At 41.2% G+C, this 72,089-nt stretch overlaps 3 protein-coding genes across 5 annotated transcripts in view; all 3 read right to left on the bottom strand.

Annotated features, from left to right (window-relative positions):
* LOC128700691 (cell adhesion molecule DSCAM-like) overlaps positions 1–5,698 on the bottom strand; it is a 191,676-nt gene extending 185,978 nt beyond the window's left edge. The window contains exon 1 of the mRNA XM_070086969.1: positions 4,975–5,698. The gene's annotated coding sequence lies outside the window, so the exon portion shown is untranslated. The remainder of the gene's footprint in view (positions 1–4,974) is intronic.
* Positions 5,699–14,656: 8,958 nt separating this feature from the next.
* On the bottom strand, positions 14,657–51,818 carry LOC128700697 (innexin inx2). Of its 2 annotated transcripts, none has more exons than XM_053794018.2 (3): positions 51,740–51,818; positions 24,302–24,494; positions 14,657–15,942 (listed from the first exon to the last, which is right to left on the bottom strand). In XM_053794018.2, exons 2-3 carry the CDS (start codon positions 24,481–24,483, stop codon positions 14,778–14,780), a joined length of 1,347 nt encoding a protein of 448 aa, XP_053649993.1. In that variant the 5' UTR covers positions 24,484–24,494; positions 51,740–51,818; the 3' UTR covers positions 14,657–14,777. The 2 variants fall into 2 exon arrangements, with proteins under 2 accessions (XP_053649993.1, XP_053650001.1); XM_053794026.2 differs by having other exon boundaries at positions 24,302–24,491; positions 51,740–51,812.
* Positions 51,819–71,447: 19,629 nt separating this feature from the next.
* The window catches only part of LOC128700706 (innexin inx2), an 18,385-nt gene continuing 17,743 nt past the window's right edge, over positions 71,448–72,089 (bottom strand). For both annotated transcript variants that reach the window (XM_053794041.2, XM_053794050.2), the window contains one exon: positions 71,448–72,089. This exon is cut by the window's right edge and continues 1,019 nt beyond it. In XM_053794041.2, the coding sequence (XP_053650016.1) occupies positions 71,989–72,089 (101 nt within the window). In that variant the 3' untranslated portion in view covers positions 71,448–71,988.

Raw genomic sequence — 72,089 nt, 5'->3', positions numbered from 1 at the left:
TGTAACCCATTCAGGGGTTGCAACACACACACACACACACACACACACACACACACACACACACACACACACACACACACATGTGAGGAGCTCAACACGAAATTTAAGGAAGTATTTACAGAAGAGACAGGAAGGACTCTGGGGGGACAGATCAGATGGGGACACCAGCAAGGAATACACCAACAAGTGTTGGACGACATACATACAGATGAGGAGGAGGTGAAGAAACTGCTAAGGGACATCGATACCTCAAAGGCAATGGGACCGGACAACATCTCCCCGTGGGTCCTTAGAGAGGGAGCAGATATGTTGTGCGTGCCACTTACCACAATCTTCAACACGTCCCTGGAAACTGGGCAACTACCTGAGGTATGGAAGACGGCAAATGTAGTTCCCATTTTTAAAAAAGGAGACAGAAAAAAGGCACTAAACTAAAGACCTGTGTCAGTGACGTGTATAGTATGCAAAGTTATGGAGAAGATTATCAGGAGGAGAGTGGTGGAGGACCTGAAACGGAACAAGAGTATAAATGCTAACCAGCACGGATTCATGGAAGGCAAATCCTGTGTCACAAACCTTCTGGAGTTTTATGATAAAATAACAGAAGTAAGACACGAGAGAGAGGGGTGGATTGATTGCATCTTCTTGGACTGCATGAAGGCCTTTGACACAGTTCCTCACAAGAGATTAGTGCAGAAGCTAGAGCATCAGGCGCATATAACAGGAAGGGCACTGCAATGGATCAGAGAATACCTGACAGAGAGGCAACAACGAGTCATGGTACGTAATGATGTATCACAGTGGGCACCTGTGACGAGCAGGGTCCCACAGGGGTCGGTCCTAGGACCAGTGCTATTTTTGTTATATGTGAACGACATGATGGAAGGGTTAGACTCAGAAGTGTCCCGGTTTGAAGATGATGTGAAGTTAATGAGGAGAATTAAATCTGATGAGGACCAGGCAGGACTTCAAAGAGACCTGGACAGACTGGACACCTGGTCCAGCAAATGGCTTCTCGAATTTAATCCTGCCAAATGCAAAGTCATGAAGATAGGGGAAGGGCACAGAAGACCACAGACAGAGTATATATATTTAAGTCTAAGTAATCTATAGGCTAGGTGGCCAAAGACTGCAAACCTCACTCAAGGAGAAAGATCTTGGGATGAGTATAACACCGAGCATGTCTCCGGAAGCACACATCAATCAGATAACTGCTGCAGCATATGGGCGCCTGGCAAACCTGAGAACAGCATTCCGATACCTTAGTAAGGAATCGTTCAAGACACTGTACACCGTGTATGTCAGGCCCATACTGGAGTATGCAGCACCTGTTTGGAACCCGCACTTGATAAAGCACGTCAAGAAACTAGAGAAAGTACAAAGGTTTGCGACAAGGTTAGTTCCAGAGCTAAGGGGAATGTCCTATGAAGAAAGATTAAGGGAAATCGGCCTGACGACACTGGAGGACAGGAGGGTCAGGGGAGACATGATAACGACATATAAAATACTGCTTGGAATAGACAAGGTGGACAAAGACAGGATGTTCCAGGGAGGGGACACAGAAACAAGAGGCCACAATTGGAAGTTGAAGACACAAATGAGTCAGAGAGATATTAGGAAGTATTTCTTCAGTCATAGAGTTGTCAGGCAGTGGAATAGCCTAGAAAATGACGTAGTGGAGGCAGGAACCATACACAGTTTTAAGACGAGGTTTGATAAAGCTCATGGAGCGGGGAGAGAGAGGGCCCAATAGCAACCGGTGAAGAGGCGGGGCCAGGAGCTAAGACTCGACCCCTGCAACCACAAATAGGTGAGTAGAAATATTTGAATACACACACACACACAAACACACACACACACACACACACACACACACACACACACACACACACACACACACACACACACACACACACACACACACACACACACACACACACACACACATATATATATATATATATATATATATATATATATATATATATATATATATATATATATATATATATATATATATATATATATATATATATATATATATATATATATGTCGTACCTAATAGGTAAAACTGGTCATTTAGCAAGAACTCATTTAAAATTAAGTCATTTCTAAAATTTTCTCTTATACGTTTAAAGATATATTTTTCGTTTATGTTAAGGTAAAAAATAATAATTTTGTACCATGAGAACCTTAGAAAACTTACTTAACCTTATTATAACAAGCGCAATTTAATTTAGTTTAATCCAACTAAATATATTTTATGTAAGTTTACAATAATTTAATAAACACACACAATGAAATATATTTTTTCGGTAGGTTTAGAATGATTTTTGCGAAATTACTGCATACACAAATTTTCGCTTGCTTTATTCGGCAAGAAGAGCGTTGCTATTTAAGCCAGAATAGCACGACACACACACACACACACACACACACACACACACACACACACACACACAGAGGATGTTCCAGAGGGGACACAGAAACAAGGGGTCACAATTGGAAGTTGAAAACCCAGATGAGTCAAAGGGATGTTAGGAAGTATTTCTTCAGTCACAGAGTAGTCAGGAAGTGGAATAGCCTAGCAAGTAAGGTAGTGGAGGCAGAAAGCATACATAGCTTTATGATGAGGTATGATAAAGCTCATGGAGCAGGGAGAGAGAGGACCTAGTAGCACTCAGTGAAGAAGCGGGGCCATAACCACCTTTTTGCTACGTTAGAACATGCATGGTCACCCAGCAAGGAGCAGAATTGTGCAAAAATCCCTTTATGAGAGGTTCACAGTCCGCAACAGAAAGAATTCACACACATGTAACAGTTTCAAAGCCTGAGAAACGGCCAGCATTGCTTGCTGGGCTTGGGATGAGAGAATGACTGACTGATGTTATGGAATCCTGGGTTATGAATACTCTATGCGTTATATGCTCACATTTAATTTCCTGTGTGGTAAAGTGGCAGTGAGCGCTCTGTTGCAGATGCCTATTGTTGTTGCTGTGTTGTTGTTACATTCATTGTGAAAATGTAAACCCGTAGAGGGTCACAAAGCCTTTGGAATGAGAGATAATCAGGTTTGGCGCTCAGAAACGGGGCTCTAATACCCTGAATCAAGAGGTCTTCACCGGCATCAAGCACCTCACTTGAAGGGAGGGTGATTGCTTCAGCGCATAGCCTTCCGGGCTTAAAGCCTTCTGGTGAAAATAGTAATTATAATATTAATAATAATAATAATAATAATAATAATAATAATAATAATAATAATAATAATAATAATAATAATAATAATAATAATAATAATAATAATAATAATAATAATAATAATAATCTAATGCAACGTCTCAGAGAACGGCTATGTATAAAAACAAAAGCTGTAGGTAATGACTTGAATCTTGTCTCAAGTAAACAAGAGCGTCCTTAGCAGAATATCAACCGTCGAGTTTTGGTGGAATATCACACGGATATCAGCTAAGTTTTAAGATATCATTCTGCTAAGTTTTAAGATATCATTCTGCTAAGTTTGAAGATATTATTCAAGCAGGTCTTACAATATCTTTAATTTAGATCTAAAGACATAATCCAGTCAAGTCTTAATGATTATCAATTAAGCCTTAGTAATCAAACAGTCGTGTTTCAGTAATCTATCAGTCAAGTTCAAGAAGTCTAGCAGTCGAATCTTAGAAAAATCTAACATTTAAGTCTAAGTAATCAATCAGTCAAGTTTTATTCCAACACTCAAGCTTTAGTCATCTATCACAAATCTTAGTAGTCAATAGTCTACCATAAGAGTCTTAATAATCTATCAGATAAACATTAATAATGTGTGAGGCAGGTCTCATTTAATTTACCAGTCAAGTCCCAGTAACAATACAGTCAGTTTCTTCGAAGATAAATTGTCGTGCCTAAGCCATGATAACACACAGTCAAGTCTCAGCAAGTAGATTCTAAGCAAGATATCTCAAGGTAGAGGCTAAGCAAGATATCTCTCAGTAATCTAGACAAGATATCACAGTCAAATCTAAGCAAGATATCACACATTAGCTTAAGCAAGATATCTCACAGTAGAGTCTAAGCAAGATATCACACAATATTCTAAGCAAGACATCTCACAGTAGTCTAAGCAAGATATCGTACAGTCAAGTCCAAGCAAGATATCACACAGTGGTTTAAGAAAGATATCTCATAGTATTCTAAACAAGATATCTCACAGTAATCTAAGCAAGATATCTCACAGTAGTCTAAGCAAGATATCTCACAGTAATCTAGGCAATATATCAGTCCAGTCTAAGCAAGATATCACACAGTAGCCTAAGCAAAATATCTCACAGAAACCTATGCAGTCTAGACAAGATATATTACAAGCATGATTAAGTAAGATATCTACAGTAATCTAGGCAAGATATCACACAGTAATCTAAGCAAGATATCTCACAGTAGTCTAAACAAGATATCACACAGTAGTCTTGACAAGATATATTACAGTAGTCTTGACAAGATATATTACAGTCATGTCAAAGTAAGATATTACACAGTGGTCTAAGAAAGATATATCACGGTAATCTAAGCAAAATATCACACAGCCAAGTCTAAGCAAGATATCACAGTATTCTAGGCAAGATATCTCACAATAGTCTAAGCAAGATATCACTCAATAGTCTAGACAAGATATATTACAGTTAAACCAAAGTAAAGCATCTCACAATGGTCTAAGCAAGATATCACGCAGTTAAGTCTAAGCATGATATCACACAGTAGTCTAAACAAGGTATCTCATGGTAGTCTGTGAAAGACATCCGAGAGTAGAGTCTAAGTAAGATATCAGACGAGTCAATGCAACCTTAGATGGGACACACATGTACTATTAGTATCAAATACAAAGCCATGACCCTAGAAGATGGTAAGCAGCAGCAGCAGCAGCCGTCTAATCAACCTGTTCACCTTCAACTTCCTTAAACTCACGACACTTAAAGACTTACCTTGGGGGATTCAGTGAGTGGCGAGGAGGAATCAGGTAATGGCTTAGTGTAAATGGTACCCGGCCTCGCATGGGCCAGCAGGCCCACCGAAGTACACCTCTTTATCTTAGTCTTATGCACTTTATTCATTAACGAAATCGGTGGCACTGTTCTCCTTTCTAACAGGAATTTCAAATGGGTATTTTTCTTTTATATAATAATCCAGGTCAAGTCGTTCAGATCATTGCTTAGTACTGTTTTATCATGAGCAGTATCGTTTTCATTTAATAATATCACATCACTGAGCATTACAAACTTTCCGTGTACATCGAGGTAATTTAATCTGGTTGTCTAAGTTGTTATGTGTGTATGAAAAACGAATAAATAAAAGTGCATTTTGTCTTAATAAAAAAAATATCACTTCACTACAAACATTTAGGTTTTGCTTTATCAGACAACATCGTGACACGCCACACCAGTCATGAGGCCAGGAGCTGAGATTCAACCCCTTCAAACATAGAGGTAAGTACAAAACTCGAGCATAATATACAACACAGCCTAAGAGTACTGGGAGCACATCACAGGTGAGGTCAAGACATGGCTGGCGGCCGCCAAACTGCTGGAGCCGAGCAGCTGGTGGAAGAGAACGCGCGTGTCTACACCCCACCAGGTCTCGGGGATAACTGACGACTGAAGCTCACTTGGCACTTGGCAGTACACAGTTATCCAGCAGTGACAACTTTCCAGCAGTGACAACTTTCCAGCAGTCATTCAGGAATATTGGGACTTGATAAAGAAGGACAGTGTGATTTTTCTGTGATACTCGATTTTCTGCAACTTATTCCGAACACGAAAATAAAGACACTCGCCACAGCTTCGCATCTTCTGTGGAGGAGGATATTAAGATAAACGTGAAAGATGCGTTAGTAGCAATCACCGAAAATCTACACTAAGATTTCAACAAATTCTTTCTCTCCGAAAGGGAAAGACAAGAGGTTCAAAGCATCACGTTCCTGAAGCTGGCTCACCGTTACGTGGTGGGGAATGTGTGAGGAGTGTTCCTGCGGGGCTACTATCTCCCAGACCAAGCCCATGCACCACCAACCACAGGCTTTAATCCTTTCGGGGGAACTGGAGGTATAGACGGAACGCCGGCAGGTGGCTATGAAGACGCAATATCTAATACTATCTCTAATTAGGTCAACGTTTCGCTCATGGTAGATATCATTCGTGATTAAATATATTTCTACCTCATGCGAAACGTCATAGGGAAAAGCTTGTCCTGCACAATGTGTCGTCAAGCCTCTACCTTCAATTATTATTATAATCAAGGGAAGCGCTAAACCCGGAGGATTATGCAACGCCTGGGGGGATGTGGAAGGCATTCAGGCTTAATTCGGGGAACTGGAGCACAGATCCAATTCCCTAAATCAAGAGCCCCTCACCAACATCAAGGAACCTTCCTTGAGGGGCTCTACCTTCAAGCTAAGGGAAATGAGCTCCTTGATGCCAGTGAAGGATTTTTTGTGATCCGTGAAATTGGAGAAATCCTTCTCTTCCTTGGATTAAACTTGATTACCGCTCATTTCCCAGTCGGATTTAGATCTTCGAAATGAATTCGATATTCAAAAAAATAAATGCTGAAAAATATTTCTTAATTCTTCAGTATTTCAGCGCTCTATGACTCCAACGGGTTTAGCGTTTTTCCACGAATGAAATAATTTAAATTGACGGGACAAATTCCAGCTATTTTGATGCATATAAAATGGAAAAAAAAATTAAAACGAGTATAGGATATAAAACCCAAGCCGATCTTTTTATAAACCCCAAAACTTGTTAAAATGCAAAAGAATAATAATGCAAGACGAGTTTTCTTTTAGAGAACACAATAAAACAAATGAGGTTATGGCCAAGAAAATGACAAGTTGGATTATGAGAACTTTAATGACAAGACAAGCTACGCCAGTGATTTTTTTTTTTTTGTTAAAGCATTTACGCTCATTAGTCTAGAATATTGTTGCTGTATTCACAGCTCCTTTCAAGTCAGACCAGATAATATACAGGGATCATTCGCTGCCCGCACAGATTTACTAAAACATCTACATCGTTGGGTTAGCCTCAAAGACCTCAGCACATATATATATATATATATATATACATATATATATATACATATATATATATATATACATATATATACATATATATATATATATATATATATATATATATATGTATATATATATATATATGTATATATATATATGTATATATATATATATGTATATATATGTATATATATGTATATATATATATATGTATATATATGTATATATATATATATATATGTATATATATATATGTATATATATATATATATGTATATATATGTATATATATATATATATCTATATATATATATATATATATATATATATATATGTATATATATATATATGCAATTAGATCACAGTAAACAGGTGATTTCAGAATATGCAAAACAACCACTCTGAAAGAATAGAGAAATTCCAAGCGCTTTCGTGACTACTCACATTATCATGAACTATGAAAGTAAAGCATCCAAGGAAGCTATATAAGGGGTCTGGTCGGCATTCTCACTATCAGATCCCACAACGGTTTAAACACGTGACGCGGCGGCAAGCCAACTTGGAAAGGTCCTGGCACAACTCACCCCACAAACTATTCTACCCAAGAAATAAGAAATTTTAAAGATTATTTGTCCAGTGTATTATTAAATTCTTCCCAAATTCTATTAATTATAAATGGATCTAATTTATATAAACCAAAGGAAATATTCATATTATTGTCAAAACTGCTTTTTATGAAACAAGATTCAATTATATTCCTGTCGACCATGGACTTGCTTGATACTACTTTCTCAACTTTTTGAAAATCAATTGGATGGTTAAAATCTTCACATGAATAAATGAGCATTGGAATCTTGTCCAGTTCTAATGCTATATTTATGTTGTTTTAATCTTAGTTCGAGATTTTTACCAGTTTGACCGTAATAAACTTTATCACAAATTTTATAAGGAATCTTATAGACTCATCCATCAGCATTTTGGGGGGGATTCTTTATCAAAAGTTTTTTTACTGTATCAAGATTTTTGAATACAACTTTAATATTAAAAGTCTTAAGAAGAGAAGGTATATCAACCAAGTTTTCATGGTAAGGAGAAAACATATTTTTATTTGAATAAGGCTGGTTGTCCCTTTTGGATTGTAAAAAGTATTTCTGGCAACTTTAAAAGATTTATCAATTACATTTCTTGGGTATTTTAAATCATTACCTATTTCATAAATTTTGGATATTTCCTCATCTATGAACTCAGGACTACAGATTCGTAAAGCTCTCAGAAACATTGATGAGAAAACAGACAGTTTGACTCTATCTTGATGCGAGGAATAATAGTGGACATAGGAACAGTTATTAGTAGGTTTTCTGTAAATTTTAAATTTGAATTCATTATTACCCTTAATAATTAAAACATCTAGAAAAGGCATATATATATATATATATATATATATATATATATATATATATATATATATATATATATATATATATATATATATATATATATATATATATATATATATATATATATATATATATATATATATATATATATATATATATATATATATATATATATATATATATAAAGCTTGAAGATCAAGTCTCTACTCTATACACTACTGTAATAACTTGCAGGGCTAAAAAAATGAAAACTAGAGGTGTCGTAAGCACATATAGAGAACACTATGCCAACATTTGTTGCCCAAGATTCTTCAACCAACTTGGAGCAGATGTTAAAATTCTCGGTTTAAGTTGGGTTAACGCCAATTAACCAAATTTAAACAGTCATAATATACAATAAAAATAAATTCATTAATGCATAAAGGCGAGATTATCTTTTGGAGCGCGAATAAAAAAAAACGGGAACAGCAGGAAAGACTGATAAGCATAAAGACCACAAAACCATCTTTCACTACACAATACACAACATTTACATTATAATATCACAGTCGTTATACGGACGGTCATGAGTCACAATAATTTTTTTTTTTTGCTGGAAGAATTGATCGCAAATATTGCCAGAGGAAAAAAATAGAGGAAAATATAAGTGTTATTGTCTGATTAGTCAGTTTTATAATGGGTATATTGATCTGTAGGCCATGAGTAGTCACAGCTTAGCTTATCAGGAGACTATCAGAAACTCGTGATCAGCATCTGGTGCCTAAAACGTATTTCTCAACTATGTATGTCTTACAGATGATGTAAGACATCAAGTACCAGTGAGGTAACCAGATGGTTACCACACTGGTACTAGGCCAGTGAAGAAATGCTTTATTAGTCTGTGGTTGAAGATGCACTTCAATACTATGTGGAGGAAGATGCACTTCGATATTATATGGAGGAAGATGCACTTCGATACTCTGTGGCTGAAGATATACTTCAAGAAATCATGAAGTGTTTGCCTTACATTCCCCACCTACCCCTGAAGTAGGGTAATTTTGTCATGGTAGGGAAAAAGGATTTAACTGACTGAACTTGGGAGGTATCTTGCAAATGTAATCCAGAAATAAGAACACAGCATTTCCTTTTTGCTTAGACGGTCGGAATATATATTTTTTCCATTTCTGAAAATTTACCGTTGGAGAGGGAGAGGGGGAGGGAGAGAGAGAGAGAGAGAGAGAGAGAGAGAGAGAGAGAGAGAGAGAGAGAGAGAGTTGATCAAATGAAAATGCTGGCCCACAGATGGCTCCAACTTCATCCTGTCCCGTACTTGTATGTCTCATAACAATAAAAATGCTTTCAAATGAGCTGATGTAGGTAACAGCTCTTAGCTTGCCAATAAAGTTAGGAATCCTTAACCTGTAATATAGCTGTCAATAAAGCTAGGGATCCTTAACCTTGTCAAACCCTGTGTAAAAAAAAAAAAAAAAAAAAAAAAAGAGAAAGAATTCAGTATTTTGTTCTGTGTTGACAATTTGGTAATTAAAACGAGAATGCCATCACAAACGAGAGCTTTCCCGGTGCACGGTGTTGTGCACGGTGTTGTGCACTGTGTTGTACACGGTGGTGAGCTTGCGGGGAGCCTCCTGCTCACTGGATGGATACTTCAACAAGAGTGACGGCATCATGTCCCACTGACTTCTCGAATATGAATGGCATTCTTCTATTATTCATTAAGAAAAGCTAAACTTCTCGTGGTAATGAGGTAATCAGGATGTATCCGAAGAAAATGAAAGTAGTTATAGTCCCATGGATCAAGAGCCCTTCACCAGAAACAAGATATATCCCCCTTGAAGGGCTGTGACAGTAAGACATGGGTTTTTTCAGTAACGACATCGTTAGTGACATGAAAATATAGATGAGTGTAAATAGTGATCGCCTAATTATTAATTGAACTATTCTCGCCTTTGATCAGCCTGATCTTCTTTGAGTAATGATCTCAATTGGAGAGATAATGATGTTAAGAGTTACGCATTCTCTCCCTATGATCAATGCCACAAGTTCCATCATTCGAAATGTGTGTCAGGCTTCTTGAAGTGTTAAGAGGCGCTCGGAGAGGCTCGTTACCTTCTGCTCTGCTGTGTTAGAGGCGCTGGGAGAAGCTCGTTACCTTCTGCTCTGCTGTGTTATAGGCGCGGGGAGAAGCTCGTTACCGTCTGTTCTGCTGTGTTAGAGGCGCGGGGAGAAACTCGTTACCGTCTGTTCTGCTGTGTTAGAGGAGCGGGGAGAAACTCGTTACCGTCTGTTCTGCTGTGTTAGAGGAGCGGGGAGAAACTCGTTACCGTCTGTTCTGCTGTGTTAGAGGCGCGGGGAGAAACTCGTTACCGTCTGTTCTGCTGTGTTAGAGGCGCGGGGAGAAACTCGTTACCGTCTGTTCTGCTGTGTTAGAGGCGCGGGGAGAAACTCGTTACCGTCTGTTCTACTGTGTTAGAGGCGCGGGGAGAAACTCGTTACCGTCTGTTCTGCTGTGTTAGAGGCGCGGGGAGAAACTCGTTACCGTCTGTTCTGCTGTGTTAGAGGCGCGGGGAGAAACTCGTTACCGTCTGTTCTGCTGTGTTAGAGGCGCGGGGAGAAACTCGTTACCGTCTGTTCTGCTGTGTGAGAGGCGCGGGGAGAAACTCGTTACCGTCTGTTCTGCTGTGTGAGAGGCGCGGGGAGAAACTCGTTACCGTCTGTTCTGCTGTGTGAGAGGCGCGGGGAGAAACTCGTTACCGTCTGTTCTGCTGTGTGAGAGGCGCGGGGAGAAGCTCGTTACCGTCTGTTCTGCTGTGTGAGAGGCGCGGGGAGAAACTCGTTACCGTCTGTTCTGCTGTGTGAGAGGCGCGGGGAGAAACTCGTTACCGTCTGTTCTGCTGTGTTAGAGGCGCGGGGAGAAACTCGTTACCGTCTGTTCTGCTGTCAGATTGTAAGATATAGTCATGGCTCAGAATCTTAATCTATCCAGATCGACCCTAATCCAATTTTTAAAAGAAAGGTGCTAATCTTACTGGTGCCTTGACATTTTTGAACATCAAATCCATTCAAGAAAAGTGCTTTAAGGTTGGTGGAGGGTTCTTAACCTAAAGAATTTGAGGTACCTTCTCCTTCCTCGGATCAAACGTGATTACTTTCTATATCCTAGGTGCTGTATTACTTTTTTATAACCGTTATTAATAATGGTTTTTCTTTCTTACGATTTTCATTTAAACAGATTTATTAAAGGTCATTTATTTTATTTTAAAGGCGATATTTATGTAGCTTTAAAAATCTTATTCATTTATTTTGTCAAAAAAAATCTGAATCATTATCGAAGCCTGGTCATGGACAGGGCCGCGGGGGCGTTGACCCCCTCCCCCGAACACCCTCCAGATACTCCAGATATAAGTACTTCACAAATTCCATGAATCCCACACGTTGCTAAAGACAAACATGTTTCAGCATGTTGAAAGGAAACCCACATGTTGCCCATCAAAAACTTCCTCAAAGTGAATGACTGTCTTTTTCGACCTCTTGTTGAGGTCTTCTTCAGCAGAAGGCTTCAGCTGGAAGACGAAATATAAAGCCAATTTCTTTCGAGTATTTTATTGTCAACATGTGAGTTTCCTTTCGACAGTGACAAGTGTTTATTACGCTTAGTATCCTGGAGGCAATAGTGAAGGATACAGTATCCTGGAGGCAATAGTGAAGGATACAGTATCCTGGAGGCAATAGTGAAGGATACAGTATCCTGGAGGCAATAGTGAAGGATACAGTATCCTGGAGGCAATAGTGAAGGATACAGTATCCTGGAGGCAATAGTGAAGGATGCAGTATCCTGGAGGCAATAGTGAAGGATGCAGTATCCTGGAGGCAATAGTGAAGGATGCAGTATCCTGGAGGCAATAGTGAAGGATGCAGTATCCTGGAGGCAATAGTGAAGGATGCAGTATCCTGGAGGCAATAGTGAAGGATACAGTATCCTGGAGGCAATAGTGAAGGATACAGTATCCTGGAGGCAATAGTGAAGGATGCAGTATCCTGGAGGCAATAGTGAAGGATGCAGTATCCTGGAGGCAATAGTGAAGGATGCAGTATCCTGGAGGCAATAGTGAAGGATACAGTATCCTGGAGGCAATAGTGAAGGATACAGTATCCTGGAGGCAATAGTGAAGGATGCAGTATCCTGGAGGCAATAGTGAAGGATGCAGTATCCTGGAGGCAATAGTGAAGGATGCAGTATCCTGGAGGCAATAGTGAAGGATACAGTATCCTGGAGGCAATAGTGAAGGATACAGTATCCTGGAGGCAATAGTGAAGGATACAGTATCCTGGAGGCAATAGTGAAGGATGCAGTATCCTGGAGGCAATAGTGAAGGATACAGTATCCTGGAGGCAATAGTGAAGGATACAGTATCCTGGAGGCAATAGTGAAGGATACAGTATCCTGAAGGCAATAGTGAAGGATACAGTATCCTGGAGGCAGTAGTGAAGGATACAGTATCCTGGAGGCAGTAGTGAAGGATACAGTATCCTGGAGACAGTAGTGAAGGATATAGTCGGTATCCTGTATGATAGGATAATATATGCTGCAATACATAGGGAAATATTTTATATATTGATAGAGAAGCGCTAAACCAATAGGGAGCATTCAACGCCTAGATAAACTGAATGTGATTAGATTCGATCCGAGGAAAGAGATAATAGCACCAGTTCTTAGGATCAAGAAGCCGTCACAAGCAACAAACACCATCCATCCCACTGAAAGAAGTAAAAATTCCTGACCCACTAATCAGAGATGGACGAATAAGACGTTTCCAACAGTCCTAGACTCTCATCTATATGGTCCAGGACAGACCGAAACTTCGTCTAATGTCATCTTCAATTTATAGCTGTGCAGTGGTTAAAATGAAATGCATTTTTTTACGACTGTTATTAATTAAAGGTTAGAAATATGGTCATGGTAAGTAATATTAAATATTATCTGAATTATTTTTGTTATTATTATTATTATTGTTGCTGTTATAATAATGACATTATTATTGTTGCTGTTATTATTAATTATTACATTCAAAAGGAATCGCTAAACCCGTAACTGGTTTACAGCCACTGGAAGTGGGAGGTAATTTGGTCTTATTCGAGGTAGGAGAGGGTAACTTTAATTCATTGGATTAAAAGCCTTTCACTAGCATCAAGGTAAACTCTTTCTCTCCCTCCTGGAAGGCAAGACAGATCAGAAACGCCTATAATAATACCTCGAGTACTCGGATTGTGTTGTGGTTCTGGGTTCAGAACCTTCAATGCAGTGCTGGAAATTAGCGAGTGTCTGCAGTGAAAAGGGGATAAGAACTGAGTTCCCTCAGAATAGAGTTAGGGCAGATCTTCTCTAAGAGCTGCGTCAGGAGGAATTTCTCCCAGCTTCTCCTGACAAACAGAATTCCCCCACCATCGTGATGTCGGTGTTCCACTGAAAGACGGCGCCAGACGGCACAGTGCCAGGTGCAGTGAGAGCTCAATCCAAATGGCGTACTGCCGACAATAGCAATAGGAAAAAAAAAAGACATGTGGCAGAACAAGTTTCTCTTGGGACAACGTATCACTCTGGTATCTTGATAAAGCTCGACACAGAGAAATACGTTACACTAAACCTTGCTTTACCACTTGTTCTTTCTTCAGTGAGAGGTGAAGGGAAGCGCCAGTGTCTGGTAAGGGAGTGTAGTCACCAGGCAAGAGAGAATAACAGTGGCTTTACCGTGTCTGGTAAGGGAGTGTAGTCACCAGGCAAGAGAGAATAACAGTGGCTTTACCGTGTCTGGTAAGGGAGTGTAGTCACCAGGCAAGAGAGAATAACACTGGCTTTACCGTGAAGATGTTTAGTGTACAACAAGAACAGCTGATGGGAAAAAAAGAGGTAGGTGAAGCAGACTTGAAAACTTGAAGTTAAAAATCTCAGGGGTAGGAAGTCTCGGAAAGTAAGTAGTAAATGAAATCTCAGAGAGCAAGTTAGAAGTTTCAGCCAGTAAGATAAAAACTTATAAAGTTAGCAGTCAGAGAGTAACTTAGAAATCTTAGAGAATAAGTTAGAAGACTCAGAGGGTAAGCCAGAAACCTCAGAAAGTTGAATGTCTCATGAAATAAGCTAGAAATTCTACCATAAATATAAGAGATCAATGGACTGCAGTTTTGAAATAACATATACATATGTATATGCATATAAAATTTATTAATAACTTATAATACAATATAAAAACATTCAATTAAAATTATGATACTCCTAATGCCAATTAAAAATATGAATTATGTATAATATAAAAATCAGTATGAACTATTCAATGAAGATATTGGTGTTTTTGATGCGTGGTGTGCGATAGTGTGGGTGATGTTGATGTCTGCCCAGTCCCATTATGTCAGGGTTGTCGAGCAGCTGGTTGAGGTACCTAGGGTTCATGAGTGGATCTTGGGCCACGTGAGGCAGATGGTGAAGGTATTTAGGGCTCATGTGAGGGTCTTGGGGACGTCTTCCCTTCAGCATGTCAGCCGGAGTGAGGGACGTCACTTTACCTCTGATGTTTGATGGGGTGCTTAGCCCTGCCTGCTGCACCTTTGTCTTCAGTAGGTTGGGATCAGACAGTCTGTTCATCAATTCGTAGAACCTCGCATGGCTGAGGTGCTGCCTCAGGCGATATAAGAGATAAATATCGCCAATCTTGCAGTTGTTCGCCACGCCTTGTACTGTTTCCCGAATTCTGTCATTGACATAAGCAGGCTTGGCGGTATGTAGAATATACACTTGCACACTGGGAACCCACATCAAGACGAGATACAAAATGTAACAACAGGTGATGAAGGTTAATATGATCAACCACAACCACAAACCTAAAAACACTTTCTCATAGAGTTCCATGATAGTTAGGTGGCAACCAAATTTTTCATTGCGTTTATTCACCAGTTTATTGGTAGGAGTAAGCTCACAGGAAGCGAAAGGTGGAAAAGTTTGTGACATGTAGTCTGTGAATTTCCATGGGTCTCTGTCAAAGGGATAAGACTTGAAACCATACTGAATAAATCGCCCTTGCAAGATGAAGTCTAGAAAGTATATAGCAAAAATGTCAACCATTAACGCTAATACATTGACAGAGAGATATTTCCAGTACAGACCATTGTGAGTTCTGAGGTTATATAGGATGTATCTGGCCGCCCGTTCCACGAGTTCTCGCTCCGTCAGGTCGTAGCGAGGGGCCTGACTCGCTAGGTCTTCTATAAGCTTTTTGCATCTCGTGTTGTCAAATATTTTGGAGACTTTTCGTGGGATGTAATATACTGCAGCCAGGAGAAGGAACGACCAGGACACCCAGCGGTAAAAGAGTAAATAGCGCCTGGAACCGTTCTCGTCGATGTAAGGATAGGAGAGGCAGATGTTCATGTAGTCGAGGCGGATTTGCGTCTCAGCGTTAAAGTGTGACACACAGGTGATGACTGAGCGATAGTACCTGTGGGAGAGACGACAGGTCAATACATGAGGGATACATATATGATGTCCGAGTAAAAGTAACTGCAGAAGAGATAGGTCAATACATATAAGGAAAGAAAGGTAAGCACATGCGAAACTTACAAGAGGTACCTGAGCGATAGTACTCGCAGGAGAGACAACTGTGGGAAACACAAGTAATGACACGGCTATAGTACCTGCAGGGAGACACAAGAGACAGAGAAATCCCTACAGTCACCACTTGCAAAATGCAACAGAAAAGTTGTTTTATGAAAATAAATATCGAAAGCCCTTCTCTTTAACTTTATATTAAAAGACTGAAGCTCTATCCACTGTGATGGTATGAGATTAGCCATGTTTATTATTGTGCTTAAACTAATATTGCCAAATACATAAAAAAAATCATATATATTGAGGTAAATCTAAAACATTATATTGCGAGGTTATGTCTCTGATAACATTCTCCTTGTACTCCATTTTCCTCTTTCTCTTACTCCATCTATAACAAAATTATGATCCGAAATATCAGTCGTGTCTCTAAAAACAGGTACATGCTAAAAAAAAAAAAAAAGTATGTGCCCTTCTACCTTTTATCCACTAACATAAAATTCAGCAGATTTTTTTTTTTCATTGGACGCTTCATTATACTTCATAATTTTTTTCTTCTTGACACATGGATCGCTTATTACCAAGTATCTTTCTGAGCGCAATTTAATTAAAAGTTTTCCATTGTCATTTATACCTGCTACCACAAACTTTATCCCGTTCACATTACCCCTTCGATTCCTGTCTGTCTGTCTGTCTGTCTGTCTATCTGTCTGTTTCTTTCTCTCTAAACATCAGCTTAGGGAGAGAGAGAGACAGAGAGACAGAGGCAGACAGACAACCTCTCTCTCTCTCTAAGCTGATGCTTAGAGAGAGAGAGAGGTTGTAACTAAAAAAATGGATTATTGTCTGAAAAAGAAGGAATTATGGTAGTATGGAATATTAAAGATTTTAGCAATAACAGCCATCAATGGAGCAGAGCAAAACTGTTAGCTAAAACATATTTTGGAGCAGAAGAGAGGAATTGATAAGGTCATCAATAAAGGAGAGTGGTCGTCTTATTAACTAATTCGTTCCTAAGAAAAGAGAGATATAGAGCATGATAGTGTGGTTGCAAAATAATCAAAGAAAAATCCGAAAGGTTTCTTCCAAGGATTTGAGAAAATCTGGGTCCTCTTAAAACTAACTCTGAACTACTTACTGATATGAGGAAGAAATGTGCTCGATTTTTAACAATTATTTCCTGTCGGTCTTAAGAGAAGAACACAGAGAAAATACAGTTTATTATTACAGATAACCTGAGTAAAATGAACAACGTAATGTCACAGTCAGTAGAGACATCGCTATCCAACTTGCGAACCAATTAAAACAAAATATAGCCTCGTGCTTCGACTGTTTTCAAGGGTTCGTAAAGAATAAAAGACAACTTAGTGAACCGCTAGACAGTCGTTTTCAATATATCATTATAAACGGATATCATGCCCGATATGTGGAAAATAGCCTTTTGTTTTCCCTGGATATGTGGTACACGATAGAACAGTCACTTCGGTGGGAAAGTCTAAAAAACTGTTGAATTCGGGAGGTAACCCGTATCTCGGGAGAGGCGCCTTTAGCACGCAGGATGCAGAATATCTTAACATTAATGCTGCAACACCGTGGTAGTGCTGTTGGCGGATCCGATGGCAGCAACAAGTGAGACCAGCGGAAGATTTACCAAGCCGGGAACTCTCCCTTTACCCAAAGATCTGTGGAAAGTCTACTAAGGCAGTAGGACTCCTGACGAACCTGATTACCAACGGGACTTAACTGAGGGGAGGAGGAAGATGAGGAGGCTTCCAGGACTAGCTAGAATTAACTTTATCATAATTTCCTACAGAACCGTTATTACTACTGCCGCCACCACCACTACAACCAGTACCACCACCATTCTAACCCCTACCGTCCGCCATCACCACCATCACTGCCACAACCCCCCATCCCCAAACCATCATCACCACCCCAATTATTCCACCCTGGTACAATATTAGACCATCAGCTTATCCTTAACTGATATGAACCGAGACATCATTTCCGCTCTTCTCACCTTATGTGAGCTTCCACATAAGACTGCTCTATTAGAGCTCTAAAAGAGCTTTAATACAGGACTCTTAAAAAGTCTGTATTAGGGTGCTTTAAAATCTTTCCAGCCCTCAAATCTCTCAGGAAACTCTCTAACCTATCCAAGAGCACTACCAGAGCTCTCTTAAGAGCTCTTTCAGATAACACTTAGAGCTCTATTAGAAAACTCTTTGAGTTTTCTTAGAAAACTCTTAAAATTCTTTTACATCCCAAATAAAATCTCTCTCAGAATTTCTTAGAACAAACACTTTCAGAGCTCTCTTTATTAACCATCATTCAGAGAGTCGGAGTGAGAGTAGCCAAGGTGTTCGTTCTTACTCAGAATAAAATAACAGTCATATCATAAGCATAGATACCAACATATACAATTAGAAATATTTATTGTTACTGTTACTGGTTTAGCAGTTGTTATTGTTGTGAGTATTGCATTCACAGAGAAGCGCTAAACCTATAGGAGTCAAACAGCACCGGAGTAAGGGGGGGGGAGTGTGAGTAGCTAAAGTGCCTGGAATCAAGAGTACTACAGTAGTATCAAGGTATTGTCCTTGATCAATATGTTCAGCCTTCATTACCATCCCGTGCCCAGAGAGACGGGATATACACTCGGACAGTTGTATTTATCTCAGCGAAAATATTCTGAGAGCTTACTTTAATCCGTATTTTTTTGGAATTAGAATATTGTTGTCTAGTGGTGTAAATGATACGTGCAGTCTGATTAACCCTAGTGAAGTGGAAAGGCTTTAAATTCCATTAACCAAAAAAACAGTGCCCAGTGAGCCAACAATTCCAAGCCAAAATTAGAAACAGATGCATTCTTCCTAAACAACAAAAACTCTCTCCTAAACAATTGAGGCACTGTGTTTAAAAAATAACACCAGGCCCGTTGGCCTGGTGGCTAAAGCTCCCGCTTCACACACGGAGGGCCCGGGTTCGATTCCCGGCGGGTGGAAACATTTCGACACGTTTCCTTACACCTGTTGTCCTGTTCACCTAGCAGCAAATAGGTACCTGGGTGTTAGTCGACTGGTGTGGGTCGCATCCTGGGGGACAAGATTAAGGACCCCAATGGAAATAAGTTAGACAGTCCTCGATGACGCACTGACTTTCTTGGGTTATCCTGGGTGGCTAACCCTCCGGGGTTAAAAATCCGAACGAAATCTTATCTTATCACTCGTATTTATCCATCCACTTAAGCGGCTTGCGGCACCCAGCTGACCTCCCAGAACCACTGTACAACAGGCAATGATGGCTATGCTAATTGAAGCCTCAGTGACGACGAGATGAAGCAAGGTTAGAGGGGTAGAAGGTAGACAGCAGAAGACTCCACAGTCCATATTGAGGCTATCTAATGAGAATTACCAACAACAGTCTAATTACCTTTAACTATGTCTAGACAGTTAAGATTAAGATAGTATAGCACTTCTTCCGGCAGTGTGGCCAGAGGAATAAAGGGTATATATGTATATATCAATGCACCACGCAGAAACAAGCGGGTATGTGTGTGTGTGTCTGTGTGTACTCACCTATTTGTACTCACCTATTTGTGGTTGCAGGGGTCGAGTCATAGCTCCTGGCCCCGCCTCTTCACTGATTGCTACTAGGTCCTCTCTCTCCCTGCTACATGAGCTTTATCATACCTCGCCTTAAAACTATGTATGGTTCCCGCCTCCACTACTTCACTTTCTAGACTATTCCACGACTTGACTACTCTATGACTGAAGAAATACTTCCTAACATCCCTTCGATTCATCTGAGTCTTCAACTTCCAATTGTGACCTCTTGTGTCTGTGTCCCATCTCTGGAACATCCTTTCTTTGTCCACCTTGTCTATTCCGCGCAGTATTTTATATGTCGTTATCATGTCTCCCCTGACCCTCCTGGCCTCCAGTGTCGTCAGGCCGATTTCCCTCAACCTTTCTTCGTAGGACAATCCCCGTAGCTCTGGGACTAGTCTTGTTGCAAACCTTTGCACTTTCTCTAATTTCTTGACGTGCTTGACTAGGTGTGGATTCCAAACTGGTGCTGCATACTCCAGTATGGGCCTGACGTAAATGGTATACAGTGTCTTGAACGATTCCTTACTGAGGTATCGGAACGCTATCCGTAGGTTTGCCAGGCGCCCGTATGCTGCAGCAGTTATCTGATTTATGTGCGCCTCAGGAGATATGCTCGGTGTTATACTCACCCCCAGATCTTTTTCCTTGAGTGAGGTTTGCAGTCTTTGGCCATCTAAACTATATTGTGTCTGCGGTCTTCTTTGCCCTTCTCCAATCTTCATGACTTTGCATTTGGCAGGGTTAAACTCAAGGAGCCAGTTGCTGGACCAGGCTTGCAGCCTGTCCAGGTCTCTTTGTAGTCCTGCCTGATCCTCATCCGATTTGATTCTTCTCATTAACTTCACATCATCTGCAAACAAGGACACTTCTGAGTCTATCTCTTCCGTTATGTCGTTCACATATACCAAGAACAGCACAGGTCCTAGGACTGACCCCTGTGGAACCCCGCTTGTCACAAGCGCCCACTCTGACACCTCGTCACGTACCATGACTCGTTGTTGCCTCCCTGTCAGGTATTCTCTGATCCATTGCAGTGCCTTTCCTGTTATGTGTGCCTGATCTTCTAGCTTTTTCAGTAACCTCTTGTGAGGAACTGTGTCGAAGGCCTTTTTGCAGTCCAAAAAAATGCAGTCGATCCACCCCTCTCTCTCTTGTCTTACTTCTGTCACCTTGTCATAAAACTCTAGTAGGTTTGTGACACAGGATTTTCCTTCCCTGAAACCATGCTGGTTGTCAATTATACACTTGTTTCTTTCCAGGTGCTCCACCACTCTCCTCCTGATGATCTTCTCCATGACCTTGCATACTATACACGTTAGTGATACAGGTCTGTAATTTAGTGCCTCATGTCTGTCTCCCTTTTTAAAAATTGGGACTACATTTGCCATCTTCCATACCTCAGGGAGTTGCCCAGTTTCAAATGATGTGTTGAAGATCTTTGTTAATGGCACACACAATATCTCTGCTCCCTCTTTAAGGACCCACGGAGAGATGTTGTCTGGTCCCACCGCCTTTGAGGTGTCAAGTTCGCATAGCAGCTTCTTCACTTCCTCCTTGGTTATATGTACCTCATCCAGCACTTGCTGGTGTACCCCCCTGTTCTGATTCCCTGGAGTCCTACTGGTTTCCACTGTAAATACTTCTTTAAATCTCGTGTTGAGCTCCTGACATACCTCTCGGTCGTTGCTTGTGAATTCCCCATCACCCTTCCTCAGTCTGATTACCTGGTCCTTGACTGTTGTTTTCCTCCTGATGTGGCTGTACAACAGCTTCGGGTCAGTCTTGACTTTCGATGCTATGTCATTTTCATATTGTCGCTGAGCCTCCCTTCTTATCTGTGCATATTCATTTCTGGCTGTGTGTGTGTGTGTGTGTGTGTTTGTGTGTGTGTGTACTCACCTAGTTGAGGTTGCGGGGGTCGAGTCCGAGCTCCTGGCCCCGCCTCTTCACTGATCGCTACTAGGTCACTCTCCCTGAGCCGTGAGCTTTATCATACCTCTGCTTAAAGCTATGTATGGATCCTGCCTCCACTACATCGCTTCCCAAACTATTCCACTTACTGACTACTCTGTGGCTGAAGAAATACTTCCTAACATCCCTGTGATTCATCTGTGTCTTCAGCTTCCAACTGTGTCCCCTTGTTACTGTGTCCAATCTCTGGAACATCCTGTCTTTGTCCACCTTGTCAATTCCTCTCAGTATTTTGTATGTCGTTATCATGTCCCCCCTATCTCTCCTGTCCTCCAGTGTCGTCAGGTTGATTTCCCTTAACCTCTCCTCGTAGGACATACCTCTTAGCTCTGGGACTAGTCTTGTTGCAAACCTTTGCACTTTCTCTAGTTTCTTCACGTGCTTGGCTAGGTGTGGGTTCCAAACTGGTGCCGCATACTCCAATATGGGCCTAACGTACACGGTGTACAGGGTCCTGAATGATTCCTTATTAAGATGTCGGAATGCTGTTCTGAGGTTTGCTAGGCGCCCATATGCTGCAGCAGTTATTTGGTTGATGTGCGCTTCAGGAGATGTGCCTGGTGTTATACTCACCCCAAGATCTTTTTCCTTGAGTGAGGTTTGTAGTCTCTGACCCCCTAGACTGTACTCCGTCTGCGGCCTTCTTTGCCCTTCCCCAATCTTCATGACTTTGCACTTGGTGGGATTGAACTCCAGGAGCCAATTGCTGGACCAGGTCTGCAGCCTGTCCAGATCCCTTTGTAGTTCTGCCTGGTCTTCGATCGAGTGAATTCTTCTCATCAACTTCACGTCATCTGCAAACAGGGACACCTCAGAGTCTATTCCTTCCGTCATGTCGTTCACAAATACCAGAAACAGCACTGGTCCTAGGACTGACCCCTGCGGGACCCCGCTGGTCACAGGTGCCCACTCTGACACCTCGCCACGTACCATGACTCGCTGCTGTCTTCCTGACAAGTATTCCCTGATCCATTGTAGTGCCTTCCCTGTTATCCCTGCTTGGTCCTCCAGTTTTTGCACCAATCTCTTGTGTGGAACTGTGTCAAACGCCTTCTTGCAGTCCAAGAAAATGCAATCCACCCACCCCTCTCTCTCTTGTCTTACTGCTGTCACCATGTCATAGAACTCCAGTAGGTTTGTGACACAGGATTTCCCGTCCCTGAAACCATGTTGGCTGCTGTTGATGAGATCGTTCCTTTCTAGGTGTTCCACCACTCTTCTCCTGATAATCTTCTCCATGATTTTGCATACTATACATGTCAGTGACACTGGTCTGTAGTTTAATGCTTCATGTCTGTCTCCTTTTTTAAAGATTGGGACTACATTTGCTGTCTTCCATGCCTCAGGCAATCTCCCTGTTTCGATAGATGTATTGAATATTGTTGTTAGGGGTACACATAGCGCCTCTGCTCCCTCTCTCAATACCCATGGGGAGATGTTATCTGGCCCCATTGCCTTTGAGGTATCTAGCTCACTCAGAAGCCTCTTCACTTCTTCCTCGGTTGTGTGCACTGTGTCCAGTACTTGGTGGTGTGCCCCACCTCTCCGTCTTTCTGGAGTCCCTTCTGTTTCCTCTGTGAACACTTCTTTGAATCTCATGTTGAGTTCTTCACATACTTCTCGGTCGTTTCTTGTGGTCCCTCCTCCTTCCTTCCTTAGCCTGATTACCTGGTCATTGACTGTTGCTTTCCTCCTGAAGTGGCTGTATAACAGCTTCGGGTCAGATTTGGCTTTCGCTACTATGTCATTTTCATATTGTCGTTGGGCCTCCTGTCTTACCTGTGCATATTCGTTTCTGGCTCTACGACTGTTCTCCTTATTCTCCTGGGTCCTTTGCCTTCTATATTTCTTCCATTCCCTAGCACACTTGGTTTTTGCCTCCATGCACCTTTGGGTAAACCATGGGCTCATCCTGGCTTTTTCATTATTCCTGTTACCCTTGGGTACAAACCTCTCCTCGGCCTCCTTGCATTTTGTTGCTACATATTCCATCATCTCATTAACTGGCTTCCCTGCCAGTTCTCTGTCCCACTGAACCCCGTTCAGGTAGTTCCTCATTCCTGTGTAGTCCCCTTTCTTGTAGTTTGGCTTCATTCGTCCTGGGCTTCCTGCTTCTCCCTCCACTTGTAGCTCTACTGTGTATTCGAAGCTTAAAACCACATGGTCACTGGCCCCAAGGGGTCTTTCATATGTGATGTCCTCGATATCTGCACTACTCAAGGTGAATACTAAGTCCAGCCTTGCTGGTTCATCCTCTCCTCTCTCTCTTGTAGTGTCCCTTAGGTGTGTGTGTGTGTGTGTGTGTGTGTGTGTGTGTGTGTGTGCGCGCGCAATGAGATCACAGTAAACAGGTGATATCACAAAATGCAGAATAACCACTGTGAAAAAAAATAGTGATATTCCAAGCGCTTTCGTGATTTCTCACATTATCAAGGAGCTAATGAAAGTTACATTAAAAGCGTTAGAAAAATGAGAAGTGTAAGGAAGGAAAATGGATCTGCTGCAACTGTGTTGACAGAGACCTAGAAAATGTATGGATGATACGAAATATGAGTAGTGAAAAAGTACGCTACAATACTCATTACGAGTACCAACGAGACTCACCACGAGTACCAACGAGACTCACCACGAGTACCAACGAGATTCACCACGAGTACCAACGAGACTCACCACGAGTACCACACTGAGAGGAACTGGCCCAGGAGGTAGCAGAAAGTCCAGCGGTAATGCATCCTGAGGACAAGTCCGTCGCACGTAGCAGCACATATCTGGTTGGCTCTGCTCTTGATCAAGTTGACTATGGTGCCCAGCAGGGAGCGGATGTCCAGGCCTCCCCCGAACACGGGAGCCATACTGCTTCCTGCTGGAAAGAAACAAAAGTGATTAAGTAACTTTGCACCTAAAAGCGTGTTATGGCGGTTTTGGTGTTAAACGTGATCAGAAAAAATGCGTAAATTACGCTTATCATTTGAAGACAACTCAAGTTGATAAAGAAAAAACAGTAAGTGAAGATGTGAGTGCATTATATATAATTTAATATCATTTTACAAATAATTTAATATAATTTTAGAAAATAATTTTAAATGAGCTCTTGCTAATTAACCAGTTTTACCTATTCGGCACGAGACACACACACACACACACACACACACACACACACATATATATATATATATATATATATATATATATATATATATATATATATATATATATATATATATATATATATATATATATATATATATATATATATATATATATATATATATATATATATATATATATATATATAATATGAGACTGTATAATAAGTGAAAATAGATCAGATTTTGTATGTTAAAGTGCATAAAATTTTGTATGTGAAGTGCATGAAATGTCATATATGAAAGTGGATGAAATTTTACGAGCATGTATGAGACCTTATGTGAGTACATGAAACCTTACATGTGAAAGTCAATGAAACCTTATGTGAGAGTGAATGTAATCTTATAGGTGAGAGTGCATGAAGGCTTATACTTTACCGGACGAAATCAGTTTAATGGAAGATGTGAAGCTTAGGAAGTCTGGCGGTGTCGACAGAACGTTGAGGGGAGACCTACTGAATGTAAGCTATGAACTCTGACAGTGTGGAAAGAATATCTGGGGTGATCTATCGAATTTAAGCTAGGGCTAAACAAATTACTGCTTGATACGTTTCTTGTCTTGCTTCTAGTGGCATAAAAACTTGTGGCATAGACAATCGCCTTTTGTATGGGATGTGCATAACATTTGGTATGAGATAGATACAACCTTCGGTATGGGATATGTACAATATCTGCTTTTTGAATGTGGGTATCCTTTGGTACTATATGTGTACAGTTTATGGGTTGGGATAGGTAAAATCTTTGGCATGCGATATGTACAAGAGAGGCTTGTTGAATGGTGTATAGTATCAGAAGAGATTTCGCCCACAAACAGGGAAGCACTGAATATGACACTGAAAACTCATGAGTTACAGTGATTCACTGCAATGATAAGCTAAAGCTAGTTTCCTAGATGGAGTACTGAACTAACAGTAAATATAAAGAAAACTTGATTTGTGTGTTCCTTTTAACCTAACAGTACTTTGTTTTCAACCTACTATAACTCTGGATGTAGGCACATTTCGACAGTCACTCCAATCATGAGTGATATGCCCGAGGATTCATATTATTAGGCTGCTTTTTCTTACTATGCCCAGTCACAGTTCTCACGATAAATGTCTCTCAAAGAGTGTACTATATTTTAAACAGAAAATTATTCACCTTGAACAAACCAGGACTCTGGTTAATAATAGTTTAGGACTCGTATATGATCAGAGAAGTTTCAAATATGTTTTGGGTCATTAGTGAGTTATTAATAACTAGCTCGTCAGTGTAACGCTAGTCGATAGTAAATTTCTCAGTATTTCTGATCTGATAATAGTCCATAACGGACCGAAACGTTGTTTTGGGTTGTGAATTGTTCCAGCCATGATACTGCGACTTTTATTTTTCGAAATAAAAGAATTCACATAAGTTTTCATAAGATCTCTGTAGTTATGTAACTCGTCGTCTATAAATCATCAAGTTGTTTATTGTGACGTCAGACAGTGGCCATGTTTAACGGGATATACACTCGCTTTTTTTAGAACAATAAAATGATGATGAATCGGTAATTACCAGATGGTTGGAAAACAACTGCTCGGTGCAGGGATGATTAAATTAATGGGGTGGGAGGGACAAGGCAACAGGAGGCGGTGTTAAGGATGGTTGATATAGTCGTCCCTTAAATTTAAAGCCTATCGACCACACAAGAATCACTGAGTCTCCATGTCACCTCTACATCACCATAGAATAAGGACTAAAATAAACTCTCGGCGTATAAATGTTGAGATACGCATCTCTCAACGTGTATATGTATACCCTAGGATTAAGAAGGAAAGAGTTAGTTGTTAAAGAAGAGGGAGTAGCGCACTAACACTTACTTATCTTCATGTTACAGTTCTCCAGCACAGAAAATCACGTTTGGTGAGGGGTATGTATATTATAATTTCATTTATTGGATATTTACAACAGTGTGACAGGTCCTTAGCTCCGAACTATAGACCAATATGCCTAACCTCCATAGTGGGAAAATTTATGGAATCAATAATTGCCGAGGCAGTTCGTAGCCACCTTGAAAAGCACAAATTAATCAACGAATCTCAGCATGGTTTTACAAAAGGGCGTTCCTGCCTTACGAATTTATTAACTTTTTTCACTAAGGTATTTGAGGAGGTAGATCATGGTAATGAATATGATATTGTGTATATGGACTTCATTAAGGCTTTTGACAGGGTCCCACATCAGAGACTATTGAGGAAAATTAAGACACATGGAATAGGAGGAGAAATTTTTTCCTGGATAGAGGCATGGTTGACAAATAGGCAGCAGAGAGTTTGCATAAATGAGGAGAAATCAGAGTGGGGAAGCGTCACGAGCGGTGTTCCACAGGGGTCAGTCTTGGGCCCCCTGTTGTTCACAATCTACATAAACGACATAGATGAGGGCATAAAGAGCTACATCGGCAAGTTTGCCGATAACACCAAAATAGGCCATCGAATTCATTTTGACGAGGACATTAGAGCACTCCAGGAAGATTTGAATAGACTGATGCAGTGGTCGGAGAAGTGGCAGATGCAGTTTAATATAGACAAATGCAAAGTTCTAAATGTTGGACAGGAAAATAACCATACCACATATAAACTAAATAATGTCGATCTTAATATTACGGATTGCGAAAAAGATTTAGGAATCCTGGTTAGCAGTAATCTGAAACCAAGACAACAGTGCATAAGTGTTCGCAGTAGAGCTAACAGAATCCTTGGCTTCATATCAAGAAGCATAAATAATAGGAGTCCTCAGGTTGTTCTTCAACTCTATATATCCTTGGTTAGACCTCATTTAGATTATGCTGCACAGTTTTGGTCACCGTATTATAGAATGGATATAAATGCTCTGGAAAACATACAAAGGAGGATGACAAAGTTGATCCCATGTATCAGAAATCTTCCCTATGAGGATAGACTGAGGTCCCTAAATCTGCACTCTCTAGAAAGGCGAAGAATTAGGGGGGATAGGATTGAGGTGTATAAATGGAAGACAGGAATAAATAAAGGGGATGTAAATAACGTGCTGAAAATATCTAGCCTAGACAGGACTCGTAGCAATGTATAGTGATCATTATGCAAAAAAAAAAAAGGAAAATTAGAAGGTGTGATGGTATTGATTTTTTTTCGGAGCTGTGAGGGGGAGGGGGCCGGGTAAACCCCTGTCACTGAACATCACTGATAGATGCGTAGTATCACTGATCTTTCAGGGAATTATACCTTTTTCGTGTCCAGATTACCCAGTACCCTGCTTTGTGTGGTCTTATTTTGTGTGGACACTTATTTTGCTTTTGGGGAGAGGAGGCCTTTTATGGGGGTCTCATTCGTATCGGGATCCCTTTTTGCGTGAGAGATCTCTTTCGTGTTGTAACCCCTTTTGCATGGGAGTCCTGTTTATGTGAGGGTCCTGCGGATGCAGCCCAGGTTGCCGCCCTCTTTAATCCGGCACTTGTTGAGATGGTTGTGCTATGTAGAGAGAGTGAAGTAAGATACTGTAGATTGATCATGAGAGTGGATAAATCCCACGGTGGATGGAAAGAGGTGTAGTGTACGTCTCAGAAAGGGATGGAATGAAGGTGTGAAGAAATTTTGAGAGGTAAAGCTTGAACATCGAACAGGCAAATGTAAAGCAAGTAGCGAATGGGATTTGACGAGCTGTTGGAGTGTACGCACTGAAACCGGTGAGCAGAATCTGAGTTTGGGAACTGAGAATTACAATTCCTGTACTTTGAATGAAGTGTAAGGATATTGAGATTTTATTAGTCATCCTTGAATCGTAATGTTTTCCCTTTTTTGTAGAAAAAATAGCTAGGGTGCGAGCGATAGTGAAGATATTTTTTTTCTTTGGACGTAAAACGGCCGATGTGTTGCAGAATTCGTTTAATACCTGCCATTCTATGTATTTATCCAAGCCCTTTCACCGTATATTTTTGAAGCTTCATAGACTGAGTAATATTACCGTAGGGTGAAAATCCTAGATGGAGATACAAGATTGTAGAGATACGGCAAAGTAACATAAACAGGGATACCAGAGATTGTTGATACAAGGAAGAAAATTAGAGATACTAAACGATGATGATACAAATGGTTATACCAAAGGATGTTCATACAACGAAGGAATCTAGATGGAGATACTAAAACGATGCTCTACAACGAAGGCAATTAGAAAGAAATACAAGAAAATGGAGGAACGTAGATTTAGATATAGGAAAGCACAGATACAACGAAGGAACATGGATGGAGATACCAGGGGCTGTAGATGCAACGAAGGGACATAGATGGAGATATTAGAGGCTGTAGATACAACGAAGGAACAGATGGAGATACCAAAGGCTGCAGATACAAGGAAGGTAGGTGGAGACCAAGAGAACATGCTACAGATGATGGGGGTTGCAAGGAAGTAATGTTGTAGCTGCTTTGTTTACCACTCAGGAGGGTGGGCAGGTGGGCAAGTGATCCATCACGACGCTTGTCTTCACGATGATACGCCCTATTCCCGCCTCGTCTTCCCTTACCCCACACACAAAACCCACAATCTGTTTTGGTGAGAGCATTCGACTCACAATTCCAAGGTACCGGTCCCGATTCCATGGCACGGAAAGTCATATATGTAAGTTTCCTTACACCCCTGCTGACCCAGCCCACCTAGCAGTGTTAGCCGACTCTTGTGGGTCACATCCAGGAGATAAAGTATTAAAAAACTCTAGCTCTGCCGAAATGCTATAGCCTCTGAGAGGACATTCCGGTCTTGTGTGCAAGAAATTCCAGCGACTGCTGGAAGTGTTCAAGTGTTGGATAAGGGTATTCGTGCAGCTAATGATGCTCGGAAGAATACAACCTTAACAATGTTAAGCTCTATCCTGCCACTTTCCCCCATGCCCCCTCCTTATACGCACACACACACAAGGAATGATCTTATATTCGATAACCAACACGATTTCAGGGAGGGGATATCCTGTGTCACAAACCTACTGGAGTTTTACGACAAGGTGACAGAAGTAAGGCTGGATCAATCAGGAGACCTAGTCGTGGACCGGACCACGGGGGCATTAATCCCCGGAATGTTTTCCATGTAGACTCCAGGTAGACAGGTAGGCCCACATTGGAGTAAGCAGCACCAGTATGAAACCCACACCTGATCAAGCACGTCAAGAAATTACATAAAGTGCAAAGGTTTGCAATAAGACTAGTCCAGAGCTAAGGGTATATCCTACGAGGAGAGGTTAAGGGAAATCACCCTGAAGTCACTGGAGGACATGAGGGATAGGGAACACATGATAACGACATATAAAATACTGAGAAGAATTGACAAGGTGGATAGGGACATGATGTCGCAGAGATGAGACACAGCAACAAGGGGTCACAACTGAAAGTTGAAAACTCAGATGAGCTACAGGGATGTTAGGATGTATTTCTTTAGTCAAAGAGTTGGCAGGAAGTGGAACAATCTGGAGAGTGATGTAGTGGAGGCAGGATCCTACATAGCTTTAAGGAGAGATACGATAAACTCATGAAACGGGAAGAGAGGGGATCGAGTAAGAGACGAGGCCGGGAGCTGCGAATCGACCTTTGCAACCCCAAACAAGCGAGTACAAATAGGTAAGTACACACACACACACACACACAGGAGATTTAAGGAAGTTTTTACAGTAGAGACAGGAAGGGCTGTGAGAAGACAGCACAGAAGGGAACATCAAGAGGGAATATACCAACAAGTGTTGGATGACATACGAACAACTGAGGAGGAGGTGAAGAAGCTCTTAAGTGACCTTGACACCTCAAAGGCGATGGGACCGGACAACATCTCCCCATGGGTCCTTAGAGAAGGAGCAGAGATGCTGTGCGTGCCTCTAACCACACTCTTCAACACATCCCTTGAAACTGGGCAAATACCTGAGAAATGGAAGAGAGCTAATGTAGTCCCCATATTTAAGAAAGGTAACAGAAACGAGGCACTAAACTACAGACCTGTGTTTCTGACATGTATTGTGTGCAAAGTCATGGAGAAGATTATCAGGAGGAGAGTGGTCGAACACTTGGAAAGGAACAAGATTATAAATGAAAACCAGCATGGGTTCATGGAAGGCAAATCTTGTATCACAAACCTCCTGGAGTTTTATGACAAGGTAACAGAAGTAAGACACGAGAGAGAGGGGTGGGTAGATTGCGTTTTCCTAGACTGCAGGAAGGCTTTTGACACAGTTCCCCACAAGAGATTAGTGCAGAAGCTGGAGGATCAGGCGCATGTAAAATGGAGGGCACTGCAATGGATAAGGGAATACCTGACAGGGAGGCAGCAACAAGTCATGGTACGTGAAGAGGTATCACAGTGGGTGCCTGTTACGAGCGGGGTCCCACAGGGGTCAGTTCTAGGACCAGTGCTATTTTTGATATATGTGAACGACATGATGGAAGGAATAGACTCTGAAGTGTCCCTTTTCGCAGATGACGTGAAGTTGATGAGAAGAATTAAATCGGACGAGGATGAGGCAGGACTGCAAAGAGACCTGGAGAGGCTGGACATGTGGTCCAGTAACTGGCTTCTCGAATTCAATCCAGCCAAATGCAAAGTCATGAAGATTGGGGAGGGGCAAAGAAGACCGCAGACAGAGTATAGGCTAGGTGGACAAAGACTACAGACCTCACTCAGGGAGAAAGACCTTGGGGTGACCATAACACCGAGCACATCACCGGAGGCACACATCAACCAAATAACTGCTGCAGCATACGGGCGCCTGGCAAACCTGAGAATAGCGTTCCGATACCTTAATAAGGAATCGTTCAAGACACTGTACACTGTGTATGTTAGGCCCATACTGGAGTATGCAGCACCAGTCTGGAACCCACACCTGGTCAAACACGTCAAGAAGCTAGAGAAAGTACAAAGGTTTGCAACAAGGCTAGTCCCAGAGCTCAAGGGAATGTCGTACGAGGAAAGGTTAAGGGAAATCGGACTGACGACACTGGAGGACAGAAGGGTCAGGGGAGACATGATAACGACCTACAAGATACTGCGGGGAATAGACAAGGTGGACAGACATAGGATGTTCCAGAGAGGGGACACAGGGACAAGGGGTCACAACTGGAAGCTGAAGACTCAGACGAGTCACAGGGACGTTAGGAAGTATTTCTTCAGCCATAAAGTTGTCAGCAAGTGGAACAGCCTAGCAAGTGAAGTAGTGGAGGCAGGAACTATACATAGTTTTAAGAAGAGGTATGACAAAGCTCAGGAAGCAGAGAGAGAGAGGACCCAGTAGCGATCAGTGAAGAGGCGGGGCCAGGAGCTGAGTCTCGACCCCTGCACCCACAATTAGGTGAGTACAATTAGGTGAGTACACACACAGACACACACACACACACACACACTCAGACGAGTCAAGGAGATGCTAAGAAGTATTTCTTTAATCATACAGTTGTCAGGAAGTGGAACAGTCTGGCAAGTGATGTAGTGGAGGCAGGAAGCATACATAGTTTTAAGACGAGATATGATAAAGCTCTTGGAGCAGGGAGAGCGAGGACCTTGTAGCGATCAGTAAAGAGGCGGGGCCAGGAGCTATGTCTCTGTCCCTGCAACCACAAATAGGCGAGTACAACTAGTTGAGTACACGTGAAGCTGTGGACTCAACAACTAAACCGAGATTAATAACAACAACGTCCATAAAATTATATTTTCTCCAACAAGAATTTAAATTAATTCGACAGCGAAATGTAATAATATTCACTAGGGTAAATATTTGCAGTAAGCCATAACAAAATGGTTTACAAATTTGCAAAATGTATATTATAAAAATGCGACCAGAAGCACTGGAAAGGTTCCCTGGATGAAAGAAGTGCAGGAAAAAAATACGATAATTGCATCCAAGCTGACACAATGACGCGAGAATATATAACGGGAGGAATAGTACATATGACGTACTTAAAGAAAATCCACTGTAGTAACCGAAGTAAACTCATTATAATACCAAAAGAAGAGTCACAATTCTGTGGCTGGAATAAGTCATCAAAAACCCGATTGTAGGAGTGGATGTTTCGTCCAAGACCATTATCAAGTCAACTTGAGAAGACAACTCTTCAGGCATGAAGGGTTCCAGGATTTTCAACACTCTTCATATGTAGGGAAAATTGTCAATAGGCCCGTAACTCTTCACGAGGAGCCTTGACAACTTCCTCCAAACAGCTGCTGATCAGCTGGGTGACGGTGACAGCTGCTGATCAGCTGGGTGACGGTGACAGCTGCTGATCAGCTGGGTGACGGTGACAGCTGCTGATCAGCTGGGTGACGGTGACAGCTGCTGATCAGCTGGGTGACGGTGACAGCTGCTGATCAGCTGGGTGACGGTGACAGCTGCTGATCAGCTGGATGACGGTGAAAGCTGCTGATCAGCTGGGTGACGGTGTCAGCATCACAGAGACTGCAACAAACACTAACAGGGTCATTCTTATTCGTCAGTATTCCGACGACAATATGTTAGCTAAAAGGACACAGGTGCCACCAAGAGGCCATGTTTCTCTCACCAGGAGTGAAACGTAGGAGCAATAAATACCTCAAAAATTAGGGACCATATCACAGCGACATGGACTGACTCTTTACGCTCCAGCCTTGACTCAGAAAGAATTTTTCTCACAACACACATATATGTATGTGTGTGTGTGTGTGTGTGTGTGCGCACCTAGTTGTGGTTGCAGAGGTCGAGTCACAGCTCTTGGCCCCGCCTTTTCTCTGGTCGCTACTCCTGCTCCAAGAGCTTTATCATACCTCTTCTTAAAGCTATATATGGATCCTGGCTCTACTACATCACTTCCTAGATTATTCCACTTCCTGACAACTCTATGACTGAAAAAATACTTCCTAATGTCCCTATGATTCATCTGAGTCTTCAACTTCCAACTGTGACCCCTAGTTGCTGTGTCCCATCTCTGGAACATTCTTTGTGTGTGTGCGTGTGTGTGTGTGTGTGTGTGTGTGTGTGTGTGTGTGTGTGTGTGTGTGTGTGTGTGTGTGTGTGTGTGTGTGTGTGTGTGTGTGTGTGTGTGTGTGTACTCACCTAGTTGTATTCACCTAATTGTGGTTGCAGGGGTCGATACTAAGCTCCTGGCCCCGCCTCTTCACTGAACGCTACTAGGTCCTCTATCTCCCTGTTCCCTGAGCTTTATTATACCTCGTCTTAAAGCTATGTATGGTTCCTGACTCCGTTACATCACTCGCCAGACTGTTCCACTTCCTGACCACTCTATGACTGAAGAAATACTTCCTAACATCCCTGTGACTCATCTGCGTCTTCATCTTCCAAGAGTGACCCCTCGTTTCTGTATCCCCTCTCTGGAACATCTTGTCTCTGTCCACCCCTGTCTATTCCAAGCAGTATTGTGTATATTGTTATCATGTCTCCCCTAACCCTCCTGTCCTCCAGTGTCGTCAGACCGATTTCCCTTAACCTTTCTTCGTAGGATATTCCCTTTAGCTCTGGAACTAACCTTGTCACAAACCTTTGCACTTTCTCTAATTTCTTAACGTGCTTGACCCGGTGCGGGTTCCAAACTGGTGCTGCATACTCCAGTATGAGCCTGACGTACCCGGTGTACAGTGTCTTGAAAGATTCCTTACTTAGGTATCGGAACGCTAATCTCAGGTATGCCAGGCGCCCATATGCTTCAGCAGTTATCTGGTTGATGTGTTCTTCCGGAGACATGCTCGGTGTTATACTCACCCCAAGATCTTTCTCTTTGAGCGAGGTTTGCAGTCTTTGTCCACCTAGCCTATACTCTGTCTGCGGTCTTCTTTGCCCTTCTCCGATCTTCATGACTTTGCATTTGGCGGGGTTGAATTCAAGAAGCCAGTTGCTGGACCACGTGTCCAGCCTGTCCAGGTCTCTTTGAAGTCCTGCCTGGTCCTCATCTGATTTAATTCTACTCATTAACTTCACATCATCTGCGAACAGGGACACCACAGAGTCTAACCCTTCCATCATGTCATTCACATGTAACAAAAATAGCACTGGTCCTAGGACCGACCCCTGTGGGAACCCGTTCGTCACAGGCGCCCACTGTAATACCTCATCCCATACCATGACTCGTTGTTGCCTCCCTATCAGGTATTTTCTGATCCATTGCAGTGCCTTTCCCGTTATACGCGCCTGATCCTGTGTGTGTGTGTGTGTGTGTGTGTGTGTGTGTGTGTGTGTGTGTGTGTGTGTGTGTGTGTGTGTGTGTGTGTGTGTGTGTGTGTGTGTGTGTGTGTGTGTGTGTGTGTGTGTGTGTATGTGTGTGTATGTGTGTGTGTGTGTGTGTGTGTGTGTGTGTGTGTGTGTGTGTGTGTGTGTGTGTGTGTGTGTGTGTGTGTGTGTGTGTGTGTGAGAGAGAGATAAATGAATGCGTATGTAGATACAAAATGTGTGAATAGTGTATGTAAATATATGCGAATAAATATGTAATAAATATGGGAATACATGTCAATAATGCATAAATAAGTTACGTAAATTAATATGTAAATAATTTATGAATATGCAAATAAGGCTCATGAAACACAAGAGTATCACAACTGATGATTGGAGACCAGGAGCTACAGCACGAGTACACACACACGCGCACACACACACACACACACACACACACACACACACACACACACACACACACACACACACACACACACACACACACACACACACACCCACACACACACACACACACACACACACACACACACACACACACACATGCAGCTCATGCATGCAGGGCAAAGCTCCTGATCATGGGTGACTTTAACCACAAGGAGATCGATTGGGAGAACTTGGGCCCACATGGGGGCCAAGATACATGGAGGGCTAAGATGATGGAGGTGGTATTGGAGAACTTCATGTACCAACACGTAAGGGACACTACAAGAGAGAGAGGAGAGGATGAACCAGCAAAGCTGGACTTAGTATTCACCTTCAGTAGCGCAGATATCGAGGACATCACATATGAAAGACCCCTTGGGGCCAGTGACCATGTGGTTTTAAGCTTCGAATACACAGTAGAGCTATAAGTGGAGGGAGAAGCAGGAAGGCCAGGACGAATGAAGCCAAACTACAAGAAAGGGGACTACACAGGAATGAGGAACTACCTGAACGGGGTTCAGTGGGACAGAGAACTGGCAGGGAAGCCAGTTAATGAGATGATGGAATATGTAGCAACAAAATGCAAGGAGGCTGAGGAGAGGTTTGTACCCAAGGGTAACAGGAGTAATGAAAAAGCCAGGATGAGCCCATGGTTTACCCAAAGGTGCAGGGAGGCAAAAACCAAGTGTGCTAGGGAATGGAAGAAATATAGAAGGCAAAGGACCCAGGAGAATAAGGAGAACAGTCGTAGAGCCAGAAACGAATATGCACAGATAAGAAGGGAGGCCCAAAGACAATATGAAAATGACATAGCAGCGAAAGCCAAATCTGACCCGAAACTGTTGTACAGCCACATCAGGAGGAAAACAACAGTCAAGGACCAGGTAATCAGGCTAAGGAAGGAAGGAGGAGAGACAACAGGAAATGACCGTGAAGTATGTGAAGAACTCAACAAGAGATTCAAAGAAGTGTTCACAGAGGAGACAGAAGGGACTCCAGAAAGACGGAGAGGTGGGGCACACCACCAAGTGCTGGACACAGTGCACACAACCGAGGAAGAAGTGAAGAGGCTTCTGAGTGAGCTAGATACCTCAAAGGCAATGGGGCCAGATAACATCTCCCCATGGGTATTGAGAGAGGGAGCAGAGGCGCTATGTGTACCCCTAACAACAATATTCAATACATCTATCGAAACAGGGAGATTGCCTGAGGCATGGAAGACAGCAAATGTAGTCCCAATCTTTAAAAAAGGAGACAGACATGAAGCATTAAACTACAGACCAGTGTCACTGACATGTATAGTATGCAAAATCATGGAGAAGATTATCAGGAGAAGAGTGGTGGAACACCTAGAAAGGAATGATCTCATCAACAGCAGCCAGCATGGTTTCAGGGACGGGAAATCCTGTGTCACAAACCTACTGGAGTTCTATGACATGGTGACAGCAGTAAGACAAGAGAGAGAGGGGTGGGTGGATTGCATTTTCTTGGACTGCAAGAAGGCGTTTGACACAGTTCCACACAAGAGATTGGTGCAAAAACTGGAGGACCAAGCAGGGATAACAGGGAAGGCACTACAATGGATCAGGGAATACTTGTCAGGAAGACAGCAGCGAGTCATGGTACGTGGCGAGGTGTCAGAGTGGGCACCTGTGACCAGCGGGGTCCCGCAGGGGTCAGTCCTAGGACCAGTGCTGTTTCTGGTATTTGTGAACGACATGACGGAAGGAATAGACTCTGAGGTGTCCCTGTTTGCAGATGACGTGAAGTTGATGAGAAGAATACACTCGATCGAAGACCAGGCAGAACTACAAAGGGATCTGGACAGGCTGCAGACCTGGTCCAGCAATTGGCTCCTGGAGTTCAATCCCACCAAGTGCAAAGTCATGAAGATTGGGGAAGGGCAAAGAAGGCCGCAGACGGAGTACAGTCTAGGGGGTCAGAGACTACAAACCTCACTCAAGGAAAAAGATCTTGGGGTGAGTATAACACCAGGCACATCTGAAGCGCACATCAACCAAATAACTGCTGCAGCATATGGGCGCCTAGCAAACCTCAGAACAGCATTCCGACATCTTAATAAGGAATCGTTCAGGACCCTGTACACCGTATACGTTAGGCCCATATTGGAGTATGCGGCACCAGTTTGGAACCCACACCTAGCCAAGCACGTAAAGAAACTAGAGAAAGTGCAAAGGTTTGCAACAAGACTAGTCCCAGAGCTAAGAGGTATGTCCTACGAGGAGAGGTTAAGGGAAATCAACCTGACGACACTGGAGGACAGGAGAGATAAGGGGGACATGATAACGACATACAAAATACTGAGAGGAATTGACAAGGTGGACAAAGACAGGATGTTCCAGAGATTGGACACAGTAACAAGGGGACACAGTTGGAAGCTGAAGACACAGATGAATCACAGGGATGTTAGGAAGTATTTCTTCAGCCACAGAGTAGTCAGTAAGTGGAATAGTTTGGGAAGCGATGTAGTGGAGGCAGGATCCATACATAGCTTTAAGCAGAGGTATGATAAAGCTCACGGCTCAGGGAGAGTGACCTAGTAGCGATCAGTGAAGAGGCGGGGCCAGGAGCTCGGACTCGACCCCCGCAACCTCAACTAGGTGAGTACAACTAGGTGAGTACACACACACACACACACACACACACACACACACACACACACACACACACACACACACACACACACACACACAACGAGTTGGCGGAGAATTAAGCTCAAACATTCCAATTACAGTGGGAACGTCAGAGCCGTCCTTGATAACACTCAAGTGCCAGTTCTCGCCCAAAGAGAAGGAGTGCATTTAGTTCTACGCTTTAAATGCTAAGCGTGTGTACTCCCTCTTGTCTGGGATCATCCTGGCAAGGGCAGTGTTACGAATGCTTTTGTCTGCTTGTTATCTTTCATGCCAGGGAAAGAAATACCGGCTTTTATTTGACAGCAGCTGCTTCGTGTTGAGGTGAATTATAATCAAGTAAGAATAGGTGACGATTATAGTTGAAATTTGAAATTATAAGAACATAAGAACATAAGAAAGGAGGAACACTGCAGGAGGCCTGCTGGCCCATACTAGGCAGGTCCTTTACAATTCATCCCACTAACAAAACATTTACCCAACCCAATTTTCAATGTTACCCAAGAATTATAATGATTAGGGATTATAGTAGGTCTACTGGTTCATGCTAGGCTGAGGAGTTGATTTTAACTAGTTGGCTAATTATTAATTATAAGAGGATCGTTTTTGTCATTGCTTCTGTTATTATTTGTCTTCGTTACTGTTGTTATTGCTGTTGTTGTTGTTGTTGCTGCTGATGATAATGTTGTTGGTATTGTTATCGTTGTCGTTGTTGTTGGTGCTGTTGTCATTGTTATCGTTGTCGTTGTTATCGTTATCGTTGTTGTTGTTGTTGTTGCTGTTGTTGACGTCAGTTAGAGCGCTGGTGGGTGGTGGGCGTCTTGTGCGTCCCTGGGAATGATTGTATAAAACAGAAATATACGAATGTTAACAGAGTTAAGGTGTTTAAGTGGTTGAGGTGGGAGTGAACAATGCGGGGCGTTGAGGTGGGTTATGTACAGGGTTGGGGTTGGCAGGGAGAAGGCGCAGAGGTTAGAGTTCTAGATATTGGGGAAGGGGGATGAGTTGAAGACGTAGGATATAAGGAGGTGGGGATGATAGAGCTTAAGACTAGTTAGGAAGGTGGTAGAGGGAGAACTGGTCATCTGTCTCGTGAGTGAAGGAGACAAGTGTTATGTGTGTGTTTGTTAGAGAGAGAGAGAGAGAGAGAGAGAGAGAGAGAGAGAGAGAGAGAGAGAGAGAGAGAGAGAGAAAGGGGAGTGCGTATGTGTAGGGGGGAGGGGAGTGCATCCAGGATAGAGTAAGGAGTCACTCGTGTTTAAAATAAACAAATACGAAGCGTTTTACAATCTTTCGATGAAGACATTTCGTCTTAATCGCCTATCTTGCCGGTGTGGTTCAGGTGAGGTACTCAGGAGGCATCTGGACTCAACCCCGTGTAAGAGGACGTAAGATATGTATAAAATGATGGAAAAATTCAACATACTAGCAAAGTTTGTGTGGATATCAATCTCTTGATAACATCGCAGGGACTGAAACAAAAGTAATGGCGAGGAAATAAACTATAAACTACACACTTGGAGACGCATTAAAAGAGATTAGAGGGAAAATGTCATCTCATATATTACAGAAATTGTGATTGAATGTTGTATCAGCCATGGATGGAGATGATATCATCAATGGCGTGTCAACTACTTGCGCTGAAAGACGCTGCCTGTAGGCGGTATCTTTCATTACAAAGAATGTGTAGCACTGCCCAATCAGCTAGCTCCTCGGGGCACAATGTATAAGAAACCAGTGGATGGAGGAGTGATGTGTGTTTGTGTATGTGCGTACTCACCTACATGTGGTTGCAGAGGTCGATTCACAGCTCCTGGCCCCGCGCGCGCGCGTGCGTGTGTTTGTGTGTTTGTGTGCGTGTATGTGTATGTGTGTGTGTGTGTGTGTGTGTGTGTGTGTGTGTGTGTGTGTGTGTGTGTGTTTGTGTGTGTGTGTGTATGAACAAACTGGCAAGAGCTTTATACAGCCTGTAGTGATAGGAAAAACTACACGAACATACCTGGAAGGTGTTAGCCCAAGGTCAGATTACCTGAGGCAACCAAACCGGTATAACGCTAATGTTCCTGAGAGAAGCATCAACAAGAGGCTGGTAGACTAGCATACCTCCTTTTGAGACCAGAGTTATGTATAAATAGCTTTTTCTAAACTTCTAAACAAGCCTCTGTTCTGCATCCAGAAATAATTCATTTGGACGAGCCGACGATGACATATCCAGAATAAAGGGAAAACGTTGCAATTAGAATTACATTTCTGGGTTTTGCTATTTTTAACCAGTGTATTGAAGAAAGGTGTCTTGTGCGCGTATGAGACGACTACCTCCAAGGTTAAACAGAGAAGGAGGGTGAGACGCCTCCTGCGTGACGCCACCTCCCGCCTCGGTCTTCACACATACACATGGGTCAATGATCGCACCAAGTCGTGTTCTGAGCCCTTATATTTACGCCAATTACATAAATTTCTCGAAATAATCAATGTTTGCACTTTGGAAAACGTGTGATATGGATGATACCTAGTAACTGCAGCGTCTTCAGAAAAACTGACATAAATATGTATATATTATCCTATTGTATTTAATTTTATATTGCTAATGTTATCTTCGTTAACATCTAAAGCAAAAGTATCATGTTTTATAGTATTATTTGGCGTGTATTTAGCTACATTTATAGGAAGGATGTACCGCATAAATTACACTTTGTGCTGGAAGTTTCGAGAGTTTGGATAACTGCCCATGATGCTAAACTGCTTCTTCGTTTGTTTGCCTTCAGGGAGGTGAGATAAGCTGCTTCATCGTCTTTCCCCTGGCTGGATATCGAAGCAGCACCTCTCTTATCCACTCTGGGAAAACGCTGTTCTGTGCGCTCAACATGTAGACTCATTTTTCTGATAGGGTATATGTATCCGTTGGTGAGCCGGGACGCACATCTTATTTCGAATTAGTGGTTTGAGGTTGTGTCGTAACACGCTCACTATGCTTCAGGTCCCGAGTCTTACTCTAAAACTAAATTGTTCTGAATGGCATCTACGCACCGTCGTAGTCTGTTTTAGAAAGTTGCTCAGATTCAGTAATTTGGGATTTTTTGGGCCTTATATGGAGGGCATGTCGATTGTCCTCAGTTAGGGTCGTTCTTGCTTCCTTTATTGCCTGACTGATGCTGTGCTGCTCACGGCTGCTTTTGCATTGCACTGGTCAAGCAAGCTGTGGTTATTGCCTCTGTTGGTCAGAAGTTATCCTATTTAAGGAATTGCGGCTTTCATCAATCACCTTCTAAGTTGAGTTTTGCCTAGAACAGTACACACACATCCATTACTTATTCTAGTACTTTTAAGTACAATACAATAACGTACCAGACGGTCCAGTTATAAGTAAAATGCTGAAAGCTCAGTTTAAATAATATATGCAAATAGTGACTACTTGTAATAATCAGTAAGTTACTTTTTTACATTAATGTCCTCAGACATTTTTAGTTATTATTCTTTACAATGCAATCCCATTTTCAAAATCCTATTGTTCAAAGACGCTTATCAAATATAATATACCCAATAAGAGACAACAACCCAACAGCGCCATTAAAAAAGTCAGTAAGGCACAGGGTGATGAGTCCATAATGAGTACTGGTAAACTGATACAAAGCCAGAAACAGGTAAGATGGTTTGTAGATGAATGGTTCAGAGAACCGACATGTTGATAAATTAGACACATGTGCAACTCTTGGGTATCTTTATTGAGGAAACGTTTCGCCACACAGTGGCTTCATCAGTCCATACGTAGGATAAACTTGAAGAACAGGAGGAGAATGAGGTAATCAGTCCCTCATCCTTGAGTCGATGTGTTCAGTCCATCAATCTTGAATAGAATACGGCATATCAGCGGAGAAGCAGCTTATAAACCGTATGGCAGGAGAGGTGCAGCAGTCAAAGGTCGTGACACATTTGTTCAATGTGGAAGTAGGTCGTGCCCAAGAATTAGGCAAGCGAAGAATTCCTAAGTATTAAGATCCCAAGAAGTTGCAGTGTCTGACAGATTTGTAGATGAATGGTTCAGAGAACCGACATGTTGATAAATTAGACACATATACAACTCTTGGGAATCGTCATTGAGGAAACGTTTCGCCACACAGTGGCTTCATCAGTCCATACGAAGGAGAAACTCGTATGGACTGATGAAGCCACTGTGTGGCGAAACGTTTCCTCAATAAAGATACCCAAGAGTTGCACATGTGTCTAATTTATCAGGTAAGATGGTACAGGGGTATAAATAGGTTGATCTGATATTCTCTGGTAGATGTTTATGATAGTAGATGTCGCATTATTAACATTAGAGTATTTGACTTACACTAGAAAGGGCCCGGGGTCGCATCCTGGGATGGAAGAAACGTGTGAGCTCATCTGTTATCTATTTGTATTGATAAAGCCACTGGATGGCGAAACGTCTACAATAAAGATACCCAGATGTTGCACATGTGTATTAATTTTCATTATCTCTGAACGCCTGCAGGAAGCAATAAACAGATATCAGTGATTTAGCCAACAGTTGTGAGTCATATTCTGGGTTACAAATCCGAAAAGTCTTCTTCTGGTAACGACTTCGTAATTGGTTCAATCACTGCTCCAAATCTTAGACGTATATACCGTACAACCCTTTGTGTGAGAGAAAATCACCATCGTTTTCTATAAACCATTTTTTTAACTTAATTCACAAAAGAGGAAATTAGATGGAAAAATAAACACAGATACAGCATCATGTGAGTTTTTATTGACTACGTGTCGCCCACACAGTGAACTTCCGCCAACTGTGTGTGTGTGCGAAACGTCAATAAAGGATCACATGATACTGCATTTATGTTTCATTTTCCATCGTGTCGGTATTTTATCTCCAAAAAAAAAAAATTAACGGGAAGTTGCAGCCATTACAAACAGTCTTGGTGGATATTCACTGAGCGTAAATTTGTGTGAGGTGTCAATCAGCGTCGTATCGCTGGATCCTTAAGGTTGTGTTGCTGGATCAGCACATACTGTAGTTGAAAAATAACAAGAGTTCAGACGGAGGGTTAGTAACCCGGTATAACCCAACGAAGATACTGTCATCAGACTGTTTGGCTTATTTCCACTAGGGGTTCTTTAATCCACTTCGATGGGATGCTATCCCATCAGTCTGCTATCACCCAGGCTCCTACTGCTGGGTGAATAGCGGCAATTAGTGTACGGAAATCTGCCCATTGTTTCCACTCGTCCGGAGACCGAACTCCGGTTCCACAGTTGAGCTGAAGTTGCTACCAGTTGAGCCAAGAGCACCCAAAACCCACCCGGCGGCTTGAAACCAAAGCCTGTCAGACATCCTTAAAAATTCTGTTACAGTTCAAGAGCGCGTCTCGTTAACCCACGCTGAAAAAATTGCCCATTTTTTTTTAAACACTCCGGTCGTCTCCTACCGAGGTAGCGTGACCCGACAAAGAAAACACTTTCGGTGTGACTCATTCCGTCTTCCCATAAGCGTGCTGACATTACAATTCAGATGATCTTCCCAACTGCAACGCAACTTCCTTACACCTCCATTGGAGAGCAGGCACTGTGCTTCCCACTTCCAGGACTCAGGTCCGGCCAACCGATGTATTTGAATCCTTTCGTAAAAAAAATACCTTGCTAACACTCCAACAGCCCGTCAAATCATAAAAACCACGTACCTACACTCACTCCTCCCTAACACTCTCACACAAGCCTGTTGGATGTCCAAGCCCCTAGCACTCAAAGCCTCCTTTACCACCCTCCCCGCCATTGACATTGTAAGGACGAAATTAAGCATTCCCGGACACAATGTTACCCTTATTCAGTTTTAAACTTCTAAAATATCTCTAACCATATAGCATAAAACATAAGAAATATTAAAATATTAAAAAAATAATAGAATTAAATCAAATTTTGTATAAATATCATCTGATACTAAGTTGGTAAGTCATGAGAGAACTGATAAACAGTGAGCACAAGAAACAGATCACAGATCTGAAAAAAATGCAGCAGATGGCACCAGCGTCGAGGAACCTCCCTTCAGGGGGATATATAAATTATAAATCTGGAGAACGAGAGAGAGAGAGAGAGAGAGAGAGAGAGAGAGAGAGAGAGAGAGAGAGAGAGAGAGAGAGAGAGAGAGAGAGAGAGAGAGAGAGAGAGAGAGAGAGAGAAAGTTAAAAATAATGATTCTGCACAGCTTTACAATTGGTTTGCATTAGATAAGCCATATAACAATAATAAAAAAGGTGGATAAAGAAGAAGAGTAGAGACAATTGACGGCAGAAATCTTTTAGGTTACCTGTGTTTATTTTGAAAAATTATTGCAGTGACTAGATGAGCGGAAAGATAATGTAAAATGTGCAACAAGGAAGTGAAAAATAATCTTCGGCTAAACAAAAATAATACCTAGAACATTTATACACAATATAAGCACATTTTTAACAGAGGTTCGTAGCATTTTAAGCAATTAGGTCGACTTTACTCCGAAAAACTTGTAAAATATTTAAGTGATACGTGAGTTGCAACAGCAGAGAATGGAGTTAATATCGCAAAAAAATATATTATGAATGTTGCCTTTACGAGTGAATGTTTGCTGACATGATAAGTGTTGTTGTCTATTACTTATTTTGCACTGCCGTCCATAGTTTGAGCGGCAGTGCAAAAGTAATTTAGTCGAAAAAATAAACAAGCCGCTTAGATGAAAAAAAAATCATTTTGGCTTCTCCGGACAAATATAGATTTCAATAATAATTAATTTAAAACGGAGATTTTTTTTTTCCCCCTTGGTATCACCTAATGAATACTTGAAACTTTTATTAAAGTCAAAGGACAACCTTTGTCGTACATATCTAACTCGTGTTTGCAAGGAGACACCTCAAGAATATCGAAGATACCATCACCCATATTCCTAAAAGAAGAGAGACAAATACATTCTGGGCTGTCTCACCTGCGTCATCTTTATGTGAAGGGTTAGAAAAAATAAATCTGAATATATTATTGTACAAGTTAAACGATAAATAAAACTCCTCCCTAACTTGTCTCATCAAAGATAAACGCACTGCACATTGCATCACGATTTTTCTTGCCATAATAAAGCGCAACACTCGATTTTCTTTTAATATGAAAGAGTCCTTCGACAAAACACAAAGTTCAGTAATACTCGATGAATTAGTGGGGGTGGAAGCCTAAGGCAAATTATTAATGTGGATAAAGGAATGTCTAAAGAAGAGAAGAGCATAAGTATTGTTTCTGTGGAAATATTCGAGGTGTTTCCAGTCCCATATTGTTTAATGTTCTAATGAACACAGTCATCATAAGCAACTATGTTGTGGTTCATGTAGGGTATGCTACTGATATATTGATTCAATCCGCATGTTACCATATTATATATATACGTATATATATATATATATATATATATATATATATATATATATATATATATATATATATATATATATATATATATATATATATATATATATATATATAATATATATATATATATATATATATATATATATATATATATATATATATATATAAGTTTGTTTGTAAAGGCAGTGATACATGTTTACTGAAACAGCCAAGGATAGAGTTGACATGTACAATGGTGTGACAGCTATGTTGGCTGTAATGTATTGCTTTTATAGCGGTATTATTCACTCACAGAACGAGTTGCTCTGTCCAATAAACTCACCTCTCGGGGCAAAATCTAAAACAAAAAAAAATGTATGTACATTGCACTTGAAATTTGTTTGAGTTTCGTGATGAAGAAGACAGTATTTCATATCCCTGCCAACGAGGCAATGCAAGTGTCGAGGCAACGAACAAAAACTACGTTGTTGTTCAGCACAACGAAAGGTGTGTGTGTGTGTTTTGTTATGTGTGAGAGAGGAGGATTTTACATATGCGTGACTTTCGTTCATACCGATGTAATGCGAACATCCTCACCACCGATGCTAACAGCGAATGTTTGCAACATTACAGTTAGCCGCCAGCACCGAACGCTTGCAACACAGCTGAAAACCTCGAGCACCTGCAAAGCAGCCTTTAACAACGAACACCTTAAAACACATTCGTTCAAAGCGAACACATGCAACACAACCGTCGAGAAGGAACACGTGCAACACACCCGTTAACAGCGAACACCTGCACCGCACTATTGTCGACCTCATCAACTACGAGAGACTAATCCCGGAAATCGGATTACCAAGAAAGAGATCAGAAAGAATGAGAGATCCTGCAAGAGGCCGGAGCATCGCTGCACTTCCCGTCTTCCATATGATGTAGAATAAAAAAAATCAAGTTAGAACTGGTGACCAAAAAAAAAAAAAAAAAAAAAAAAAAAAAAAAAAAAAAAAAAAAATATTTAGCCCACACTTACATTACACACACACACACACACACACACACACACACACACACACACACACACACACACACACACACACACACACACACACATATATATATATATATATATATATATATATATATATATATATATATATATATATATATATATATATATTTTCCCCTCCATATCCTTGACAACACTATGGCAAAATCAAAGTGGAAATGTCATCTGGACATTTTTTTTCACAAATGACCCTAATTTTGATAGTGAAGTTTGGAGGACCTTTCGGGTTCTCGCCAGAACTATCCTAACGTTCAATATAAGCAATTTATATACAGGACTTCTTCACGTTTGCGGGAAGCGTGTAATCAAACAAGCAGTTTCATCACGCCAATTTCCTATTTTTGGAGGAGAAAGTTTTTCAGCTCCGTCCACGACCATTATTATGTCACAAGTGAGCGAGAAAATTCAGAAAACAGGCCGTAAAGAGGTAAAGAAAGTGTGAGTTGGAGGGAGGGTGGGAGAAAGAGAGAATGAGAGAGAGAGAGAGAGAGAGAGAGAGAGAGAGAGAGAGAGAGAGAGAGAGAGAGAGAGAGAGAGAGAGAGAGAGAGAGAGAGAGAGAGAGAGAGAGAAAGAGGAAGCAGGAAATTTATTCCTTTGAGTTCACTGATGGGAAAAGTATTTTCTTTAAATGTGAAGCTTTGAGTATTATCTTTGAGTTCACTGGGATTACCAACAGTTTGACTGGTCACAGATCGAGCAGCGAACAGCGGACGGAGGATCGAGCCTCCGCCACTCCCTTACACACATAACGTTTCACGAAATACAACAGTTCACACATTATGGTGATGTTTATTATTATAATTCATTAGCTGGAGAAAATTATTATTATTATTATTATTATTATTATTATTATTATTATTATTATTATTATTATTATTATTATTATTATTATTATTATTATTATTAAATGGCTGGAGGAAAAAATCATAGAATCAGTCACAGTCAACAAAAATTAAACGAGTTGCTGTTTTTGCAGGTTTTTGAGGGTCGAGTCCCATATTAGAGGTAATCGTCTACTGAATACCTGTGATGAAAATTGTGGTGTATTGGCTCACTCTTCTCCAGAGACTAACAAGTTGTTACGTGTCTGGACGAACGAGGTGCTGGATTTCGACAGTGATACATATCAATTTTGGTGTTTCGAAAAATACACAGAGGTCTGATACTTTTTTGAAAGAGAGAGAAAAACCATCTTCCAAACTTAGAAGCTGGATGAGGAAGTGAGAAATCGTGCATCCTTCACAGTCTTTGACCGATTTATTCTTTATAAGAATAAATTCATAACCTGTGGAGGATACGTAAATTTTATTTCTTCAACCCGTTTCTAAGTTTGGAAAAATAATAGAAACGAGTCATCACTAATTAAAAGGTGGGAAAAGATGGTTTTCATACCTTAAAACAGCAGATATTTTGTAATGAGAAATAAACTCAAATGCAGTTGTATGGAAGGTCCATTTTAGGATCTGGTAAATATCACGCCTTGAAATAAACATATTAAATTTGTGAATAGTGAGTCGATTCTTTGTGCAGCTCTCTCATGCTCAGGGTTGTCTGCTTTTGGACAGATATCTGTTTATTTTTGTCGATTATTCATGAGAATTCCTTAACAATTTAACCAGCTCACCTGAGCCACCCAGAGCCTGAAATAAGTGGTCTGAGAGGCAAGCTGTGTCGTCAAGCTTGGTAGAAAGGTACTATGTGCAGAGCAAACCTTCGTTTGTGGACTCGATCAAAATATCCTTAGTCAACCTATGTTCCATACTCTGACTTAAAGCTCTGCTTAGTAGAGCGACACGTGACTTGATAAGGCTCTGCTCACGGTAACATGTGATTTATTGAAGCTTTGTTCAGAGCCCAGTGTACTCTATAACCAAAGGTTTCCTCTAAACGAAGACCTATCACAGACTGAGCGCTCATAAGATGACCTCTCAAGACGTTGTATACCAACCGCTAATCATCTTATACAATATATATATATATATATATATATATATATATATATATATATATATATATATATATATATATATATATATATATATATATTATATATATATATACAAATCTGCCAGTGCCCACATTTGGCATGTTGTTTAAATATTTAGAAAATGAACAATCTATGGTCAAATATAATAGGCAGTTCACGTGTCAATTATTCTGTACTTGCCGAGTAACACTTACAGTTAGAAACTCAACTCTTACATCCGCTTCATAACTTCAAGATAGGCCGTCATTTAAGGTCAAGGCCTCTGTCATACCTGCTCTTGAAACTTTGCATGAAGTGTGCCTCTACCTCCTCCTTGTTCAGCTCATTGCACTTGTTTACCTCCCTAAATCTTAATAAAGTATTTATATATATATATATATATATATATATATATATATATATATATATATATATATATATATATATATATATATATATATATATATATATATATATATATATATATATATATATATATATATATATATATATATATATAATTTCCTGTCTGAATTTCCAAATACATAGAATCTTGAACACAAAATAACAAGCTAGGTAATCTTCCATCAGCAACGAAACTGGAGACAAGAAGCTCACTGCAAGAACTTAAGCTCCTTGACACATAATTTCTTGCTCAGCTGTGTAGCACAATATTCATCTTTCATTAGGTTGCACTGCAGATTAAAGTAGCCGAGATGTCAATAAAATAACAAATGTGAGCAATAACTTTGTACCGGTGGGGGTGGGGGGTAATCAGATTTAATCCCAGTAAGAGGAGACTGGCTCCAATTCATCGGATAGAGAGCCCTGCGCCACTATCAAGTCATGGATATGAAGGGGCCTCACAATTTATCGATAATTTTAAAAGCCAGAGACGGGTTTCATGTCTAGACATTTCTCATAAAGACTGACTCCTGTATTGTACACAATGCTGCATTGACATGTTAATTAGGTATTCGACGGAGGACTTTTTCACGTGTTTACGAGACTTAATGTTCAATCAGGCGTCTTTTTTTGGTAATCATATTCGCTTTGAATATCTGTTTTCAGATTGCCTGTGATAGCAACATGTTGCTGAGACATAAAGAGCTTCAGGCAGCAATGCAGAAATAATTTATGTGAATATTAGTGAGAATAGGAGGGTTGTTGTAGCTGTTGTTGTCGCTCGTCTGGCCACCTGTGGCCTATATGGGCCACTCTGACTCTAATGATACTCGCGGTGGTTCAAACTGTGAGTGTTATATTGAATGTCAAGGAAATTTATCCCTCGTGAATTTTAGCTCTATAAATCAGATTACAAAGTCCATTAAAAAAAATAAAAGCCATGGGAAATAAAAGCTGGAGTTATGGTTTTTTCAGGCACCGGCCACATGTCACTAAAATTATATATATATATATATATATATATATATATATATATATATATATATATATATATATATATATAATATATATATATATATATATATATATATATATATATATATATATATATATATATATATATATAATATATATATATATATATATATATATATATATATATATATATATATATATATATATATATATATATATATATATATATATATATATATATATATATATATATATATATATATATATATATATATATATATATATATATATATATATATATATATATATATATATATATATATATATATATATATATATATAGTCTGGTCCCAGACTAGGCCTCTTAGTTGCTAGCCTGATCAATCAAGTTGTTAGTGCCCGCCCCCCACAATCCAACGTATGTACCACAACCCGGCTGATCAGGAACTGCTTTCAGGAATCTGTCGAGCTCCCTCTTGTAGATAACTAGGTGTTTGTTGGCAATCCCCCTTGTGCACGTAGGGAGGGGTCTAGAAGAGTCGTGGTCCCTCAAAGCCGCCATCACGACTCACGAAACCGTAATAACACGATTGAGCGAATCCTAATAGAGCCAGCTGGTCCAGTAGTTAACACACTGGCCCCTGAGTTGGAGGACTCGCCTGATAGGGTTCGATCCATACCCGTTGCGATTTAATCATAAAGACCACGGGAATAAAAGGCGTTGTTTTAAGTCACCAGTCATGCAGACCTCCAGTATACAACAGAATCAGGAAACGTCTAATATTTCCATCTTAATATTTCATTTTGCACAGGAAAAACCATTAGGTGAGGCTGACGCTCACTCATATTACAGCCACAATGACTCCTAACATGTTTTATCGCTTCCCCCACGTACCTGTATATAATGTCCTGTCGCATTATTACTTGCGTGACTTTGTAAAGTTATTCCCAGAGTGAAACGTTATCTTTAATTAAAGCTTACTCTGCACCGGGTGTCTTTTTTTGCCATACTCCCCGGCGAATGTAGCACCAGTTTGATTCGCCGGCTTAATCCCGGTCCGGGTCTTGTCCATGAGGTGACCCAACACTGCTCTTTGTAACTCTTACTTCTGCCCTCATGACACGCCAGACGCGTACGATGAACGTCCTTCAGTAACGCGGACATTAACTGACTCGCAGGGCGACGGGGTTATGAATCGAACCTTTGTCAACAACTCGATGAATTACTACACTGTATACACAGCGAAAGCATGAACCTAAACGATGGGAGACGCTTGTGTACACAGAATCTCAGGAAACAGAATCCACAGTACGCACATGACAATTTAGCAGCAGATAACAAAACACTTCGTAAAGCAAGTACATAGATACGAGTTATTTTTGTAAGCTACGCAGCATTCACGGTAACAGACCCAGCGAGAAATTCTCCGAAAACATGACTTAGAGATTAATAAAGTAAACCATCTGGGTAAATCTAAAGCAGACTCGGCAAATAGTCCGTGCGAGTGAGACCTTTATGGTGCTCCTCGTTAAGTGTTTGTTTTGTGTTCCGGTAGTAATGGTAAAAATGGTGGGGACTTTCACTAATTAGTTATCCACTCTGCAGCTTTATCGGACAATGACTGAGTGAGAAAGAGAGAGAGAGAGAGAGAGAGAGAGAGAGAGAGAGAGAGTAGAGAGAGAGATAGAGAGAGAGAGAGAGAGAGAGAGAGAGAGAGAGAGAGAGAGAGAGAGAGAGAGAGAGAGAGAGAGAACAAGTGCGAGAGACGTGAAAGAGGCGTGAGAGAGACGTGAGAAAAAGGACGTGAAGAAAAAAGGAAGTGAGAGAGATAACTGGACGATAACAGATATCCAGGACACTGATTTTCATAGAATTTAATGAATAACATTTTCTCTGGTCATTCACATCACTACAGTTGATGATACTTACTGGAGGAGACACAGAAGACAGCTAGGAAGTGGTAGACGCGCAGCGCCCTGCTAGACTAGCTAGGGTGCGGGCGTTACTGCCCACTCAGTGAGGAACCAGCATCATGTCTTACGCATTGCCAGGTACCACCCACCCTCATCTCACATTCCCCTAAGTAAATTAAATTTTTATTTAAACCTTAGGCATAATTTTAAACTTTTACAATAGTTTTGTTCAGTAATTTATGTAGAACTGAACTTAGGAAAACTCATTAAAGTCAATGTTAACTTATTGTCTTTGGGTCCCTGTGTCGTATAGTAACATAGTTTAATTTTTACACTGACATCAGTGAGGTTAATAAAGGGAAAGCAACATAAAAATAAGTGCAGCAGAGCAAATAAATAATGAATATTTTTGCAATACTATACTGTCTCCCATTTCTGCAGTTTTATTCATTAGTTATTCCCTGGTTCTCTTCTCAGATTGTTTTATGCTAAGACTGGCTTTGACATGATCTGGTAACCCATTCCAGTCCATTATCATTGTATAATCTGTGTGTGAATCCTGGTCAACTAATGTGAGTACAACAAAACTGCATTTACTTTCCTTAGTGTCCTTATTGGCTACCGTTTCCAACCACTGCAAAATTTAGTCGGATATTCTGGACACTGACTAGTAGCAATTTGGTATTTTTATTATAATCAAAAAGAAGCGCTAAGCCACAAGAGCTATACAGCAGCAATTTGGTATACGTAGCAAAGTTTCGCCTGCTGTACTCTATCTGCCACAATAAGCATTTCCAGTTTTTTGTAAGTCATCGTGGACAATAGGTTCTCTAGGACCCAAGGCCAGGATGCATCTCATCACACTCGCTTCAAAAACTATAGTCTGTTTAGAATTATTTTGGGGGGAATTAGGTAAGGGTACCATGAAGAACGAGTATAGTCTACGTGATACTGTATAAGAGCTAGACATGGGGTCTTGTTTGTCTAAGCGTGTAGACACCGCTTCTGTCTATAAATCAGGGGTGACCAATCAGGACGTACGTAATGCGGTGGAGCCGCAGCCAGGGGTGCATGGACGATCCCTAGGATACAACAGCATTCTATAATATTCTTTGGTAAACGAATATTTGATTACCTCTACTTAAAAATTATATGTCAATAAATCATGGGATATATTATGAATTAAGGACAATACATAATTCAGTCAATCTCATGTTCAAGCCAAGTAAGCTTCTGTTTACTCAGAAAGCTGGAGCTCGTTGCTTCAAATTATTCATGAGTTAAAATGCAAAACCAGATGCCTCACTCAACTGTTTATTTCTTTTCCGCTAAGCCTAAGTTATTTACGTGTTTTGTTAACTTCAGCCATGTGGAGAATTTGTTTCTTGTTTCTTCTTCTGAATATATACATTTATTCTTAATGCTGGAGTACTGTCAGCATAGTTGCTGATCCTCCTTTACATGTGTTGTATGCATAGATTAGATGAGCATTATAGTACCGTCCATGTGTTTATATAGAAGATCCCTTAGGCCTGTGACTGTATGACGTCATGGGATGCAGCGAGCGAGTGAGACGAGCTACCTCGGCCTCAGACGACGCATAGGCATCATAGAAGGCAGGACACGGCAGTCTGGGCTCTATCTCCCATTACCACAGTCTGACAATAGTGTTACCATCCAACAAGTGAGTTTACCTTATCCATCAATCTCCTACCGAACCCCCACACGACAATTTGGTGGCAGTGGTGTGGGCGTAAAATTGATAATTACTCCGATGTACGGAGATTTCTTTCGACCAGCAAGACGGTCATTTCGTATCGCCAGTAGGCCGACCTAGCCAGCCAGCTACCTCAAGCCAGCTACCCCAACCAAGCGTCTACCAGCCTCTACAATATTCACTGGTCAGTCTTTGTATTAGTGTTTATCTGGTTATTTGCATCACTCCCGAGGGGTTGACCCGAGTTTGCAAAATAAGCCAATAAGACAGTCTGTGGTGAGGGAATCAGTCCAGCCTAGCCTACTCCATCCAGCTTTGCCTGCCAAGCCAGCTTTCCACCCCTGCTGTGCTCTTCGTTAGAAGTCAAACCATTCTGTGTGAAGGGTTAAGATAAGCTAGCCAGCCAGCAACTAACCCAGGTGTCTTAAACCAGTACTCAAGCAAACCACGTGGGTACAGTCTTCTCATCGCTTTGTGCTTCAAGTTCTAGCCATTCTGAGTGCTTTTTCATCCCTGTGGTGTTGTGGTAATTTGTGGGTTTGTTTTTAAGCCAGTCGGCTTAGAAATATTTTCGCGCCAGTGTGGTTGTCCTCAGTGAGGCTTACGCCGTTCATCCCATAGGCCCAGTTACCACGCGGTCTCGGCCTTAGCCCTGTTTCAGCCCACCCACCCAACCACTCCACACCGGCCCCAGCTGCCTCATTCAGCCATTAACCCACTCGCCCAACCTCTACCATTGTTTTGGTACACTACTACGGGTTCCAGCACCATATTTTAAGGACCACATAGGGGATCAAGAGCTAGATTGTGTTTCGCGCCACCGTTAAAAGCCTCCTGTGTGAAGTCTGTCGTCGATGTAAGCGCAATTCTACGATCACATGTGGACAGCAGCAAAACGAAATAAACACACTACCATCTACCTCATTCTACACCAAGTCGTTACAGCGATAATATTTTTCATAGAGACATTTGCGAATGTTGTGACATTTCTTTTTGTTTCCAGTGATTTTTCTTAGTGACATTAAGTGACTCTCGATTAGACTCAGTGTTTATTATATACTGATTGCAATATTCTTTTTTTGAATATATACATTTATTCTTAATGCTGGAGTACTTTAGTTTTACAAATCTACAATAAACTGTGAATTCAGTATATGTTGGATGTTAATTCAGTCCCTTTTTTGAGGGGCTATTCTAAAATTTAGAGATGGGTTATGAGGGTTAGGATAACAGAAGATGCACAAGCTAACAAAGGTTAGACAACTCTACGATTCATCGTTAACCGGGCTTTTTTTTTCACTTGACATCCAAGGATGAAGGAATAGTCTAAGATATTCTGTGGAAATTACTTTTGAGATGAGTTTCCTCAATACATCGAAACCTTGCAATTATTTCCATTTTTCGGATTGCCTTTTGAGCTAAACACTACGACTTCCACTATTCGTAAGTAAAGCAACAGTTCGTTACCTATTAAGCATTTACTGCGAGACTTTAGTTCCAGTAATAGTACTCTAGATATACCCTGTGAGTATTTTCCTGACATCGTCATCTGCATACAATAGGAGTTTGCGCTTACCACTAATGAGTTTGCTAATTACATAACAGAAGAATACGGGACCCACGATATTCCCAAGTGGAACTCACATGTTGTCGGCAGGGGTTCTGATTCCTTATTATTGACTTTGATAAACTGTTTCCTGCTGTTTAGGAAAGACTTAAAACCAGTCTTCAGATCCTATGCCGATTTCTCGTAGTATTTTACGTAACATGTTATGTCTCACTTTGTCATACTTTTTTGTAGGTCTAACGTAACCATTCCTGTGAAATTTCCTTTGAAGTTTTGAGTTCTTATATAATATACCTGATTAATAAAAGAGGTAACCGTTAAATGAGATTCCAGAAACCTGGTTGGCAACTACGAAGGATGCCAATGTCACTAATGTATTGTAATATACTGCTTTTTCTAGGATTTTGAACCTAAGGCTTAGTATATCATAGATACTGACATCCTATATACCATTTTTCTTGAAGAAAGGAGTAACTCTGGCAGACTGAAGTACATCAGGTACAATATTGGAAGTGATGGATGAATTTATTATAAAAGTTGTGAGTACTTCCAGGTAGGAGGCGCCATCTTCGAGGAATTTAGCAGGAATGTTTTATGGTCTAATGATGACTGTAGTGTAAGCGCGCTTCTGGCAAAAGTGATGGCATGAATAATGGTGAAAGTTTTTCTTTTTTGGGCTAACCTGCCTTGGTGGGAAACGGCCGATGTGTTAATAAATAAAATGATACCTTGATTACTGTAATAGGCTTTAAAATAATTTAAGTCTAAGATGGAGTTGTTTGACTCACCTGACACATCACTGACTCGTGATGATGCAACATTTGTTTAATATGACCCCTCAAGGGAGATTCCTTGACGCCGGTGAGGGGCTCTTGATCTAGGATATTGAATCTGTGCTCCAGTTCTCTGAATTAAGTCTGAATACCCCCCCCCACAGGCGCTGTATAATCCTACTGATGTAGCGCTCCCCCATGATTGTAATAATAATTATGCAATATGAACTGAAATAAATTGATTCTTTTGATGCCCCGTGGCATATCCCGTTATCATTGTTATGCCCTATAAAAAAAAGATCTACTGGTCAATGACCATACCCAAGGACTTTGTAAATGATCCAAGTCAGACCAAAACGTCGTAGAAAGCTTTTCTTTCCTATGTCCGGGTTATTTGTACATTATTAATTGATGCCAGAACTTTCTGTGATTGTTCCCTTATTCTTTATTGTCAACAAGAGCAAATTCTAAGCAGCGCTTGTGGTGCTGGTCAGTTCTTCCTGATAACTAATTTGGCGTTAATAAAAGTTTGTGAGACAGTTGGTGGGAGTTCTGGAGTTTAGTGTTGGCATCGTTGAAATTGTCTCAATTAACATGCGTACAGGTGTTCCTTGATGTTTCCTGATGCGTTCCCTGGTGTTCCCTGATGCGTTGCTCCAAAATTCCTGAAGTCTCTCCTTTGTATATTTTGATGCTGGGTTGTACGGTAACGGATTGTCTGAAACCTGGCTGACTATAAGCACTAAGAATCTGTCTCTCCTGCATTTGTTAGTGCAGTGCGCTGACACCTCTCTGTCTTTGTGCCTTTGTGGTGATGAGAAGTGTAACAGGTTATTTTTGTTAGCTTCCTGCAGAACCTGAAATTCAATATACCGTCGTTCCTGACAAGAAGCATGTCAAGAGAAGGGTGGGAACAATCACACTCACTATCCGTAGTCATTTCGAATGACTGTTTTTCAGAGTTGATTTTAATTAAGTGTTCAGCTGTATCAGATCGTCTGGGCATGATAGCTGGTATGTCGTCACTACTAAGGATGTGCGATTTTACTCTTTTTCCAGGTGTTCCATAGACAGGTTAGCCAGAGCTGCATTAAGACATTCTAAATGATTGCCCGTACACAGAATCACCAACTGAGAAGCCGTTAAAACCAACGCATAGCTCGATAATGTCGACGAAATCCTTAGCTGGAAGTGGAAAGGCCAGATTATCAGTAACCTTTTGGCAGAGAAAGGCAATGATTTAAGTAGTAGAAACCCTTGTAAATATATGACTTATAAATGATTCGTTTCTTGCTCTTGATGTTGGTGTTCTTAATCCCGTTTACCAAATCTCCCGAGAGATTGGCCTGAAGAGGACTAATCGGCCTAGATATGTTTGACCAATTCTCCTGCTAATTTGTGGCAATGCGTCCTACGAACTAGCATAAGTGTGGGTGAAACACCTCTCCAAACTTCTGAGTACGTTTAATTCTGCTCACTTTAATAAGGCCTCAGGCGAGCAAGAAACTCGTCAGATGTGCCACATCTGTATTGACTATGATTCCTACAATATTTTCTCTTCCAGCTGAGAATTTCATTGACTTTATTGACATGAACATCGGTTTTAGCTGTTACTTACTGAAGACTCTGTATACTGGACCTGGATCCAAGAGAACCTGTAGGCCAGGATGAATTACAACAACTGGATATGCTGAAAGTTCAAGACAGAGTAAAACAACTGAAGTTAAACGAAGTTTATAAAATTGTTCACAGTGTCCAGAATATCTTGCTGCTAATTTTGTCAAGGCTGAGAACCGAAGCAATCATAGAGAGAGAGAGAGAGAGCGAGCACAACTTTGTAGTGCTCACAATCAGTTGCCAGGCTCACGAAATCGTAGTGGCCAGGCTTCAAACAATAAAGGAATAGAACAGATTGCCTGTACATGTCAAAGCCAGTCATAGCATGAACCAGTTCAAGAAGAGAGCCAAAAGGTACCTAATGAATGTAGCGACAGAAAGGGAGGAGAATGATTTTTTTATTTTTTTTTTTTAGCTAGCACTCATGTAATTGCAAATAACTCTTTTTACCTTAATCCTAGTATATATCCTTTATAGTATAATAATAAGATATTATATCCCTTATAGAATAATAATAATGTATTAAAAGGACCCCAATGGAAATAAGTCACTCTGTCTGACTTTTTTGGGTTATCCCAGGTTCTCTACACATATGCTGCTATGTATGATAATCTATGTAACTGTATTTGTGTATACCTGAATAAACTTACTGGCAGACCTTTGGGGTGGGGATGGGTTCACCCTCTAGTGTGGTACTCACTACATTGTTCCCAATCTGATCATCTGCACAAGTTCCACTACCGTCGTTTACAAAGTAAAATTCATATTTGTAACTAATTCAACAGTTTGTTCACATCTAACGTTCGTCTTCATGCATTCTCTCGGGTGATGATTGGCAGTGAAATCTCTAATGGATTTAGGATGGGGCAGTTGATCATAAAACAGGTTAAGACCGTCAGCATCAAGCGACTTGGAGTTAAGACAGTAAAATGAACAAACAGCCAGGCAAGATTTATTGAATTTAGTTCTGCACGTGATTGCGATGAAAGCTCAGTTCGATACTACTCTAGTGTGAGGCACAGTGTTGTGAACATAGATTGTGACTTCTCGCCCCTCATCTCTTCCGCACGAGTAGTAGTGTTCCAGTGAAGTAAAGTCTACGACTGTTAGAAGTGTCTCGTGTAGACAAGTGACGTATGGTCTGCATATCCCTATCAGGAGCAACGACGGTTGCCTCTGTTAGCTTCCTAAAGATCACGACAGTATAGCAAACGTGTTGGTTTAAGAGGACACTTTAAAACAGTTGGTCGGAGTTCTGGGACTTATTTTCCTTTAATCTCTCAACTTGTTTTATTACAATGTCTCTAGACACTGACATTCCTTAATGTTGCTTCTTCAGATCCTCTATAATTTTCGATTTCTGTCATATCATTTATGTCTCCTTGTGTGAAAACCGACTGGTAATAACTTTTCAAAAGAGCGCCCATTTACCACCCATTATCAGTAAGCTGTCCAGACCTAGTGTTAAGAGGCCTATTTTATCTCTGATCTTTGTCCTGTTCACTTGAAAAAATCGTTAAAGATTTGTCATGGATTCACTGTCCATTATAGCTTTATAATCCCGTTTAGCCTTTTATTTATCCATTTTTTACCTGTCTTTAAATATGTACACAATGAGCGATAATATGGCAGTCTCCCAAGAGAGTGTTGGGTCCTTCTCCAACACGAGGGACATTAAGGACAAAGGACCCCAATGAAAATAAGTCACTACGACTTTTTTGGGTTATCCTAGGTTCTCTACACACATGCTGCTATGTATGATAATCTATGTAACTCATTCCTCACCCAGCTGCCGGTGAGGGTGGACGTTTGCTACACTTCTCTGACAAGCGCAAGTGCTAGCCAGGCTGTCACAATGGTGGTTGGGGTGCGCCGCAGAATTAACACTGTTGGCATAGAATTACTGAGAGGTACAATTAATCAAGATTCGGCGTTGACGTTGTTGCCTCTGATTATTCGAGAGACATGTGGGATTGAGGATTGTGACCTTTACGGTGTAGCCTGAAATGGAAACTACCGAATGTTCGTGAAACTGCTGTCATCACACGTGTATGAGGATCTACTTGATCATTATCAGGATGTTGCTATCGAGGTTAATGAGGACATCCTGGTAAAGATGGTCGATGTTTCGAGCCAATTTACGTATGTTAAGTTACGTAATGTGCCTTTCGAGGCGAATGAAGCTGACCTACGTAGTGTGTTTGGGAAGTTTGGAACTGTACACGTAGCTCAACAAGGCAAGTGGACGGCAGGGGCTTATGTGGGTTATCCAGAAGGTAGTTTTAGCCTCAAGATGACTCTGAGGCAACCAATACCTTCGTATGTGTTCTTAGAGGAATTTAGGACACAAATACTTGTAACTTACGCTGGACAACGTAGAACTTGTAGACTGTGTGATGGTTATGATCACATAGCGGCTGAATGTGTGCGGCGGAGGACGGGCCAGGGAATACCAAGGAGTGACATTTAGAGGCGAGGACCTACGGTGACTGATCAGAACCGCCAGGATGGACGTAGGCGTGGTCGGTTGTGGAGTGAGGAAGTGGAGGAATTGCAATGTGAGGTGGAGCATGAGGGTGCAGTGAAGCAATTGAGTGCGTCTGCAGAGGATGTGACGCCCAGGGCGGACAAGGACGGAACGAATGTTGTAGAAATTGACTTAGTGCTTGAGACGGTTTTGCAGATGTTCCCTAACTCGGAGGAAACCTTGACAGAGGTACAGATGGGAGAACAGGTACCGGGACAAGGGGAAGCATGCAGGTCTGGAGGAAAAAATGAAATGTCGGTTTTGCCAAGTAGTGAGAAGGGGCATGAGGTGATAGAGGTGGAGGTACACAATGAGGAAGGTCAGGAGACAAGCATGGTGGAAGAGGAAGTGTCGAGGAAGCGGGCAGCAGTCACGTCTGACTCGGATGACGTCCTCACTCCAGCACAAAGACCAGGGAAAAAGCCGGGGATTGAAGGTATGTGTAGAGGCAAAGAGAAACAGAAATGCCAGCAAGGGGTTAGGAGTGGAGGGGGTGGGGTGAGTGCCAAGGATGGTGTGTATGAGGCTACAGGACAGTGGAAAAATGAGGTGGGGAAACGTGGGTGGAAAACGTAAGCAGGCCTAAGGTGTATGACAATTAATGTTAATGGTTTATGTAATAGTGGTAAGTGTGTATGGTTGAGAGGACTGCTGTATCGTTACAAGGTAGATGTTGCTTTTATACAAGAGCATAACTTGAAAGTGGGAAAATTGCTGGAAGTGAATGGATATAGGGCTTTTGTAATGCCAACGACACGTTTAAAAGGTGGAGTAGGTGTTTTAATTCGTGAGGCAAGCCCATTTGTTTTGCAACGGTTTGAGGGGGAGGGGTGAGGGAAGAATAATGAGAGTGGATGGGTGGTGGATGCGTGAACGCGTGTCTTTTGTTGGAGTGTATGCTCCGGCGGAGAATGATGTGAGGGTAAAATCAGCATTTGTAAGGGATGATCTGGTGTATTTCTTGAGAGCGTTACCCAGGGTTGCATTGATTGGGGGAGATTGGAATTGCATAATAAGGAGAGTTGATGTGGCGCCAGGGGGGGCGGGATATTTCTCAAACGTGTTGCGAGATTTGTGTAGAGATATTGGGGTACGAAATGCATTTTGGGGTGGAATAGGTGAAGTGCAACATACATATGTAAGGAGGGACTATGCAGCTAGACTGGATAGGATCTATATAATGCAAGGGGTTTCAGTAGAGTCTTTTAATACCATAGAAGTAATTTATTCAGATCACAGGGCAGTGGTGGTGGGGGTGGCATGGGATTCGTTTGTGAAACCGTTTGAAAGCTACTGGAAATTAAACACGCGACTCCTTGAGGATGAGGAAGTGAGGGGGATTTGCTGCGTTGTGGAGGAAGCTCAGTGAGGAGGCAAAAAGGGTTGATAATGTTGTACATTGGTGGGACAGTGTGGCCAAGGAGAGGATTCGTAGGTTTTATGTGGGTGAGGGGAAGCATATAAATCAACTAAAGTATGGATTAACAAGTTATTTGGAAAGTAGAATAGGATACTATCATGAGCAAGGAGTGGTGGGAGGGGTATTCCAAACAGAGGCAATGGATGATCTGAAGAGAAGGTTAAGAGAGGAGCAGGAGGAGAGATTTCATGCGGTGCGGGTACAGGCGGGAGTGGAGGAAGTGCTATGGGGGGACAAACCATCGGCATGTGTGTTGCGGAGGCAACAGCAGAGGAGGACAGCGACCACGATAGAGGATTTGGAAGTGCACTCTGAGGTGAAAGGTTTTAGGGAGGGGCAGGTGTTAAAAACAATGGAGGGGATGAGTATGTTTGCGGACGAGTGGTATGGGCAATATTGGAAAAGTAAAGGGGTAAATAGGGAGGATCTTGAAGGGGTGTGTGCTGTAGAGCTCGTAGCTCTGGGGAGAAAGGACAAGGAAGCTTTGGGTGGGGATATTGAAGAAGGGGAGATATGGAGGGTGCTTGTAGACATGCGCAGGGGCAAAGCACCAGGTATTGATGGACTGCCAAGTGAATTTTACTTAAAAAATTGGGATCAGTTAAGGGGTTTTTTAGTATCACTGTTCAATAGAATGAAAGAGGGGGGAGAATTGGGCAAGAAGCAAAGTACAGGGGTCGTTGTGCTTGTGCCTAAGGGTAAGGCGCAGAGTACACTTAAGGATTACAGGGCGATTACTCTCATGTGTGTGGACTACAAATTGTTCGCGAAGGTTTTGGGGAATAGGTTAAAATGTGTAGTGGGAAGATTAGTATCAAAAGGTCAACTAGGGTTGCCAGGACGGTCGATGGTAATGGGGCACGGAATCCTAAAGAGGTTTGTTGAGAATTTTGAGGGAACACAGGAAGGAGGGGGTATGGTGGCGATTGATTGGCAGGGTGCTTATGATCAGGTGGAAAGGGAGGGTTTAAGACAGATCCTTAGCAAACAAGGTTTTGGGGATGAGATTGTGGAGTGGGTTGAAACGTTGTACAAGGGGGCAAAAGCAAGAATTCAGATCAATGGACGTGTGGGAAGTGTGGTGAATATGGATAGGGGCTTGTGGCAGGGTTGCCCGCTATCACAGCTATTATTTGCATGTGTGCAAGATCCATTTTATAGGTCGGTAGAAACCAAAGTGTGTGGGAGGGAGGGGTCGAGGGAGGGCTTGATTAGGCATCATGTGGTAGGTTACGTAGATGACATGACAGTCCTAGTCTGGAAGGGAACAAGATTGAGTGAGCTGGGAGGGGTGGTTTGCATGTTTGGAGGGGCGACAGGTATGACGGTAAATGTAGAGAAAACAAAGATCATGGGGCTGGGGGCGTGGAGAGACAGAGTTGATTGGGACTGTGACGTGGTGAGAAAGCAGGAAGGGCAGTTATTAATATGTGGCATTTTGTATGGGGCGACCATACGGGAGGCTAGGGAGGCAAATTCGTCGAGAATGGTGGAAGGCATGGAACGTTGGATGGGGATGTTACGGCCTTATCACTTGACATTATTGCAACGGGCGATTGTTATTAATGTATTGCTGTACAGTAAGGTATGGTATGTAGCAGCAGTTTTTCCATTGATGAGGGCTGAGATTATTCGTATTCTTAGAAGTGTTTTTAGGTTCTTACGGGGCTCAGGATGTGAATGGATGAAGAGGGAGGTGGTGACTTTGCCAGTGAGGAAGGGAGGTTTAGGTTTGTTGGACCTGGGAAGGAGGGTGAAATGCATTTTCATCAGGTGGGAGTGGAAAAGACTAGGGGGACAGAGGAGGCCACACATGCAAAGGTTGCATGACATTTTGAGGGGAATGTATGGAGGTGGGGAATGAAGGGAATGTGAGATTTTGTTGAGGGCACTTTTGTGGGCGCACGAGCCAGAGAAATTAAAGGTGAGGGATTTATATCGAATATTGAGGGTAGAGGAGACGGCCCCAATTGAGGGGCTGTTCCCAATGTATGCATGGGGCGCTATATGGAGTCTGGTAAACTAAAGCTAGGGCCCAGGGTGCATGAGATCATGTTTAAATTTTTACACGGGATTCTGCCTACTGGATCAGTCCTCAGAAATAGACGTGTGTGTGTCGTTGAGGAGGGTTGGTGTGGGGAGTTGGAGACAGCCTATCACATGGTATACTTTTGCGATTATTTGGGGAGAGTGAGGGAATGGCTGGGGAAAGTGGTCAGAAGGATAAGAGGGACTGGGGTGTCGGTGTTGAGAGCACTAAGTCTTGATATAGGGGGGGTGGGGGAGAATGTAGCACGGGGTGTCGCTTATATAATGGTGGATTTCGTGTACATATCGTGGGGAATGAGAGGGGTGGTTAATGGGGAGACGAGGAAACGAGTTTTAGAGACGGTGTTTTTGTAGGACAATGAATAGGAATCTGGAAATTTATGGAAGAAGATGGGAGGGAGATTTCACTGAGGGTTATAGGTCAATCACCGTTGGGGAGTTGCCAGAGTTGTGAGAGGGGGGTGAAGCGAGTTTAGATTGTTGTGTAAGGCGTTGGATAAAAGGAGGGGTGTACCAAACGGGCTTGCCAAACGAAAGATGTTGGTTTGGCGTGCATGTGTGTGGGTGAGTGTTAGGTGCACGTGAGAAGGATTGTGTGTAATTGGGATGTGCAAGGGAGTACTGAGTTCAGGTGTTCTTTGTGTTAATTCATATTTGTTAATTAATGCCTTCTGAAGAAAGCCTTTGTAGTAGCGTATAACGCTGCATGGGACAGCAAAAAAAGATAGGATTTGACTCCCATTGTAAACTAATTTAGGTATGATATCATGATTAAACTTAAGGTTATGTTAATAATTATGGAAAGTCAAACACATCTTGTGATCCTGACTTATGCAACAATGTGGGGGTGTCCAGAGGGGTGGGTATAGCAGGGAGGTGGGTGGGTATAGCAGGGAGGGGGGTGGGTATAGCAGGGAGGGGGGTGGGTATAGCAGGGAGGGGGGTGGGTATAGCAGGGAGGGGGGTGGGTGGGAGTAACATGATTGAGATCATGTTGAGAGGGAAAAATTAAGTAATATGCAAGGTGAGGGCTTGAATACATGTCGGGTTTATAATTGTTTGATTGGGTATGCATTTGTATTCTTGTAGTATAATATACCTATGTTTTAGGTGTATTGGGGAATGTATGATGTAGCCGTTGTGTCGTTTGGCATAGTGTGTAGGAGGGGAAATAATCAGTTTATTAGGCACGAGTTGTAATCTGTTTAGGGAAGTGGGAAAGGCCGGTATAAGTCACTATACGGTAGTAAGTTCTTTTATTGGTTTTAACAGATGCATGCATCATATATGTACTTATTAAATTGCTCTAGTTAGATTTATAACCTGATGTAGTGTCAGGCCAAGTTACTGGTTAGTACCATATACACTGTACCTTTTTCTTTGTGAGCCTAGCCATATAGGTACATGTTTAGTAAGTGCTGTTCAAAGGCAAAGTTCATAATATGGTCAGGGATGTGTATATTAATGTATTGTATTTTTGGTGTAGGTGATTCTTCTATAACGTATGTTCAGTCATATGTATCCCTAGTGTGTATCTGTTAGCTTTTTTTCTGTCACACGTAATGGGTTATAGGTAAACTGTGTATGCTGGTATGGTGCGACATTGTATGTTTTATGATTTAATTGTTTTTCACCCTTGGTTACAGGGTTCATTGTTGTAATGAAGTGTATTTTCAATAAAATATAAAAAAAATCTATGTAACTGTATTTGTGTATACCTGAATAAACTTAAGGCTTCCTAGTGACGTTTTTACCACCAGACAAAAATGCTTTAATTCCTAAAATTGAGATTAAAGTACACTCTCAGCATATATACGTTGGCAGAAATACTCGCCTCAGGGTATGTATCCTGTTCCCAAGTGATGCTTGAGTCTTCTGATTATCCATTCGTTTCTTTTTATACAGTTGATATAATTATTTTACATTGCTATTCATTGTAAATTATTATAACTAATATATTCTTGTAACTATATTTTTAAGTATCTGATGCATTAATTTTATATACTTATTATATATTAGTAATAATATTAATATAGACAGAAGATGGCGGTGGTGGTTTATTCGTTAGGAAATATTTCAGTGTTTTATGACACAGGTCGTAATCAGACGATGACCCGTTCAGTGGTTAAGCATCCGCCGGTTCATCCCAGCTAGAACAAACCAGCTGGGATAAACCAAACAAAAGCAAAATAAAATTTCACTACATAATAGTTAAACAGTAAATGTTGATGTTTTACATGTATCAAAAAACATCTGTATATGTCTAAGTATATGACAACGACCCCAGTGGAAAGAAGTCACATTGTTTGAATTTACTGGGTTATCCTAGATTCATTTCTACGTAATTTACTATTATGAAACCATTGTAAAAGTTGAAAATTATATTTGAAACCTAACTGAATGAATAACAAACAAAAAAGGAACAATATCGTAACTGGTGGCCTGGTGGCTAAAGCTCCCGCTTCACACACGGAGGGCCCGGGTTCGATTCCCGACGGGTGGAAACATTCCGACACGTTTCCTTACACATGTTGTCCTGTTCACCTAGCAGCAAATAGGTACCTGGGTGTTAGTCGACTGGTGTGGGTCGCATCCTGGGGGACAAGATTAAGGACCCCAATGGAAATAAGTTAGACAGTCCTCGATGACGCACTGACTTTCTTGGGTTATCCTGGGTGGCTAACCCTCCGGGGTTAAAAATCCGAACGAAATCTTATCTTATCACAAATAAGTAAAGTGAAAGGACACAAGTTCAACTTTATCAAACCGTAACGGCTTGATAAAGTTTCTGGAGAGCGAAACGTTGCCACAATAAAATGTCACATTAGTTGCACCAGTGTCCTTTTACTTTACATATTGTCGGTAATTCTACCAACATTAATACAATACACAAATAACCCGCACATAGAAGAGAGGAGCTCACGACGGCGTTTCGGTCCGACTTGGACCAATTACAAAGTCAAACTAGCAAACTTCAGAACACCCGTGACTTAATCTGATTCTTTTTTCCCCTTCTACCTCTCCCCTTTCCCCCTTTCCTCTTTTTCTTTGGGTTTCTTTCTTCTGCCTTGTGTATTTGTCCTTTTTATCCCCCCCCCTTTGTATTCTTGTTCCTACCCTCTGTGGGCTCCTAGCTACCTTGCAGTGCTCCTCTTTCTTAGTATTTGACTGACTCCGCTACTACTACGACTACCTCTACCACTACCTCTCTTGTCCCGTCCCTGTCTTCTGGCCTATATATACTCCCTCCTTCTCTCCACGTTAGTGTGGCTTTGTAAATGGTTCAAGTCGGACCGAAACATCGTCGTAAGCTCCTCTCTTCTATGTGCGGGTTATTTGTGTATATCCGAATGCTTATTGTGTCCCGTGGCCTGGTAGACAACACACTCGCCTCACACACACTGAGTGTCCGTGGTTCGATCCCCGGCAAGGGTGAAAACACTAGGCGTGTTTCCTTACACCCGCTGTTCTGTTCACCTAGCAAGCAACTAGGTACATGGTTGTTAGTCGACTGGTGTGGGTCGCATCCTGGGGGGACAAGATTTAAAAACCCTAATGAAAATGAGGCAAAACGTCCTCAATGCCGCTATGTATGATAATCTATGTAACTATATTTGTGTATACCTGAATAAACTTACTTATCCTAGGTGGCTAACCCACCGGCTTAAAATTCCGATTTTTAAAATAGGATGTAGTTAGACCTTAGAGATCTTTAAAAGAAAACGTATCACCTCAGCGTTCAAAGAAAATGAACTCTGCATGGGACTCTATTTATTGTCAAAACTAATAAAGAAAAAGTGTCCCTTGAAAAACATTATAAACCTGGGTGTTTGTTTGCCAACAGCAGCGATGTTCTCTCAGAATCATTATACAGATTTATACTTCTCTTCCTTAAAATCATTTACGGATTTTTCTAAATCAAAACGAATATTATTCTTAATCTTGTGCATTATATGAGAACCAGAAGTCGAATCTTTATGTCAACGAGTAGAGGTGATTGTGTGAGTAAGCCTTGCCTAGTATGGGTTAGTAGGTATACTCTGGTGTTCCTCCATTTTTATGCTCTTAAGAATCGTTAACAATAGGTTAGACGAATATACAAGTTGAAATGGTTGGCCGTGTAAACCTTCCTATCATGGGTCAATAGTCCTTTATTCTTATACTCGTGTGGTTTAGGAAGTATGGGGTAGATGGTCCTTATATAGGGTGTTGACGGAGGATGTGGCTGCCTGTCACTAATTGTGAAGATAAATGACCCGATCTGAGGTATCAGTGGCCTGGTACGTAACGCTCTGGCTTCACAAACTGAGTGTCAGTGATTCGATCACCGGAAAGGGTTGAAACAATGGGCGTGTTTCCTTACATCTGCTGCCCGGTTCACCTAGCAAGCAAGTAGGTACCTGAGTGTTAGTCGATTGGTGTGGGCCGCATCTTGGTGGGGATGGGACAAGATTTAAGGACCCCAATGGAAATAAGACAGTCAGCCCTCGACGACGCACTGACTCTCTTGGGTTATCGTGGGTGTCTAACCCTCAGTGGTTAAAAATCCAAACAAAACCTTATAATTTGTTGTGAAGCTGCTACTGCTGCCGCCTGAAATGTGTGTGTGTGTGTGTGTGTGTGTGTGTGTGTTTGTGTGTGTGTGTGTGTGTGTGTGTGTGTGTGTGTGTGTGTGTGTGTGTGTGTGTGTGTGTGTGTGTGTGTGTGTGTTTTTAACCGCCTGCGTTTGTTTTATAAGTTCTTTAAAACTTGGCAAGACAGCAAGTCACCTGTGGCCCCCCACATAAGTAAGGCGCCTCTCGAGTCATGTTCTGATACAGGGGATTAGCTTTATCATTCTTATCTCTATGTTTTCCACAGTATTTATACCTTTTCCATAAATGGACCCCATATTTATGCCACAATCTAAATAAGGCCTTACCAATCTTATAGATTTTCTAGTATTATCTTGGAACTTTTATGTTTTTTCTATATAACGCTTATTAGTTTTTTCTGACCTAGATCGTGCGGTTATGCACGGTATCCGTGGCTTTAGCTTTTTAGTTAGGTTAGGTTTTGTGTTATTTAGTGCCGTATCTGTCACTTCTTTTATCACAACATTAAGCTTTTCAAATTATGCTGAAACTTTCTGGTGCCCTTACAATTTGTCAAATTATTTTTGTGAACTAACTTTCATCGCAATAAACTCACTAACCACGATACGGGTGGAGCTCAAACTCATGGCAGGTGAGTCGTGAAACTCCAGGCTATTGTGTAAGCCATTGAGTAATGAACTCATTAGTGACCCCTGTGGAAAGCCACTGGGGTTACTAGTGACAGGTTCCCGTTCATGAGGATTCGGTGCCTTCCGGTCAGTTATGCCTCTGAAGTTGGTCGATAAATATGATGCGAGGGGTCGTAAGAGTATATATGCTCTAACTAGATGAGCATCACCATCGGTACCAACCAGAATATTTTTCCTCTTTTATATTTTGGCTTTATCATTTCATTTGTGAGAGTGTAGTTTTTAATTTATTGTAAAATCTATACTGTTACATCCGTCTGATAACAACTTCCTCGCCAATGTTGTCTGTACACTGGATTTTAATCTTGGAAATTTAAAAAAAAAATCTTCGGAGTTGTGATTAGAAGCAGACACAAATAACCCTCACATAAAAGAGAGAAGCTTACGACGACGTTTCGGTCCGATTAGGACCATTTACAAAGTCACTTTGTAAATGAAGATTGAGACACTTATGCAGCATATGGGAATCTTTATTCAGGAAACGTTTCGCCACACTGTGTGGCGAAACGTTTCCTGAATAAAGATTCCCATATGCTGCATAAGTGTCTCAATCTTCAACATGTCGGTTTTTCAAACCATTCATCACACACTTTGTAAATGGTCCAAGTCGGACCGAAACGTCGTCGTAAGCTTCTCTCTTATGTGCGGGTTATTTGTGCATCGTTCCAGTCACGGTATTGTGCCTTTTTTTGTTATGTCTGATTAGAAGAACATGCAGCCAAGACAACAGTAGAATAAATGAGACACTTGTACAATATTTGGGTATCTTTATTGTGGAAACGTTTCGCCAACTAGTGGCTTCTTCAGTCTAACACAGAGAAGAACTGTTAAAGATGAGGAGTTTGAGATCTTAAGATCTTGATGCAGGATATTCTTCAAAGTTTGCTTAACCTATAAACATGATCTCTTTTACTAGTGGATATGCTGTGTTTTTATCAAGATTGATGGACTGAACACATCGTCTCCAGGCTGAGTAACTGACTACCTCAAACTCCTCCTCATCTTCCACCGTTCTTCTTGGTATCGGACTAAGGAAGTCACTGACTGGTAAAACGTTTCCTTAATAAAGATACCCGAATGTTGCATAAGTGTCTCATTTATCAACTCGACGGTTTTCTAAACTATACAACAGTGCATGAATGTTTAAAATAAAACGATTATACTTCCTGGTCTCATGTCAAAAAGGATAAAGACGCAAATACAGTATAATGTGATCCTTTATTGACAACAATAAAAGATCGCATTATATTGCGTTTGTGTATTCCCGAGTGTCGGTATTTTATGCCATTTCTCTTCCTCATATCAAGAACTTTAAGCAGCAGACGTCTGTAAATCGCTGGAAAAGCCTCATTTAAATAATGCTGTTCGATTTTGGTCTGCTTGTTGCAGAGTGGACATGAATGAGCCAGAAAACTCACAAAGGATGCCAGAGTTGATCCCCATTTAAGAAAAGCTTCTTACGAAGATAAGTTAAGCTGACTTAGCAATAAGGAGGAGAATTAAGCGTGGGTATGATTGAAGTATATAATTAAAAAAAACGGAATGCAAAAGACATAAAGTTCTAGAAATATCTAACCAATGCTTGACTCAGCAACGAATTCAAGTTGAATAAGTTTCCGTAAATAAAAAATACCTTCAGAACCAGAAAATTTCATTAGGGAACATTTCGCTCCCATAAGCAATGTTCGAGTGTTACATGTCATTACCTACCTATCGTCGGTAAACATATTCCAGAATCAGTAGGCAAACTTGGCAAGTAACTTCACTGAAATAAGCACTTTGGGTACTTTCAGAAACTGGTCTTGGCGAATGTACAAACTATAGGCACAAAGGATGCAATGCAATTGACCCAGTAAACTGTCACAGTTAGAAATGGCGGAATCAAAATGGAACAAATAACAATGTCACGTAAAAATCGTAGCACCAGTGAAGAGTATATTGTTTGCATATGGTTAGGTTAGATTAAGTTGTGTTAAATTAGATATATATATGTTGGCTAAGTTAGACAGTGTTTAATTAATTACGTTAGGCATACGTGTGCGTTTAATTCTCTCAGTTCACCTGTGACATTTTTAATGTGCCCTTTTACCTGTACCATTATCACTTAAGACGAATGAGAGCAGATGTGCTACCATGTCACTGCTAAGGAACTTTGCGACCCACCCTAAACTGTTTTAAGATACGGGGAGGATTGACTTGTTTCTCTATCAAATGTTGTTATAAATTATTTTAAGTATGTTTAAGTCTTTTTTGTGATAAGTCGCACTAGTGATTTACCTGGAGAGGGTTTCGGGGGTCAACGCCCCCGCGGCCCGGTCTGAGACCAGGCCTCATGGTGGATCAGGGTCTGATCAACCAGGCTTGTCTGAATTGATCTGAACAGCTTGTATTCATTTTTAAAACTATCCTATCATAAAAAAAAAACGTTCAGCTGCAGCTTGCAGTTTACTAGTTTATGTATTAACATCTCTTCTTATGCAGCTTTCGATCTGATACACAAATAACCCGCACATAGAAGAGAAGAGATTCCGACGACGTTTTGGTCCGACTTGGACCATTTACAAAGTCACACAGTGTGACTTTGTAAATGGTCAAAGTCGGACCGAAACGTCGTCGTAAGCTCCTCTCTTCTATGTGCGGGTTATTTGTGTATCGTTCCAGTCACGGTATTGTGTCTTTTTTTTGTTATTCGATCTGATTTTTACTCCATTGGTGTCATTTAAATTATAAACTCAGCAAAGTACGTAGAGGGTAATCAAAAGATATTAAGTATTACAAAAAAGTCTTTATTAAAACGCAATACAAAGCACACACATATTTTTATATTTTGTAAACAGTGTATATCAGGACACGCCCATACACCATAACATTTGGCATTCACTGAGTTCAAGAAAATAATAATTATTACATTAGAAGAACCCAGTTTTAACATATCACTTAAACCTAGTGACATATCACAGCTTTATAATTGACGTTGGAGTGTAAGGCACTTGATCCCTTATAAAAACTAATTTCTTGTTGCCAAAGGCATCCTAGAATGCAAGCTTCTCTTGAGAGTTACGGATAGCTGCACTAGTTAGATAATTTGCTTAATTTACAAGTAATAACAATGGAATGTATATAATAAGAGAAAGCAAAAAGCAATAGATGAAGAACTTGGGTGACAGAGAAGGAATGGGAGAATTCACTTCACAGTATCAAAAGGTGGAAGTTAAAATATAAGAAAGACTAAAAAACAATCAGCTTCCATGGGGTATGAAGCCCCATGAGAACTATAGCACATTAGTAACTTAATAGTTTACATGACTGGACTATTCGATGAGAATGTTACTGTTATTTTTGAGCAATGGATTACGTCCGGCAGGGTTCTGAGGGTGTCTGTTCATCATTTCCTGGTTGACAAGAAGTTGAT

This window comes from Cherax quadricarinatus, chromosome 20 (assembly GCF_038502225.1).
Source record: "Cherax quadricarinatus isolate ZL_2023a chromosome 20, ASM3850222v1, whole genome shotgun sequence".
NCBI lineage: Eukaryota > Metazoa > Arthropoda > Malacostraca > Decapoda > Parastacidae > Cherax > Cherax quadricarinatus.
Note: the sequence above shows the minus strand (reverse complement) of the source record. Positions and strands in the feature narration are given on the sequence as shown.

Coding starts and splice junctions, on each gene's coding strand:
- LOC128700697 (XM_053794018.2), bottom strand. CDS start 24,483: ATGGCTCCCGTGTTCGGGGGAGGCCTGGACATCCGCTCCCTGCTGGGC. Junction 15,943..24,301: donor CTCTCAGTGTGGTACTCGTG/GTGAGTCTCGTT, acceptor TCTCTCCCACAG/GTACTATCGCTCAGTCATCA.